At 40.6% G+C, this 60948-nt stretch overlaps 2 protein-coding genes across 5 annotated transcripts; one reads left to right on the forward strand and one right to left on the reverse strand.

The window, feature by feature from the left end:
* Positions 1-12494: 12494 nt before the first annotated feature.
* LOC128448796 (sterile alpha motif domain-containing protein 3-like) lies at positions 12495-20817 on the reverse strand. 4 transcript variants are annotated; one of them, XM_053431555.1, is made up of 8 exons: positions 20721-20817; positions 20420-20515; positions 18972-18999; positions 16294-16358; positions 15221-16175; positions 14560-14727; positions 14367-14462; positions 12495-14165 (listed from the first exon to the last, which is right to left on the reverse strand). In XM_053431555.1, exons 5-8 carry the CDS (start codon positions 16169-16171, stop codon positions 13848-13850), a joined length of 1533 nt encoding a protein of 510 aa, XP_053287530.1. In that variant the 5' UTR covers positions 16172-16175; positions 16294-16358; positions 18972-18999; positions 20420-20515; positions 20721-20817; the 3' UTR covers positions 12495-13847. The 4 variants fall into 4 exon arrangements, with proteins under 4 accessions (XP_053287530.1, XP_053287531.1, XP_053287528.1 ...); XM_053431556.1 differs by lacking the exon at positions 18972-18999; XM_053431553.1 differs by having other exon boundaries at positions 20420-20810.
* Positions 20818-46434: 25617 nt separating this feature from the next.
* ctnnb1 (catenin (cadherin-associated protein), beta 1) lies at positions 46435-60422 on the forward strand. The gene is made up of 17 exons (XM_053432702.1): positions 46435-46576; positions 53181-53231; positions 53742-53966; positions 54079-54332; positions 54426-54664; positions 54863-55064; positions 55167-55311; positions 55512-55615; positions 55755-55889; positions 56091-56294; positions 56881-57039; positions 57168-57287; positions 57605-57755; positions 58009-58130; positions 58286-58346; positions 59077-59327; positions 59652-60422. The coding sequence occupies exons 2-16, from the start codon at positions 53219-53221 to the stop codon at positions 59289-59291; spliced, it is 2349 nt and encodes a 782-aa protein (XP_053288677.1). The 5' UTR covers positions 46435-46576; positions 53181-53218; the 3' UTR covers positions 59292-59327; positions 59652-60422.
* The last annotated feature ends 526 nt before the right edge of the window (positions 60423-60948 follow it).

The raw sequence follows: 60948 nt of genomic DNA on the forward strand, positions 1-60948 counted from the left end.
CAGGAAATTAATAGAAGTTAAATAAAGAATGGTAAGTCTAACTGTGACCGATCTGTGTGTGTGTGTGTGTGTGTGTGTGTGTGTGTGTGTGTGTGTGTGTGTGTGTGTGTGTGTGTGTGTGTGTGTGTGTGTGTGTGTGTGTGTGTGTGTGTGTGTGTGTGTTTGTGTCAGACAAAGAGAAAGATAAAGAGATAAAGCAACAGAGCTGCAGGTTGCTGTAAAATTGGGCAGACCAACAAAAGGGGAGCAAAAAGACTGTTGTTTTCTGATTGTTATCTTAGGGGCATTGCAGTCTATCACATACAAACACACGCTCATGTGCAGCTACACTTTACTTCAATCTCTGTGTCCTGCGACAAACTCTGGCAGGCCTGCGTTCAGCAACACGCAACATTCATGTAGTGGATGTTCAGTCAACATGATTCATGTGTTGAGCCTCAGGACTGGGGACACACTGGGGATACGGTCATCATATTCTGCCTCATCTTCATAGTCTGAAGAGCATTTTGCCCTCAGCTGTCACGCGGCACCCCCGCTGCAAGCCAGTGTTTCAGATAAATCCATGCTAATCCCCAAATTCTCAGGTCAACTGCCACAGCTGACGCACACACATACACACACGCACACATTTTCATCCAGGTTAGCTAGCTAGGCAGGAAGTATCACACCTGACCCCTCTCTGCTGTTTTTCAGGCTGTGCAATTCCAACACAAAAGATTACCCCTTCGCATGCGCTTGACCACACACACACACACACACACACACACACACACTCATTCAGTCAATGTGTAACAACCCGGTATGGCTGGACTGGCACTATCACACCTGACCCACTGAAACACACTCAGGTGTCCCCGAGACAGTCTCAGTTGGCAGGACGACTCTGTGGAGAGGCGATTGGATCAGCTGTTAGCTGAGGACCCCGAATGTAAAATGGACACGAGCCAGAAAACTCAGAGTGAGGCCTGAATGAAAAACGAGGTTGTTGAGAGGTAAACAAGTTATAGAAAAACACACAATGAGATGGACATTCATACTCAATATCCAGCCAGTGTTGTAAACTTGACTTATGTGTAGCCATTCTACTTTTTAGATACATGAGCAGCCAAATTTAGATAAAAATGTAGTAAAAAAACCAAAAAAAGAACAGTTTTGAGAATGTGTTGTGTGTTTTTTCTTAACTAGAGAAAAAACTAAATATTTACAGCCAGGCAGCATTCACTCTTTCCTGGTATGCCACTTCAATTTATGATTTCTCTGTTGGTTGCTCACAAACTTTACGGATTCCCAAACCCCAGGTGTTCAATGTTATATGCACCTATAGGCTTCCTGCATGAATTACAGAACTTAAATTATTAGATATCAAGATTACATTATTATTTGGCTTTTCACAAAAAATGTATAAAAGCTTGTATATGTCAACACCTGTTAGTCCACTCTTTTAGATCAAGGGCCATATATTGTTGAAAATGTTCCATTGAGCAAAGATCCGGGATCTGACCCCTTTGAACAGATTGACACCACATTCAATGGTTTATTTCCTGACACATGACCCATCTCTCCACCCAGTTTGGTGCAAATCAGTGCAGTTGTTCATTTGCAACTGCTGACATTAAACAAACCGACACGATTGAGCACAATCTCCTCTGTGGAGGTAAAAACACATAACTTTGTGATTCGTAAAGGTCAATCTCGAGAAGTCAGTGACACATTTGCTACAACATGTATAGAAGGATATTTAGCCAATGTTCCTACAGGACAAACATTCATATCTTTTTGTGAAGCAGATTGACCATAAATCTACTTAAATTGTCACCTGCCATTAAACTGCTCAAGTACAGGAGCAAAGCACATAAGCCACAATTCATCCCAGTGGGGGTGAGAGCTCTGTGAGAACGTTTTTTAAGTGTTGTCAACATGTCGCTCACTCGCTCTTATGAGTTACCTGCGAGTCTATTTTCCTACTGATGTTTAATTTCACAGTTGCTTGTTTATATTTCCCAAGACTTCAGGCCATACTTACGGTGGCCCTGAAAGCTCAACGAACGGCAACTTAAGAAAACACATGCAAGTTGATAAAACACCAGCAAAGTAAAAAAACATCTTCATCAATTTCACAACACAACACAACACATTACAGCAACGCGCTGCAAAAAGAGAAAAGCACTGCAAATACCGGAACGAGCTGCAAATAGAGAAACGCGCAGCAAATACCGGAACGCGTTGCAAAAAGCCAAACGCGCAGCAAGAAGCCAAACGCGCAGCAAGAAGCCAAACGTGCAGCAAGAAGCCAAACGCGCAGCAAGAAGCCAAACGCGCAGCAAAAAGCCAAACGCACAGCAAGAAGCCAAACGCGCAGCAAGAAGCCAAACGCGCAGCAAGAAGAGGCCACAACACAACGGAAGTGTTTCCATGGGACAGCTAAAAGTGATGGACACTGCTGCCACAAAAACGTCCAATACACCATAGAAATTCGGTTCCACACAGGGTTCGGCCACCCGCGGCTCTTCGGCCCCTCTGCAGTGGCTGTACAGTACAATGTTGTGCATATGTTTCGCGAACGCTGAACTTAACGAATCAGTTTTCATATTATTAACGTGAACGTCACGTACATCACCGTATCAGGCCATCATGAAATACCAGGAACGGGCGAGTGTGTGTGTGTGTGTGTGTGTGTGTGTGTGTGTGTGTGTGTGTGTAGCGAGTGCTCCGGTCCCGGGCATAGACTGTATATAGGTCCCGGGTCCCGGGGCTCCGACCCCGCCCACTCGCTCTTTTGATAGTAAAGGTTTTGTACCCCTGCACACTATGGACAATATATTGCCTCACAAACAGGGGCTTGCTTGTTAGCGCTGTTTATTCAGTTTAACAGGAGAAGATGACATGTCTCTAGATCGGATCATCTTCCGTGATTAGAGCTCACTGTGGCTCTCTCCGAGTGAGTGGGCGGGGTCAGAGCGCCGGGGGACACACGTACACACACACACACACACACACACACACACACACACACACACTCGCCCGCTCCTGGTATTTCATGATGGCCTGATACGGTGATGATTTAAAAAATGTACGTGACGTTCACTCACGTTCATCGTTACATTCACGTTAATAATATGAAAACTGATTCGTTAAGTTCAGCGTTCGCGAAACATATGCACAACATTGTACTGTACAGCCACTGCAGAGGGGCCGAAGAGCCGCGGGTGGCCGAACCCTGTGTGGAACCGAATTTCTATGGTGTATTGGACGTTTTTGTGGCAGCAGTGTCCATCACTTTTAGCTGTCCCATGGAAACACTTCCGTTGTGTTGTGGCCTCTTCTTGCTGCGCGTTTGGCTTCTTGAGCGCGTTTGGCTTCTTGCTGCGCGTTTGGCTTCTTGCTGCGCGTTTGGCTTCTTGCTGCGCGTTTGGCTTCTTGCTGCGCATTTGGCGTCTTGCTGCGCGTTTGGCTTCTTGCTGCACGTTTGGCGTCTTGCTGCGCGTTTGGCTTTTTGCAACGCGTTCCGGTATTTGCTGCGCGTTTCTCTATTTGCAGCTCGTTCCGGTATTTGCAGCGCTTTTCTCTTTTTGCAGCGCGTTGCTGTAATGTGTTGTGTTGTGTTGTGAAATTGATGAAGATGTTTTTTTACTTTGCTGGTGTTTTGTCAACTTGCATGTGTTTTCTTAAGTTGCCGTTCGTTGAGCTTTCAGGGCCACCGTACTTTTCACTGCGTCTCTGCTGCTGTGATTTAAAGGTCATTAAGAGTGGAAAGAAAAAAAATAACAGCTATTAAAAAACTGAAAAGTACATTAACGTTATAGATGGGAATACACTTTATAGATGATACAAATCTGTAAACTGCTCTCAGCTGAGACGGAGGAATCAATATAGACCTGCACTGCAAAAATATATAATGATTTCAATGATAAATTGGAGCTTTGCGGCAGCCAGAATAAACATGAAATCAAGGTCCAAGTACTCTATTGCCTGATTTTCTGTGCTAGTACATACTATAAGTTGTCTCTTGCCGATTTTCATTTGGTAATGATGGTAACTATGAAGGAACCACAAATTAGTTACAGAGCAAAACTTCTTGAATACATTTCCAGTACACACTTTTTAAGCTTTCCTCCACTTTTGCATTTCAACTATGTACCATACAAATTATGGCTGTATCAAGAGAACTCTTCCAAAATGTTGTGTTATTAATGTTCAGGAATTTTCAAACCACAAGATGCATGCGTGAATCCTGTTCTGTAGTAGATGGTGCTATAACTATGTTGAATTTTCAAAAACACAGCAAACATTTTACATTACAATCAACTTCGTCTGCTTCCTGCAGAATAAGGGCTAGTGGTCCAAGACACTTTTTTGTAAGTCAGGCCATGAAACATATACCTACCGATTTTCATACATGTTAGTGAAACAAACTGCTGGAGTTGCTTTGTTTAAATCGGTTTTAGCAACTGATTTGACTTTGGTTCTGAATAAACCAAAACATGGGCCACGTAAATGGGGGCATGGTCTTCCATGTCCTGGAAACTTACATTGACAACCATTTCATATTGATTTTTATTGTTGAGCTAATCGCAAGGTCCATAGTAGAAAGTCTATGGAGAGTCATCCATGTGATTGTATCTTTAGGTTGTAACTGTGTACATCGGCAACAACTTCAAGAAACACAAGCAAATCCAGTGAAACATGACAGGGACAAAAAATAAGAAAAAATTAACTCAATGGGGATTGGGGATACAAGATGTACCAAATGACAAATAGCTGTAATGACAGAAAATGTGTATTTCAACAGAAACATTGATTTTGTAATGTATCTCAGCTTTTAAAAAGACTGAATACATTACAAAGAAACATGAATGGGCCTTCACACATACAGTATTTAATTGGCCAACAACTAACTTTGCCACTGCAGTAAAAGCTGAGCCAGATTTTATGTTTTCTTCACATTTTCCCAAATTGATATTTTCAAATTACTTCTTATTTTTTACTACTTCCATTATTTGTGACAGTTTTAAGCCCAATTCCCTTGTTAAATGGTAAATGTACTAGATCTATAGGCCACTGGTCTCAACCATAATTGCTTTCCTTGCACCAGAAAAATGGTGGTTACAATAATAAAAAATGTGTTGTAAAATATGACAGATACAGTTTATCATGACAGAAATACAGAAAAGAAAATAATCCTAATCAAAGAAGTAATTATTTTGTCACAGTCTCACATACTACTGGTATCATGTTGTATGCTATAACAATAGTTGACTGACGAGGCCCAGACTTAGCATGACGTTGCTGTTACTCACACATATCTCACACTCCAGAGCACTCATTCCCTCTCAACGTGCCTCTCTGCCTGCTCATAAGGTATTTGCGTGTTTGTTCTCTTCCCAGTCCCATTTTTCCTCTCCCTCTCTCTCTCTGCGTACAACATACCAGGAGAGTCAAATCACATACCAACACCTCAGCCCAGGCACACCAAAGTCACACACACAGTAAAGCACACACAAGTTGGTAACGGCTCTGTGGTCTGAACGGCCAACCACTAGACTTTAAATAGCCACACCTCTTACAGCATATCAGCTGACATTGAGCAGACCTGACAGTTACTCACCATCAATGCTCCATGTCTATATACCCCTTAGTCTTCTATGAATTTAAACTTCTGCTCCTTTCAGTAAAGGGGCTCAAAGGACCAGTGTGTACGATTTAGGTGAAAGGGATCTATTGGAAGAAATTGAGTATAAATTAATACAATTTTCACTATGCGTTTCATTAGAATTGTACTAATTGTTGTTTTCTTAACCCTAGAATATGGGCCCTTTTATATTTAAATACTTTATATTTACATAAGTAGCGGGTCCTCTCTACGGAGGCTGCCATGTTTTCTACAGTAGCCAAGACTGGACAAACTAAACCTTTTGAGTTTTTATTACAACTGAAGCTACCACAAGTTTTCTCTCATGTTTGGAAGGTGAGAGTGAGTTGAAGGGTGTTCAGCTGCAACATGCAGCTTCACCACTAGATGTCACTAAATTCTACACATTGTACCTTTAAAAGGTATACCAAGGTGATAATGCCACAAGCATCAGGTGTATACATCTTGACTTTAGATCATGTTTTCCTAACAAAGGGTTATTTTATGGGCAGTGAGTTCTAATGTAGCTGTTTGTCAGTGCTTGTGCAGTTTTCCAGTTATTTATCCAGGCGAACAACAGGCCTCAGTGTTTCATTGGCAACAACTGCTAGACCAAAATAATCCACAGCATCAACCACCTGTTTGATTTCACTGACTTTTCTCTGAGTGAGTGGGTAATTTATAAATAAATACAATAATAAGAAGGTAAGATTCCTGCTCAGTTCAACAACTTTGCAAAGGCGTAGAGACTTAACACAAAAAGATTAGATTATGCCTTTTCTACATGTATGAACGCGACTTAATAGAAATGAAACTCTTTAACATTGTCTCTTTGTTTTGGTGTGTGTATTTGTAGCGCGTTTGTCTATTTGGTTATTATTCGCAGCCCATGTTGTTGAACCGATTAATCGATGTTCCCTGGCTTTGCTGGTCGTTTTCTCAAGATGCAGTGAGTTAGCCACCACAGACCAGGCCTGTGTAATTTGGCCTGCATGTCAAATTTCATGTTGTTTTGAGTTTAGTGTCAGCCTGAGATTTCAAGGTTCATGAATATCAACCGAAGGCTTCTGTCTGTTTACAGGGTGAACAGTGGAATTAGCAGAAAGCTCAAGTCGACACATTTCAGGGTGTAAAAATGCGCGTATCTGATTTGCTGTTGCAGTGCGGTGCGGCAAAGGTTGAGCGAGGTGGAACTGTTTTGCTGTTGCTCTGAGCAGCTTCACCCCTGTTGCGCCGATGCATCGGTGTCTGAAATGAACGAGGAGGCCGTGTTTTGTGACGCAGTGCTGCTGCGGGTCTCAACACGTCTGACAGCAGAACAGAACGGATGGTTTGTGTTTAACCTTGGTCTCAATGTCGCTCACTAGCCTCATGCTTCTCAACAGCCCAACAGCCCTCCCCTCCTCCCCGAGCCCACCACCACCACCAGCCCCCACCCTCAGTTGCTGTGTTTGAGCTTCACAGCAGGGGGCCTGCAGTTCCAGAGATATGTGGGGGTGGTGTGTGTGTGTGTGTGTGAGAGAGAGAGTGTGTGTGCGTGCACTTGTTCTTAGGCATATGTGTGTGTAGCCTTTCGGCTTCTCCCTGTTTGGGCTAATGTGATAATTGAGTATTCCAAGTTCTCTCTGCAACTGTGTCACACTTGCACATACAATAACACACACTCTCATACACACACACACACACCAACATCTCACAGCTCGTTTGTCTCAGAATAGCTTCCTCACTTGATGACATTCTTCAACCTGAGCTATAATGAATAGTTAGCGATAACACATGCAGAGAATAATCTGTTCTTTTTTGTTGCTTGCATGTCAGCTTGTATGATGTATGTAGCATTATCTCAGACATGTGCATTTAGTGATTGATTTAGTTTCCTTTGTATTTCTTGCCTCATATATGAAAACCATAGAGCCAGAAAGAGCTAACAAATGTTTCAACAGTCATACTTGATCCTTCCCCTGTATATTTATAATTAATTATTTGTGATCAGTTATTCATTTCTTCATTATATAATGTAATTATGCAGTTAAAAACAATTGAAGAGCTGTGAGAGGCAGCCATGCTGGAGAAAGTTTGAAGGAAATTGCCGAAGTACAACTAGAGCACCGTGAACAATGTGCTCTCTTTCTATCTCGCTCTCTCGTCTCTCTGCAGGAGGATGAAGCACAGAGATGTCTCCAGAATCCCTTTAAAGGAGCCACCAGGGCGCCCAGGGACCGGTGAGCAGCAGCCAGAGACCAACACTCGTCCTCCTGCCCAGAGTCAGAGGAGCGGTGAACTGAAGAGATGATGCGTTCACAAGCCAGTAGGTCATAGCTGCAATCTGAGGCTCCAGGCGAACACATCACAGACAAACCAGAAAGGCACTCTCTAGCTTTCAATATTGATCACTTCTCACACATTCACAAACACATACACACACACACACCCACAGACAAGCATCACATGTCAGAGAAATCAATGAGCAGACAAATTTACACTGGCTGTGAACCAAGTAATTCTACTGGTATTTGTGTTATTCTTTTAGTTTGTGTCAGCTCGAGCGTATATGCATGAGTGAGAAACAAGAGTTGAAAAGTTGAATCCAGAAAGTTCAGAGATTTTTAACAAACGATCGGTGGTGGGGTGGGGGGTGTGGAGAGAGGAGGAGAAGAGGCGTTGATGAGGCGTTGTCGGAAGGAGAAGAGAGGAGAGGATTAGGGTTGGCGGTTCGCTGTCGAACCAGCATCGATACAACGGCAGCATTTGCCTAATCCCCTGGTAATGGGAGCTTAGCAGCCTCCTCGGACACACAAACACTCCCACTGCCTCCTCCTCCGCTCCTCTCCTTCCCTGCCCTCTTCCCTCCTCATTTACATAACATTAGAGACATTAAGGCGGCCCCAACAAGGCCCCATTATGTGCCTGTTGGTTTTGGGTCCCAATGCGTCGGCCCTGAGGCTTTGGAGAGGAGAGGAGCAGAATGAGTCAGAACATCACAGAGGCTTGTCCACTGTTTTGTCTGCTGGAGATGGTTTGTGTGCTTCTAAAGGACGTATTGAAAGAAGAGAGGGAGCGGTGGAAAGAGGGAGGCAGAGAAAGTGATAAATGGTTCTCTGAGAGTCCAGAGCTTGTGATCCGATCGCAGATGTGCGTCTAAAAAAAAGTTGGCGCCAACACCTCGAAAAATGCACAGGCTTCAGTTTAGATAGGTGTTGTTTGCTTTTCTGATAATTAATTAGGCAACAGGAACTTCAGAAGCACCGTGGTAATGATGTTTCATGGACGCTTATTGGCTCCAGAGTTGTTTTGAGGAGCAGAAGTTCAGATTTCAAGGTGACGGAGCAGAAGAAGAGAAGTGAGGTTTTCTCCTCACAAGCCAGTTTTACTCACCCGGCCACACAGACCCTTCTTTATCACCATGAAACTATTCAATATACAATGTGAGGCAGCAGCTTTTCAACCGGGACACTCTGACTTCAAGTGTAATGGTGATAAATGCGATAATATATGGTGCAAACATGCTGCAAAAATTCTCCTTAAAATGTCATTTTTAAGAATAGACAATTACATTATATGACTGAAGATCCAGAAATCCTTACATTCTCTGTAGCCTATTAAGATATGCATTACTTCTAATAAGTGATTATCGTGAAAAGACACCGACAACCCAAAATACGGCATTATTTTTTTTGCCACCATAATAAAGATATATGGGGAAATAAATAAATGATGATGAAGTATTTATTGCAAGGGCATTCTTTTATAATATGATTTTTTTGATGATGATAGAGGCCCCACAGTTAAAGGTGTGGCCTTGACAGTCCAAGAATAAGGAGATTTTATTATAACATGAATTTTACTGGTTGAGCTAAAGACAGCAGTAACCGTTTCTCTAAAGTTGAATTATTCACCTCATATTAAAGCAATAGCATTTTACAGGAATATATTGTAAAGAGGGAACCTGTCCAAGGCCATGAACATTCACACCCACATAACACACAACAGCATATTCTGTGTTTTCTGTTCTGTAATATCTGCCTTTAGGATTATAAAAACTATGAATGTCATGGTTGTTGGAATGTAAGAAAATAAACATTTCGTACTGCAGACATTTTCACCCTTCCAAAAGCACTCAGAAAAAAAGGCAATCTTTTTCTTTCCTATGTTGTAAAATAAAACCCAAAGTATCTTATTAAACAAGAGAGAATGTGTCTGTTAAACATGAACAAATTACTACCTTTAACGATAAATAATCTGTGAATACACCATAATTTGGTTCTCATTTTTTAATACACTTTAAATTAAGATCATTTATCAATACTTTTAACTAATACCCGGGACATAAAACAGTCAGCTCTGTCTTACACTGAAAAGACAGACCAATAAACTGCAGTGTCACAGTACTTACTGATACATGGTACCGCAGACCTCATATATATTTATATATATATTTATATTAAGTGACAAACACATCCTCCAGTTAATAGTCAAACCACAACAAATCATGAACCAGCAGAGAAAAATAGCAACAGGGCTGATGTGTTTCTCTGCTTTTTATAACTTTCCCCCTTTCCTCTGCTTTCATTTAGTCTCATAAAGCAGAGTTTTCAGTTGGCTTCAAAGCTCAGTGCCGAGCTCGGTTGGGGGCCTTCAAAGCCCCCTGTCTGACGGCAGGTTTAGGCACAGAGAAAGCTTCTTGTTCTTTAAGGATTTGGCTCACAAATAACGCCCAGCCAGGGCCAAGGCAGCTCGCTTGCACCCTGACAGGATCGTAGGCAGACTTCAGCATGTTAGTGATGGGTTTTTTGGTGGGTATTTCTACTTCTGTCTGAGTGAGTACCTGCTCTGTTTGGTTATATTCTGCTCTGTGCTAATGTTTCAATGCTGCCCTTTTCTTAGAAATACTACATACAAATGTATCTCGTGAATATTTACATGATCTGTTTGAGACGAAAGACATTCATCTAAAAAATGGTGGATGTAATTTTACTGTTATATTATTATAATTATATTATTTCATGTTAGTTAAAAAATAATAAAAAAATGAAATTTAATTTAATAACAAATATATTTAAGGTTATCTTTTGGTAATCTTCTTTTGTTAGTGGTTCTCAATTTGATAACAATTTAACTTGAGGGTTGAATAATCAACATGAAATTTGAAAATGAGTGTCTAAGTAATCACAATGCTTACGAGACCTTTCTTAAAGGGATATTATAATGATTTAATTCTTACTACATAATTATTACATATTTAGAACTATGATGATAGTGGAGATAACATTTTCGGTACTGGATAACTGAAGAGATAAATAGTATTTTACTCTGCCATGGTTCAGAGTGTTTCTTTCTTTGCTTCTTGTCTCACGTCTTAAATGGAAACTTGGACCCAAAGAAACAACAGGTTTCTGCACTAAATACCATGAAAAAGGGAGGAGACCTGACTCTGACCAATCACAGTATTTTTAACAGGTGACGGACAAACAGGTAAACAAAAACAGTTTGTGCAGAGAAGAAAAAATAGAAGATCTGTGTTGATCTTCCCTCAATGTTTGCTGAACAAATCTTGTCTTGTAAATCATTGGCAGTTATAAATCAGAATATTTCTTTGATGCATTAGCATTTTGTCCAAGGTTTTATATAAATGTATGTTATTTGGTAATTAAAAAAAAAAAAAAATCAGACATGTGGATTATGACGTACTCATATTAAACAAGCACATGAAAGGGATTTTTTTTTGTTTATGAGCAGATTTAAATGTTAGCTGGCATTTGTGTGTGTGTGTGTGTGTGTGTGTGTGTGTGTGTGTGTGTGTGTGTGTGTGTGTGTGTGTGTGTGTGTGTGTGTTTGTGTGTGCACTACTTACTGACTGTTTTGATGGCACTTAAGCAGAAGTAACATTACGTGTGATGGCGTTTTAGGCCTTTAAGTTTGTTGTGCACTGAAGAATAATGGCGAAGGAAACAACTCTGGCACCCAGCAGCTTCTTCGTCCCTGACGTTTGAAGATGGAGGTCAGACTCTGAGTGATATGTTGATGAATGTTGATGAATGTTGATGAATGTTGATGAATGTGAATGAATGCTGATTCCTGCGCGTGATCAGTGATAATGCAGCTTGACCTTGAAGAAACTTTGAGTGCTAGCTTGAGCTCGGGGCTCTGTTGCCCTGTTCTGCACCCGTCGCCTTATATTCTGTTGTTATAAGACATTGACCTGTGATATTTTACATGTCAATACATTTAATCTAATGCATAAAAACCAAAGGGAAATGACCCAATGTAAACCAGGTGTGAGGAGCTTAGCACTGGTCAGAAACCATTTCTAATAATTGTCCTCCTGTATAGTTTTGCATTTTTAAACATATAAGTTAAAGACACAAATTTCATAACTTTAACACAAAAATAGTAGGAACTGTTTTGTCTGGCCTATGGACCTGCTGACGTGTTTTAAGGTATGCTCATTTGGAATTAAAATAAAGTCCCTATGTTATCACCCACAGTGTAAACACAGTATAACCTTGGTTCTCCTATTCACCGGCTGTTTTGATACATACTTGTGTGTTGTACTGTGGTCTCACTCTCCTCTATGTTCTTCCTTTCACATGTCTGGCTTTGCACCTGTTTCCTAAGTCTTCCATTTATTTTTTTTAACAGACACATGCAGCCTTTTCTGCTGCTGCTCCTATTGCACTGTAAACCCGAATAAGTAAGCAGTACTCAAAAAAATTGAGGCAATCAATTGCCACAATTTTTTTGAGTTCATAAACTCAAAAGTTTGAGTTAATGGGAGCTTGTATATTTGAAGTTGAAGGTACACATACTTTTTGATTAGTTAAACAAAATGACTGATAAAGCAAAATCAAATATTTCAGCAACAGTAACTTAAAAATACCCATAAGCAAACTCAAATGTTTTCAGTAACAGTTACTCAAAAATATCCATAAGCCACCTCAAATGTTCAGTAACGGTAACTCCAAAAAATGTATTTACATTGCTCAATGCAATAAGTTAGCTGAACTGAATAGTTTAAAGTATAGACACCAAGTATTTTTGTGTTCAATAAACTCAATGTTTATTAGTATATTTTCCAATATTTCCATTTAGTGCAAATCAAAACAATTGACTTTATGAAACTCCAAAAACTACTAGTACTACCAACTTGTACAATTTCAAACATCAAAGTTAGCCTTTTTTACCCTTCCAAAAGGTTGTCTTGCAAAGACTGCAACAAAAAGAATATTTAAAAACAAACAGACACATTTACATAAAAAACAACAATTGCAAAGGCACAATTGGGGCCATTTTTGTAAACCTTTTAGTCTACATGTAAGGCAGCAGCTACTTTTGGTTTAAATCTACCATAACTCTTATTACAACCCATTTCACAATAATGTTAAAAGGAAACATTGCCACTGCATTTCCGGTAAATATAGGCAATTTGCACAATAAATTCCTTAGTGTGTGCCATATCGCCCTAACTGCTAAATCTGTTGTTCCTGCATTAGTGATGTCACAGTGATGTTGTGGACATGAGCATAGCCTACATAGCTCTGTGAGAAGAAGACCATAACATTTCCTTTTTTCTTGATCAATATAGCAGCACTGAGGAAATTATTGCTTGAATGGACAAAATTGACCATAAATACTGCTTCAACATCTACGTAAAAATGGCAATGTTTCATTTTAAAATGTAAAATTACAAAGTCAGTGTGTAATTTGTGCAAGGTGGCTAAAAACCTAGAGTACAGCAGCAATTTGAACATCAACAGTAGAACAGTTCAATCAACACAGACAATTTACATTTTTATGTTGTGGCTCTTAACAGTGAGACTCCAGAGTCCTCTATTCTTTAAGGCACTCAATTGTCTTGGTCAATTCTTTGGAATATCTGAAATGTGAGGTACATAGATGAGGCCAAAAGTAACCAAGAAGGCATCAGCATGTTTTTCGTTCATGCTCTGCATTTTCATCACAAACTGGGACAAAAATATTTCAATATCAAAAAGAAGAGTTAACAATTAAAGTAAACACAAAAATTGCATATGCACACGCTGTGCCATCTGGCTGCAAACCAGTGAGGTAGCAACAAGTGCTTGACAGCTTATAGAGCAGCAATTTTAACATTAATAGTTGAACAACAGCTAACACAGACAGTAACATATTTTTGTTATGGATTAGGCTCTTAACTGAATGAGCCAGATTATTCCATTATTGCTTTTCAGATCTTCCAGTTCTACACATGTCCCATCAAGTCATTCTTCAGCGACTGCAGTCTGGGTGACAATTTACATTCTTCCAGACCAAGTAAAATTTTCTGAGCAAATTCGAAGGTGTTGGTCAGTCCTTTGGGATAGCTGAGATGTAGTGCATAGGTAAGGCCGAACATTACCAGAAAGGCATCAGCGAGTCTCGGGAGGGTGGCCACCACTTCACCCTCTAGGACAACTGAGATTTTCTCTGGTTGGTAGTGAACTCGACTCATTGAATTGTCGCTGATTGTTGTAAGGAGAGCAACTGACGCATCCCCAAAACCTGGCTCATCCAAACCATCCTGAAAAAATTTGAGAGAGAGATCATATAATTACAATTACATCCACTGAAACACCATGGGCAATAAGTGGGTGGCAAGCAAAACCCTTTGGCATGTCAATAGAAATTTTGACAAGTATTGTTTTATAAATAAATATAAACAAAAATTAAAATATGAATGTTAAATATAGAATGGGCCTGATATTTATATAATTAGACCTACCACACATGTTTGGAAAAATCCGGAGGTATCTTCACGCAGATACACAGGAAGGGCATGGAGAACAGTGGTACGCCTTGAGTGGATATCATGTAATACCTATGGAGATTAAAATTAATGTTGTGAACAAATTTTGATCATGGAACCTATTACTGGCATTACATAAAGAGTTAATTTGTGATATATATATAATTACCTGTTCATCATGGACTTTGAAAATTTCAGCCAAAGCATCTGCATTCTTTCCAGTTCTAGAAGCCTTTTGTCGGAATAAAGCCATCAAACGAGGAGTGTGGCGATCAAGTTCGGCATAGAATGTGTTAGACAGGTTCTGGTTAGTTATCCGCTGGAACTCTGCAAACACCTACAATTAAGAAGAGGATAAGGGGCAGAACACACAGCACAGTAATGTTGATTAGTTGATAATACGGTAAAACTACACATAGAATCATTGGCCACCAAATGGAAGATATTAAGATTTGCCTTAATTTGGATTGGATAGGTTAGGGCGGTTGGTAGGAATTGACACCAGACCAGTGTAGCAAGGAATGGCCTTGGGGCGTACACTATTAAGGTTAATTATTTTGAGTTTGTAGTTTGCAGTGATGTTTTCCTGGAGTGCATTATACTGAAAGATGTTTTTTATGTTTCTAATATTCTGCCCCTCATGTATTTTAATGTGTCGCCCAAATATTGGAAACACCAACAATTTAATGACATCCAGTTCAGCTCCTCTGCAAACTCAAGAAATGTATTGGATTAAATAAGATTGTGCAAGTGTACCCAATAAGGTTACCAGTGAATGCAATATGACATTATTGGCAAAGCAGAACAGGTGAAAAATCAATCCATATTACCTCAGACTGCATGCGAAGAGCAGGCCACAGGTCCAAGAGCTGTTTCACTGGTGGGCAGGACATCACTATTGTCTGTCGCCGCAAGGCGAATGTGGTCTGCATCATCTTACTAATGAGAGGAAGGTTTCTCTCAGTCTTCTTTACTTCTTCAACAATAAGATCCCTCAAATGTTCGAGACTTGAGGAATCTTCTCCTTGGGGAAAGTTTGGCAGAAAGTTAACTTCTGCCCGCTTGGGCCTTTTGATGTTAGTGTGTGAAGGTTCATTGTCAGGGTTTCTTCGGCTTCTTTTTCCAGCATTTACGGTGACCTCTTTACAGCCGACCCTTCTCATCTTGGTCCTGTAGTTACCCATTTTAAACTTGATGCTGTTTTTCCAGCCATTCCATCCAGTGTCAGATCCTGCTTCCTTTAAACATGGATGTTTGGCCACAAGAGCTTCAGCTGCCTTAGCTAACTCTTTGTCACTTGGGTAAGCCTTAAAACCATATATCGTAGAAGCAAGTTGCTCAAGAATGTCATGCTTTTGGTCTCTAGCCAGCCGAAGAGGGGTTCCATTTTTCTCAAATTCCCTATTGCCTTCTGTAAGCATTACCTCAACAACAAATGAAAACGATGGAATCGGAAAAGGACCTGAAGGCCATCTGCTAAGACGTTCCGGTGTTGACATGTTTGAGAGTGTTTCAGTTGATGCAACAGCGCTGGAATCATTTGAAAGGGAAATATGCACAACAGCTTTTTGTGGCAACTCGTTAATGTCCACTAGTGAAGTGAGTTTCCCATCAAAATCTGGATCTTCATAGTGTAAGCTAAAGTCATTGTCCAATTCTAGTTTGTGTTTCAAAATGTTGATTAGTTGGTCAACAGAGCTAGGCCGGGAGCTGAGTTTTAATTTTATAACACGGTCTGCCTCAATGACACGGAGGATCATTTCTGAAGGTTCAGCTGCCATTGCACTAAAAAAAATGAAGAAACATTGAGGGATTAAAAGATTGCACTTACAAAATACAGACCATACACTGATTGATGCACACATTTTTGTATTTAAAAAAGGTATTATTAATAGTTACTTACCAATGAGTAGTCTCAATTCTGTCTCACTTGTAGGAACCTCTTCGGAGTCAACAGCAGCAATCCTTCTATTTGGTATGCAGAGAGTGGGACAGAATCATTGAAATCAGATTGCTGGTGGATGGACAGGCAATGTGTGGCTGAAAGCTCATAAGACCGAAGATGTTCTACATACCAGGAGTCAAAATCACAACACAGAAAAGAAACATTCTGATTCACAAGGTAGATCTGTTCTAGTTTGCAAAATTTAGACAGTCCCCCACTAACTCCAACTGACACAAACATTCCACTGATATAGTCGATGCCATCAATTATCACCTTTGATGTATGGTAGACAGTATCATTAGCAGTAAGTCCTCTAATGTGAGCCTGAGCTACCTCTGGTAGAGCAGAAACCCAGACAGTTTCAACACTGGATGTTTGGGTTTTCGGCTTGAAAAATGAGGGTGCACCAAGATGATATGCCATCATGTGCTGGTGACTGATTGCGAGTGTTTTCAATATATTTTTGAAGTTTTGAGAGTCATGGACCACTCTTTTGAAGAAGCGATGTTTGGCCTCGAATCGCATCGTCCAAACATGTACTAGGGGTCCAAAGCACTTAACAAGGTTGGGGTAATGTTCCACATAGTGGTGTTTAGGACGCAGCCTAAAGTGAGGGAAAACCTCTTGCAGTATCTGTCTGTGATCGCTGATTTTGCACACAAAATAATCTAAGGTTTCATCAGTAAAAGATGGGCACAATGCTAGTTCCACCACTTCTTTTAATTCCATCAAAACTGCCCATACAACATTGCCCTCTGGCACTTTACTACCTACAAGTAATGGCAGTAGTCTGAGCAGAGTGGCATTTTCATGCGCATTACCTCCGATTGTTCTCCGAGTCATGAATGTCTTAGGAATAGGCTTAGGTTTGTTTACTTTATCAGTGTGCTGATATGGAAAGGAAGATATCTTTTGGTTCAAATACTCTAAAGTGAAGTACTTCAGCCGAATCATTTCTTTAATACAAAGAGAAAGCTCAACGGGAACAATACCTTCCAGAAGATCATGAAGGATATCTGGAGGAAGACCCGTGATTTGATGGAAGTAGTTCAGGGTCTCATGCAAGACACAATCACCTTTGACACCAAATTGGCTGCTCAGAATGTCACTTTCTAGGACGTTTTGTACATGAAGGTCATGACTGGCTTTGGATCTTGGAACAAACTTTTCCACTCTCACTTCAGTTTTTTGAAACTGTTCACTTGTGGCCATACAGAATCTGCAAACATACTCTGCTTTGAATGACTCTATAAAGCCACCTAATCCATGAGCAGCCAGATTGTCAGCAGAAACACAAAAGATGGTGCCTTTCACATTTTGACCTAACGATTCAATGAACACACCATCTTGTTCAAGAATGTGAACATCTCGCACAAATGGAGCAAGTATAGCTGCATACCCATACTTCTTGAGGTCTGTTACTTTAGCAAGCACAGCCAGTTGTATAGTGTGCATTGCTGATCTGTATTTGGGCGGCAGATTGGCAATGACCCAGTATAATGCACAAATTTTGTAAATTTTTCGTGATGTGCCAAGAGGGTTAGCAATTTCAAGGTCATCAATATATAGCTGGATTGCTATGTTTAGTTCTTCTTTTGAGAGTAACATATTTTCATGGAAATGAGAGCCATCACGATATGACACATAATGACCAGGCTCAGAATTAGGTTCTTGAATCTTCTTGAGAATATCTGTGTTTTTAAACAACTCCTGAATCATTTGAAGGATTGGAACATACATGATGGTATGACCAGATGCTTCTAAATGGTACTCTACCGGGATGACCATTGGATAGCTGTGCTCGACAAATGTCTTTCTTCGCTTGGAAGAGGACAGCTCTGCACCTTTGGAGGTACTACTATATACAACATTAGAGTCCATGACCGCACTGACAACTTCATTGAGTGTGGAATCTGTGATATTGTGACCATGTCTCTCCAATATATCACTAACTGCCCCCTTGATCAATGGCTGGGATAAAGAGAAGATCTGATTCAGGTTGTCCACTATTTCCTGTGTGGCTGTGTTTGACACATGAAGGATAGCCTGCATCTTTAAAAATAGAGACGCTAAATTAAGTTTGAGCTGATTTTTTAGTTCAAAGCTATCATGCTGCTCTTCATCCTGTATGTCAGTGCTATTACCTGGACACTCCTCATTCAAGTCACAAGTGACCTCGGAGCTAGTGGACTGAGGATTCTGCGTATGCTCAGAGACAATGTCATTGCGAAAGTCTGATGCAAGATTTGCTCGATGCACTCTGCTTTTATGAGAGTTGAATGAAGAGTACACATTTGTGCTATAGTTACAGTCTTTGTATGGGCAGAGTACCATTTCGTGTTTTTTTAAGTGTGATCTTATGTGACTGAGGAGTACAGACTCAGAAAAAGGGTGCTGATATGTGCATAAAGGGCACCTGAATGTTACAGGTTCCTGACTCTGCCCTGCACTGGTTCTATGTTCTGGAATATGGTATCTTGACAAATGAGTTCCCAGTGCACTAAGTGTTAGAAATGTGCACATGCAATCATCATAGAGGCATGGTAGTGGGCTAACTCTTGAAAAGTGGCTATGCCTCAGTCTACAATGTTTAAATAATTGTGTCCTGGTGGTGAAATTAGCTGAACACAACTTACAGTTCCAAGTCATATTAGGAGCAGCTACCTGAAAATAGAAAATGTAATCATTTTAATATATTTGTCACCTCAAGTAATAGTAAAATGCAAAGTCAATGTAGAAAGACAGGGCTGAGAGTATCAGCTCAACAGCAGCAATGCTCTGTGTGGACATGCATAGGCAGTGTGTCCTGAACATCAAACAAGGATTTCCCCGCTCCCTGCTTTTTCCACAATTTACAGGAAAACAGGCACTCACAAAGTTCTATTCTTGTTATTAATAAACCAACTGCCAAATCAAGCATTTTTTGTTTTTTTTGCAGTCACAAAATTATAAAATGAGTAGGGATGCACCGATATGGAAATTCTTGGCCGATACCGATATTTAAAATAACAATCTGGCCGATAGCCGATACCGATATTTGTTTATTTTCTTTTTGTTGTTATTCATTCACCCTTTTGTGCCAGAAAAATAATTAAATCATTATTTAAAAAGCAGTATTTAAAAAATGTTCAGCCCTTCATCACTCTTATCTTTTAATGAGCACGAATTTAATCAGATTTATGAAACAATCTTTGATTTAACTAAACTTTATTTAACAGAGACATATTATGCCCATTTTACCGCAAGTTGAAATGGTTCCTTGGGATCTTAATGAAATGCCTGTAACATATTTTGGTCAAAATACCACAAGGATAATTTAAAACAGCACCTTTTTACCCTGTCTAAAACAGCCCTGTTAAAGTATCATTATAGAGACACTCTTCTCATTGATTTACGGTATTGCCCGTTTATTAGATGTGTTACGGCTTCTGTGTGTATGACGTATGTCGTCAATTCCCTTGTTACCTGTGCATGAGACGGATGAATAGAGCCGGTGCACATGAGAATAAAGTACTTAAACAGACGCTACGCTCATACTTTTTACACCAAGTTACACTGCGTGAGTCCAGATAACTTAACAAGCCCTCCTCAGTTTTACCTGTTTTTAGTGTCGGGCAGAAATCACATCGCGTCAAAACCCACCGTGGCCCTTCGCGATGCTTGTTTTAATTAAACAGTCGGTTTCCCCTGGTCCGCACCAGTTCTCAGGGTTCCCCCAGCGGTCGTCGTAGCTGAGGTGATCCGCGAGAAGGGCCCGACACGCGTCCAGAGTGGCCGCCGCTGACCGCGTACCCAGTCCCCTCCAACGGCCCGCCTTCCGCGCCGGCGATGGACACCGCCCCGCGGTCCAAGAGAAAGAAAGCCCCCCCACCAGTAACGCCGTGAGGTGCCACCGGATGAGGACCTCCCGGTGCCGCGCACTGAGCCTCCGGCGGCGCGGAGAGGAGGGCGACGGAGCGACTGCTCCCCCAGCCGCGGCACGTGCCCAGCGGTTTTACCACAAATATGAACATCGGCCGATGTACGACCGATAAATCGGTGCACCCCTAAAAATGAGTTACATACATTTAACCCCTTAACTTACCTAGCAAAACTAGAAGAAGATATTCCAGTGGGGTAGTCTAAGATTCGGTTTTAAATTTGCCAAGGAGGATGAGGATGCTCCAACAGATTGGTTTACCTGGATGTTGAAATTAGAGTTTACATGATTAACACACTAAAAAAATAACACACTGCCATGTATCATCAAAACTTTACATCACACAAGTTCAGTAAGTTCCCGACAAGTCTTGCTAGCTTAGTAGATAGGACTACTTTTATACATATAAATTGTCATATTTGTGTAATGTGTGGCTCACATTCTTAACTTCAAATTGAATACTTACAATTGTATCCTTGGGCGTTGATGACTTAGAACCAGAAGCACAAAAGACAGGTCTGCAGGTCTTCTCTGTCGTTTTCTGTCGGTACCGGTGAGGAACAAATATCTCTGGGTAAAACTCGGTGCGCGCTTTCTAGAGATTAACCTCCGGTCAAAGCCCGCTCAAACGGAAGCTTAACCGTCAGAACAGGAAATGAACCTCGAACTTCAAAGTAAAATCGTGTAGGTACTACCTGTGGAGACGATTTTGTAGTTTGTTAATATTTAATAGATACATTTACACCGTTCCGTCGGACTGTTTATTTCTTAAAATTCACTTATACTTATTCTGTAAATATGAGGGAACCAACTTGTAAATCGCGATTGACTTTTCGATCTCTTAAGTACTCTTCACAGTCGACGCCTTTCGCTATCGGGAAACACTGTCTGCAGATGCGCCGCAGACAGGCTGTGCGTCGCGGCGGTCTCTGGCAGCAAGTCCGCTGCTGGTGGCAGATCGGCAGCAAAGCTGCTGGAATAAAAACTTAATCTTGGAAACTGTAGATTTATGAGTCTCTGCACATTTTAAATTTTAATTAGTACTTACAGAATCTACAAAAATAGTTCATGTAAATCAAAAATTATTAGTTACACATACTCTAAAATTAGAATGTCGTTTTGGTACTCAATATTTTTAAGCAAGGAGAACTTCTTAACAGATTTTAAGTTTACACTACTCAATCCAGTTGATTAATTTGAGCATTCGGGTTAACAGTGTGTTAGTCACTTTGGATAAGGGCGTCAGCTAAATGCCTTAATTGTAATTGTAAACTGCAGGCCTGCCCACACGTTAGCCCAGCAGTCACAGCCCTCTTCAGAGAGCAGCGGCGAGAGGCTGACGGGATGAGATCGAAACAGGCAGCCATTATAATCAGTCATTGAGCCTTTTGGAGGAGACATTCAGTGTTCGTGGTTTGTTCTAAATTTAAAGGGAACCTCTGTGACCTGCTGGCTTTCACATCGGCCTGAAGCCACTCCGCTCTCCCTCCCTCCTCTCTTGTCTTTTCCTGCGATCCCTTATTCATTCCCTCACTCCCTCACAGTCTCTGCTTTTCTCCCTGCTAGTCTTTGTTTGTCTTTCTTGTGGAAATAGTCAATGTTCTTTTAAGAAATAACTAAAAACAGAAACTTTGAAAGTCACATTTCCGATTAGAGTATTTGATGTTATGACATATCAGTCAATGATATTATCATTGCCAATAATCTTCATACTTTTAATATCTAGTATATTTTCCGAGTTAGTAATATTCTGCACTATCCTGAGCTGTTCTCTAATTAGACTGTAATTTACCGTTGATGGCAAAACTTTCCTTGAATTGTTGTTGGCATCACTATTGCAATAATCGGCAAAAGTTTAGTTTTTTCTACATTTAATTTGTTGTTTGTTGTTTCCTTGATTATTTTTCTGCGGTGTGTAACTTTGTTAAAGCACTTAAGAACCGAAATAGTGGCGCTGTTCACAATGTGTGTCCCTTCTTCAGGTTTAAATATGGACAGGGGTTATGTGAGGAGAGTTGAAGTGGGAGTGCGCCTTGCCTGAATGACAACCAATGAATGACGGCCGCGGCAACATCCTCAGTATTTTAGGAGGAGCCATGAAAACATTACGATGAAATAAGATTGCAGTATTTACGATAGAGGAGAAATTAGAAAATACTAACGTTAGTTGCTCTGATAGTGTGTTTTTAAACTTCGTGCAATGAGACAACATCATGATTATTGACTCGTTCGGTCTTTACTGAGTTACTCTACTGTTCGCTGGAAAGGGAGGGGGCAGGGATTAGAGCCCTTCCCAGCATGCCTTGAGCAGAGGACAGGGAAACTCCCCCTAAGCATGTCACCAGAGCATCATATGGAGGATGCAGATACACAAACAGTCACACTCGGGGGCAATTTACGCACTCCGGTCCCTTCTGGCTTGTGTGTGTGTTTGGGCTGCGGGAGGAAACCTGGGCAAACATGGAGGTTAAATCCAACGGCACACAGAAACCTATGGTGGGCTGATGCGGTACCCTGGTATTATTATCCGTCACACCATGTGTCTCGGCCTTACCTTTCCTCTCTCCCGCCATTTCTTTCTTTCTCGACATTGCACTGTGTGTGTGTGTGTTAGTGTGGGTGCCTGACCTCATCATAAAGAAAAAACAATGGTTTTCAGCTCTCAAATGTGCTAATCATATTTCAGTTGTAGCTGTAGCAGGAGCGAGGGAGGCAGGAAGGGTGTGAGGGGAGAATACAAAAACAGTGGCGGGGGAGAGAAGTGAGGGAGAGAAAATCTCATTGGGAAACAGAGGTGAAATAGACAAGAAGGAAGAGAGGAGGCGAGGGGAGTAATTAGTTAAGTTTGGCTCTGGTTTATAACTCAGCCACATTGTAGAGACAGTTGCGAAGGATACCTGAATCTTCCTCCCTCCCTTTATCTCTCCTCGTCCTCCCCCCCTCCCCCCGTCTGTCTCCCTCTCAACCTTTAAATAATGCAGTGCAGGAGATGGTTCTTACATACTGAGGAGGTGTCAGCGCGCAGTTATCGGAGCGTCAGCACCATTGCACCCACCTAACTGACACGTACACACGGGCGCGTCCACACCTGCACACACATCTGTCATCTCTGTTTAGTGTGTATACACTCTGCCACACTGAGGAGATAATTAGACAGGCTTATACTGTTAGTGCGTTGCATTAAGGCCCAGTAACATGAAATAAGTGCTAATGCCACATATTTATACACAGACACACACAATGAAAAACGTACTGGAAATGGCAAATTAATTTAAAGGTACTGCATAAAAACCCAGGCCTTTACAATATAATGTTTGCATTATGTGACAGTTTCAAATATATTTACTGTAAAAATGCATTATGCTTAATGTTGATATTAAGATGATATTTCACAGCGGAAAACAAACAAGAAGCAGTCGTTAATTCAATAAAACAATTTAATAATGAATGGAACAAATGGGTTGATATATTGAGTACTCAATTGTGTGTATTATATACTGTTTAAATGTGATATGCATTTCTCAACATTGCTTTATTTGTATTACTTTGTGAACTAACTAGCCTTTTTCAAAGTTAGTCTGATTATTTGTATTATTATTATTATTATTATTTACATTATAATAATATAATAATAATCATAATAAATATGCCAAGCTACATAAAAATATGTATATGATTGCAAGAATTTATGTTGACCCTAATCACAAGATAATTTAGAAAGCAATGCGAATAATAATTAATAGCATTTGATTATGCTTGATGGGGGGGGGGGGGGGGGGGGAATTGAAGCACAGCAGAAAGCACCCATTTATTTAATCTATTCTTTTGTTTGATTAACAAAGATGAACCCGGTGTAATATGGTCATCTCTTTTTGCCTGCAGGGATAAAAATGTTAAAATGAGCCAAAATGTAATGTGATTTATATCCAAAGCATTTTCATATGGCTGGATGCTGCCAGTTAAAATGGAACAGCGTTTGTTTATTCATTTTTTATATTCCAGCCATTTTCAGCCATGTCTTTATAATGTTATGTCTCACAGACCATTGGCTCACCTAACACCTATAGAAATAGCAGGGAGCCATAATGTAACCGTTCAGCCAGCTCTTGTTTCCCCTTGTTTCAGAGCCACTGTGGACCTACCCTGTTTTATTTTTTCCTTCCAGGAACTGCTCTTTTCTGAGAAAATACAGCCAGGCACTTTTTTTTGTCTGCCTGTCATCGCTGGATCTGTTGCTACTTTAATAATCTCAACGTCAAATTTGTTTTAGACAAGTATCTAATAATAGCCAGTGTGTTAGACAGAGGGCTCTTACCCAAGTTTAGACGCAGAGAGCGGTTACACACTGTCAGGATCTCTTGAATACTGAGCTGAAGAAATGGTTGCCTCTAATAATATGATAGACAACACATGACATTGTATTATCCATCTGCAGGACTAATACTGTAAGTATCTTCTTTGTGGGCATGTGACCTTGAAATGACACGGGAACATTTAGAGAAGCAAAGTCAGCAAAAAATTACTACACACAGCTCCAACACTTTATTAAAGGCCAACACCGGTGTTTCTGGGAAAAAGCTTGAAATGTGAATACAATGTTTCATCACTTATGCTAATTTCAATATTATAAGCAAACAACTCACAAAATGCTTTCTTCGACGTGTTAAGAGTTCCGTGTTCAGTGTGTGGAACACCTAACAAAGCACGGCTCATTGAGGGAGTAATACGGCGGAGAAGAATGTGCTAGAATAGATTATTATATTATTAATACTAAGGGGATATTTCCCATATCATTTGAAAGGAGAGTATCACCCACACGGCTTTGTACCCACAGCCGAGGCGAGGCTGCCTTTATGCATAATTCATATTTCCATATCGTCATGATGATCATGTGCTATGAGTGTTTGCTATCACAGCAGGGAGCTGGTTGGTGGTGGAGGTGTGTGTGTGTGCGTGCGGGCGTGCATGCGTGCGTGTGAGGGGAAATCAAGGTGTCAGGAGGGACAGAAAACGCCCTGCAAAGGGGGGCGGGGGGGGGCAGGGGTGGATGCATGTTTGCCTTAATTATCCCCTCGTCTTGATGCGGCCCATTTTCAGATTTTTCTAACTAGGTATTTTCACACAGTGGAGACAGGCAGCAGGAGCAGGACGAGGAAACAGCTCATAAATAGCTTGTGAGTCATATTTTAACTCAGAGAGCTGAAACACCTCTGCCCTGTGATCCCCCAGGATTTTTACTGTATATTAATTGACTGAAACCTACTCCTCTAAGATTGTATCACAAAGATAATGTCACATAATCTTATTTTGGGCAAATCAGAGCACGGAAATGTTTCGCTGTTTTAAAAGACCAAAATATATATAGAACTTATATGGAAAACATCCTTAACATTAAAAACAAACTGTCAGGAAATCGAATATATAAACATATCCATATACTATAGTTAACATGTAACTGGGGTGTCAACTGACAGCAGTGAAATGGAGATGTTGCCGTCTCAAAAAAATGTTGATCTGCAGCTAACCAGTTGATCAAAAACGACACTTCTGGAAGAAGATCAAATGTAAAACAGAGGTAGAGGCAGAGTAAAAACAATGGCAATGCTTAAATGCAGATTTGGAGTGCAGTGTTTCATCTGACACTGGACAAAAATGCAGACATTTACAAATAAACAACTAAAACTGTTCATTGAACTTTATCTTTACATCTTGACTCCTACGAGCATTTATACTTATATACACTCAGGGAGAGCAGCATATTCTATTCTTTCTATCCATTTCACAACATTACCTTTTATGTAAGATCAATCAAGAGTTTTTCAAATTGTGATTGTTTGTTGGTATTGAGGTTTCATGATATTTTGGTCCCAGCACTGGCTGAGCAGGTGTGGCCGGGGCTCCGCCCTTGTGAACCACTGTGGCGATGCCTCTGACCCGAGCATTTAACCTTCAACCATTCACACTAAGACATCAAGAGTAGGTTTGTAAGTTCCAGTCATTAAATAACATTTACAATGAATTTATATTAATAATAATAATAATACTAAAAATGAAAACAACAAGTGGATCATTATTAATGTGATGAAGGAGGTTTGTTATTCTTCCTCTCCTATTGTCTGTTACTCTTGTATAACCCCCCTTTCTCTCCATCCTCAGTGAACTCGAATCGATCCAGTTGCTGCTCTGAATCTTCTCAAGAAGCTTCTACACACACACACACACACACACACACACACACCACTCACCTCAGTCAGTCTCGATATTCCACTCTCCCAGGGGACAAGATGGACGAGAATTAACTAGTCGCTTTGGACACACACCTATCCCACATCCACAAGAAAAGGCACACAAACAAATACACGCATTTACTTTTATGTGTGTGTGTGTGTGTGTCTGTCTGTGTCTCTGTGTGTGTGTACAATTTACCACTGAGGAGTGTGAAGTTACTCATACTTAGTATTCCCTTGGTGTCTTACAGAAAGATATTGCAAAGTGTGTGTGTGTGTGTGTGTGTGTGTGTGTGTGTGTGTGTGTGTGTGTGTGTGTGTGTGTGTGTGTGTGTGTGTGCCTGTGTGTGCGTGTGTGTGTATATGTGTGGTTAAGGGCTGGAATTCAAAATGGTATTGATTAAACACAGCAGGGGGTGAGTGTGTGAGCGCTGCAGATAGCTCACTCACCTGCCACTCTGCACATACACTACACACACATACTACACACACACACATCAAACTGTCCACTGGCTTCATTAGAAAGAGGCTGCCTGGCTTTCGATATGATGAATAAAATAAATCAAGGAATTTTAATTCAGCTTTGAGCAGCGAAATATCAAATTTCTATTGGAAGGGTGTTTACGAACCGTGTTCTGTCCTCCACTCTGTCCTCAAGACAAACGATGGAGGGATGTGTTTGACAAGCAAGCGCTGAAAAAGACCAACTTCTCCTTCACACAATCAACCCCAACAATGGCCGTTTGAGCCACTGGTGTGTCCACGTGATCTTGTAAGGGGTCACTGAACAGGGCTTTGAATAAACACTGCACACTTAGCTTTGAAATATATGTGTTGACTTAGTCTGGAGGAAAGTCGCCAGTTTAGATTTTCTTTAATTCACTTAAAGGACAACTGGGTTCCCATTGGCAGAACTTTTAAGAATTTTTGACACTGGTATCTTAAGACTGAACATCACCAGAATGAACCAACCATAATCTGAGATATGTGTCCATATTTCATGTTTTACTCATAGAATCATAAACAAAGGACGATTAAAAAAGTAGCAGTTGTTCTCACTTAAAAAAAACAACGTCTTCTCTCACAATTAAAGAAAACTAAGGCACTCGCTCACCTTACTGTTTTGTAAAATCGTTAACCCGAGCGCCATATTTCCGCATTCATTTGACTTAGGAGTGAATGCAGATAGAATCTTTTCCCATTGCAGACTAATGTCAGGTGTTAAGTGGTGTTTTTTGACCAGTGGAAAAGGGACGTTTGTGTGGTTTCTGTAGCCCATGTCAATATGCAGGTAATTTCTAAGCACAAATCTCTTCGCATGCAAGTGCAAAAGGACGAGGACATAAATGGTTCCTCTCTTCAATCGGAAGCCTGTGTTTGTGATAAATATGACACGGTAGTCGAGGAAATGTGGTGGCTAAATCTGCCCGACCCTGCTAAGAGCCAACTGCTGATTGATTGGTTCCATTTTCAGTGTTTCAGCCACCAGCCTCTTTAAAGTGTGACGCCATGGTGACTTCATCATTTAAAGATTGGGATAGCTTGTGGTTGCCTTACATCAATCAATTAGAGGAGAAGATGCATTTGCGTTTCTATTATTACACATTAACACAAATCTGGCTCCTGAAAGACTGAGGAAAGAAATGATATCCTCTAGTCTAACCTGTGTCGCCAATGAGAAAGACCATTACTATTGATAATGAATAAGGCTTCATTTTTTAGATATCCAGAATTATGCATCAACACTTACTACAGTGAATGCAAAGGAAACCAGAACATAGACCGGATAAGCTGTCACATATTTACAAGATTGTAAGATACACTCTAGTAGTTAGCTTGAATTAAAATGTTAAGTTTTATTTAAGTATTACAGATATATGCGCATAGTACCACTCCTGTCCTCCACACATCCCTCCTCTGCTTCTGTCTCCTGTCCTGTGCCCTATTCTATTCTTCTGGTCTTCATTGCTTCACTCCATATCTAAATGAGGGTAAAGAACTGAAAGGCGGATGATTTGGTCTGATGTTGAGGTAAATAGGAGAGGATTTACTTATCACCCATTTACTTATTCTGTGAACTACGCCAGGGGGGGAGGAGAGGACAGGCTCTATATTCATATTCATCTTGTGTCATGTATGTTTTTCTATAACTCTGCGGCTTCACATAGGAAAATACAAAATGTTTAACGCCGTGGCACAACTTATTCAGCAGATGGCAGGACCGGCTGGTGGCTTGTTGCTGTTAGTCAATGTGGCCTTCAATGGACTGTTTCCCTTTTTTTTCTTTCTTTTTGAGGGAATGCACTTTGCTTATGGTTATCTGGTTTTATCCCACTTACAATAGTGATGCTGGTTACACAAATTCATTCGTGTTTACTGAGTTTTCTCCCGGGCTTCACACAGTTAATTACCCATTACAGCCATTTCTAGACCTGTTGACAAATACCACCTCTTTTACTACTGTGTAGCATATGGGGGCGCTCTGTTGTGTCCTTGTTCATTGTATCTCTGTCTATCTGCTTGTCGTTCTGTCCATATCCTCATCTTTTTCTTTCTTCCTCGCTCACTCTCTCTTTCTACACTACTGGGTTTTAATCACTGCTGTAATTGGCAACTCCCTGCTGTGCATGTGCACATCCACACACACATCCATACACACACACACACACATTGCCAGAGGGTGTGTGCATGTGTGTGTGTGTGCGTCCGTGCATGTTGTGGGGGCAGGAGAGAGATATGGAGAGATAAGGATAATGAAAGAAGGAGAGTTTCAGAACTGCAGGCCAACTCACCAACTCAACAATCTGTCTGCTGGGAGGAGGTGGAGCTGAGCAGGCAAATGATAATTATCTGAGAGAAAAAAGACATGGCTCAAGATTTATTATAGAGCACAAACATTGTGTTGGAGTTGGTAGAGAACCTGATGCTGGCTAGACTTATTCAAATTAATCATTAGGCCTGTCGTAATGAAAGTATGTCACTATTGTGTATGTGCAGTATAAGCACAGATGCATGTTAGCACAGGTAAACAAATAAATAGATCACAGTTTCAAATGTTTGCATATGAAACAAAGATTCAGATTTGATCCCCACAGCCTTAAAAGTAAATTATCAATTGTCCATTGTTGATGTTGGGATGCAGACTCATTTACACATCATTGACACCTCAGGCATGCTCTGAGCAACCACAGTTGTTCACATTCACGTCCAATTTTTCAATGCTTAAATAATCAGAAATCATCTCAATCACAATTATTCCCCAGTTAAAGCCCTCAGAGTTCCCACTTAAGTTCCAGTTTTTTTCTAAATGTTATTTAAAAGTTATACAAATATTAAAAACTCTGAAGTAAAAACGCATTCGTATTTAATATAGTACATTTTGGCACTTTATAACAGTTGCTATATATACGTAGTTCACTCAATGTAATGTTATGGATTTATACATTGGAAGTCAGGATGCAGGGAAAGCTGTAATTATTTAGCAGGAATTTGAGCAAACTGAGCATGTGCTGTGACACACAGAGAGGAGATATCTTAGTGAGTAAACATCATTGAATATAGATATACCTAATGTTGTATGTTTGCCATACAATCTTGTTAAATAATAGAAAATGGCCTCCTATGCAGGAACAGATCTGCTGCTGCACGTGCAGTGAAAAAAATATATATATATTTTAAATTTTTCTTAACTTTGTACAAGTGTGGGCACAATAACAGGAAGACCTTTACAGTGTTCATTGATGTAATCCACTACATCCAATGTATCTGCATCAGAAAATGTCCATCCATCCTTTATCTATACAACTTATCCTTTGAGGGCCGCAGATGGAACCTGGAGCATGGAGAGGACACCAGACAAACAGCCATTCAGACTTACATCCACACCCACAGTCAAGTGTTAGAGTGGCCTTGTCAGGTGCCTGTGTTAGAATAAAGTGCATATACCACCACAAACTCCCTTTCCCATCCTGTCAGCACTAATAAGTCAGTGCTGACAGAAGTCGGCCCTTCACAGTGTTGAGACTTAATGCACAGAGCAGCACCACAAGCCAAAGTGCAGCAGAACACGTACACTGTGAGAAAAAAAACTTCCACTTGGAAAATTGAGCAGGAAGAATGTGTTTCATCAGTGAAAGGGGTTTGTTTGATTTCCACTGAATATGCCGAGTCTCAGTGAACCAGCAGTTAGCACCAAATCCTACACTGTGAGAACCATGTGACAATGGCCATGCTAAAGAATCCTGGCTTTATGGTTATCATGGCACATTGGCCGCTAAAGGGAAAGGTTCGTGCTTGTGTGTGTGTATGGGTGTCTTTTATGTGGGTCACCCCACCATGTCTAATGGCCCCTCGCTGCGTGCCGCGTCCTGCACTGAGCTGCTCCCCGCTGTCACACTCACACACACACACAAACAAACGCGTACACGCAGTGGGGGAGATTTTTGGGGTGTCCCTCATCCTAATACCCTGCACAATACACCACCACTGCATCTGTTGCTCCTAGCTGTTCACAAAGTTGAAAGTTGGATCAGTGAAGTGCGAGCATGTCTCCCCTTTCTGTCTTTCTTAGATTTTGTCCTCTCCTCATCACCTCTTCTCTCTCTCTCTCTCTTCTTTCTAATACTTTTTAATTGAATCTTACACCAAAGGTGCAACGGTGCATCTGGGTTCCTTTTTCCCACCCTTAGTTAACTTGCTTTTTAGAGTTAGCTGATGGCCCGCTCTTTGCATTTAGTCAGCTTAAAGTAGAAGAAAAGAGCGGCAGGGCCCCATCACATGGACAGCAACTCTCTCAGACAGGTGAGCATCTGCAACATGCAACTTTTCAACACCTCTGTGACTTGTGCTGTGTGTTCTTCTCTGAGGAGTCTATAATTTGGTAGCTTTTGTATTACTTCAAATACTTTTGAATGATTAGGAACATGCTGATGGATGGACATGTATCAGCTTGTTAGCATTGGTAGTCATGGAGTAAAAGCTTGGCATCTCTTACGATGTCTCAGAATCCTTATATTGTGATGGTATGAACGTATTTTTAATTAGAAGCATTTTTATTACTGGTAGGACGACGAAAGGTTTCTTATGCATGTCTAAATGTATTCTGGGTGAACATGTGTAGCTTCCCCACAAAGAAGCCACTGTTTCTACTTTCCTTGCTGCGTCTATCCAGGCAGTTACTGAGAAGACTGTCATTAAAATTGTAGAGCTGCAATTATATATATATACTATCTGTTTTGTGGAGAGAAGAGAAGAGGAGAGGAGAGAGGAGGAGAGGAGGGGAGGAGAAGAGAGGAGAGGGGAGGAGAAGAGAGGAAGAGAGGAGAGGAGAGGAAGGAAGGGAGCAGACGAGAGGAGAAGAGAGGGGGATGGGTGACCGAAAAAGGGGGAAGGAAAGAGCTAAGATGGTGAGAATCAGAGAGAGCATGTCAACAAAATCCACCAAAAAGACAAACATAGGATTATTACGACAATAAGACCAACTTGGTGCAACATGAAATCCGATGAAACATCTGTGCACATAGACACACCCTATATGGCGTGCATATTTACTTCGTTCCACATACACACACGGAGTAAATCTCAGCCACAGAGAAGCCAGCTACGTCAGTGTATTTTCACACTGCAGTAGTGTCTCTTTGTCTGCCTGTCGGCCAGCCAGCTGTAAGATGGAAGGCGAGAAATATGCTTTTATTGGACGGCTTCGGGAGACAGAGGACTCGGCTTTGTAATTTTTGTTTCTGTACAGCATTGTTGTCATATTGATTTCTGTCACACGATTATTTCACTTTGCCGTTCAGTGTTTTCGATTTGTTCTTGTTCTCCGTCACCGCGTGTATGTCTGATTATTTGTACGTGAGTTGGGACGGTGTTAATGTGTGTGTGGATGTCCAACAATGCTTTGACTACAATTACTAGTTCTGCACTTTAGTTATGTAAGCTTAGTATTTGAGACAGTGTTTGTGTGTGTGTGTGTGTGTGTATGTGTGTGTGTGTGTGTGTGTGTGTTTGTGTGTGTGTGTCTGAACAAACAACAGCTGATGCTGCATGTGGACAGGTGGACAGAAGCTCGCAATCCCCCACTAATTTTAACACACATTAGGTATGTGTTAGCATGTTTGTGTCGACTCTTATGGGACGCACACACACACGAAAGAGGTCATTGTTCTAGTACCCATCTAATCAAAAAGGATAACAGTTACCATATAGGGGGGCACTCAACACACACACACACACACACACACACACACACACACACACACACACACACACACACATACATCTATGTACACACACACATCAGGCTAAAAGAAGAATGGGACTGCAACATATGCTGCTTTTTGTGAAGCTTCAAATATTATTTTCTTTTCTTTTCTTTTCTTTTCTTTTCTTTTCTTTTCTTTTCTTTTCTTTTCTTTTCTTTTTGTTTGTTTGTTTGTTTTCAATGCAGAGTGAGGTGTTCATCACCAGTGACAGCTGCTCATCATGTTTATTGAATGACAGAAGATATAACTTGTCACAGTTGCTATGTCATCAGCTGTGGTCTCTTATTTCAAGCTCCATTTACTTGACCCAGCACAATAAACACACAATCAGAGTCACAACACTGATGCAGAGACAATAACAACTCCCACCATGCCAGATTCTATAAAACCAGTAGTGTAAGGGCTAATACACGCTAATTTTAACCAGACGCAACATAGTTTTTAGTGCAGGTGTCAGGGATGCACTGCCTGAAGTGAAGGAGCAATTTCAAGTGGAAACATTGATATATGAGACACACACAGGCACCAAGTAAAACCCTACAAATGATGATACAGAATGATTCAGATGTATAGAAGGCCTCAATGAGAGGTTCACCATTGTGTAATAAACACAAACACAGATGCATTTAGGTTTTGATTCAAGGTTGCTTTTCACTGCTCGCAGTGGGAGCCGTCCTAAAGAAACAACCCTCACACACACGTACACACACGCACACACACCATGGACCGGACTGATAGGATTAGACTGGTGCTATAGTCACTCTCTCCCTCTTTTTCTTCCTTTCTCACCCCCTCTCCCTCACGAGCCTGCCAAGCCTTGATTATTCACAAGGTTAGTTCCTGATTGCCTATAGCAGTAGCAGACACAGGTTCATTATCTCTCCACCTATTTTACTCTGTCTCTCTCTGTACTCTGTTAATGCACAGTGGTTGAGTGAAAAGGATTCACTTGCTTAGGATTCACTTACATTTTAAAGGCTCTCAAAAAATCGAATAACATTTAAAGCAAAATCAGTATTTCTGATAAATACAGTTTTCTATAATAGCAATGACTGTATTTATCTTTGTTAAATCATAAACCAATGTTTTCACATTACTGGTATTAAGGGAAATCTATCCACTTATTTATCTATCTCTACACTTTTTTGTTCATTATCAGTGCCTGCTTGGCGCTGGATCTATAGAATATTATTTACGCATTCAAAGATGATGTCAGCTGTCAATTATATTAATAAAAATACAGCAGAGCTGGAGAGAGGCGGGCGTTGCAGAATACTGATGACACTGTATGTGGTTGTGAATATCGGCGCTGCTGCTGCAGTAAGCTTCAAAAGGTTGCCGTCAGCCAGCATTCTGTTGTAACGCTGGAGCTGCCATTACAAAATCTCACATACAGCCTGACAAGAAATTATTTTAAAGAAATAGAATAATATATCCTGAACAGAAACTAGCTTCTGTAATTTCTAAAAGCATATTTCCTTTGTGAGAAAAACTGTCCTGATGCAGTATTTCATTATTGATCCTCTCACAATAAATTCAGTTTTATTTATTTTGTTCCCATTCGTTTGCCCGGTTACCAAAGAGTGTTAGTTTTTCCTTCTGTGTGCCGGACAATGAGTGTAGTGTTGACACATGTTAGTGCTGGCTGGTTAGTCGACACATAAAGGAACACACAGCCCCTCCATCACTATTCAGCCATTTTGTCTCTCTGTCTGTCACACTAGTGGAGTAGATGTACGTGTGTGTGTTTGTGTGTGTGTGTGTGTGTGCTTACGTTTGTGTGTTTTTGAGAGAGAGAGAGAGAGAGAGAGAGAGAGAGAGAGAGAGAGAGAGAGAGAGAGAGAGAGAGAGAGAGAGAGAGAGAGAGAGAGAGAGAGAGAGAGAGAGAGAGAGAGAGAGAGAGAGAGAGAGAGAGAGAGAGGCTTTTGTTAAGGTAATGCTGAGAAGAGAGCGAGGAAGACACCGTGAAAAATTACTCAGACCATATCCAAGTCCCAATGACCCAGACCAGCTTTCTCCATATAGTAAACATCAACTCTGATTAATTAAGTGATTTTTACAACAACAGTCTAATTATATATTAGCAGCAAAACAGTGCAGTGAAATAAAATATATTTTAGTCCTAAATCGTTAGGAATGTGTAGTGCGAGGTAGTGATCCACTAGATCAGTGGGCCTGCTGTCTATTGTGTGTTAAGTGGATTAACAGAGCGGTCAGTGAGACAGACAGCCAAAGTGGCAACCATAACCATTGTTTACAAGCTTGTGTCGCCTCTGTCGCTTCACATTTTCATACGATCCTGATTTGTTGTCTTAGACTTTCTCACAATGGCTGGACGGAGTTTGTGCAAAATCGTTGTGTAATCTTTTTGATAAAAGCATGGAAGTTGGCACAGTGACATCTCCCACATTTACAGACATGTTATAACTTCACACCTACCTCACTGTGGTTGCATGTGAGACTGGATTCTATATATATTTCATAGTAATAGATTGTTATATTCACATGGTGGTTTTATAACAGATTCAATACCCAGAATTATCATGTATTTGATTGCAAAATGCAGGATTTCTGGACTCCTAATATCATGCAATATTCCAAATTAGCGATCGTTCTTATAAAGCAGAACATTACGTATTTCATCATTGTGAAAAAAAAATTCTTAGCAGAAAACTTTAAATGTCCAAAGAAATACAAGTGTTATTTTGTCTTGTTTTAATTGTCTCCATACCAATAAACTGCAGCTTTATTATATTTTCTGTTTCATAATGAAATTCCCGTAATGTGCTGCTCAGCCTTGCTGGATTCTTGATATACAACTTTATTTATAATATGATATAATTATAGGTCCTACATTAGTCATCTGGTATACAGATTCAAAGCAAAGTCGCACAGTGATCACAATAATGGCAATAATCACAATAATAATTACATAATTATATGTTTTCAGGTTGTTATCCTGTAATTATTACATTATCAGTTTAATATCAATCATAATGTATTGTGAATGCGATAAATTAACTTGCTATTTCCAGTACCATACAAAAATGTTATCATAAAAAAAACATAATTTAAACATTTTCACAACCGCAGACCACGTTCAGATCTGTCTCATCACCAAAACATGTTGTGTCTCCTCAATATTTAAAACATACAAATGAAGGTGAAATAAACCATCAGCAACAGAGCTTTATTTAGATTTTACACTGAAATGTAATTGGATAGGATTGTTAATATATTGTTTACAATTTGTATCGAAAATTGTTAAATATAGGGTATTTTATATGTAAAATATGTTCATAATTAAATAGGTTAAAAAATTATTAAATTGTTATTATTATTGTTATTATTATTATTATTATTATTATTAGTAGTAGTATGTTCTATAATTTAGCTTAACACATTTTCTCACATATGAAGCAAATAAAATTCTCGTACAGCGCAGCCCCTTCATTTGCTTGATATCTTGAATGCACCTTATTTGATGGATACAGTTTTCCTGTCAAATTGAAAATGGTGCAAGCAAAGATTGCCTTTCATTTTCTATAAATATATTTTTTTACATCAGATGTGCCAATCGTCAGAACTACTACTTGTTGTTTCTTTAATTTTACTGCCAAACTTTGTGCTGTTCTTTTGGCTGTGGACCCTATGACCTACGATTTTGTTTTAATGAGATATTTGACCTTGAGCTCAGAGTTCATTCTAAATACAGTTTGAACTTCTCGAGTTCATTTGGTTCTTTTTATCATGACCACATAGGATGTCAGGCACTGAACAATCTCCTGAAACATTAACATGCAGTTCCATTTAAAACTTTATTTTAATTTCTGCAGTTTCTTGATGTTCATTTCTAAAATAGTCTTATGCATAAACTATACATATATATGTATGTATGTATAAACATATATATATATATGTATAGCTATACATCAATATAGGGAAGCCACAGGCAATGTGATGGGAAAAAATATATATATGTAAATCGTTTTTAGCTTTTGATCAGACTTCTAATGCTAAATGATTTCAAGTGAATCCTCTTTCATATTTATTATCACACTACACATTTCTTATCTCTACAGGTAAAAATTACTCACATCTTTCAAATTGATTATCAAGCTCTCTACATCACTACCTGTAATATCTACAGCACGTCTGTATCTATACACTTAACCTCACTGACAATACACCTACATGATAAGATTTCGAATAATTTTGATAATTTCTAACACACACACACACACACACCACACATCTGATATATATATATATATATATATCTTATTAAAATGAATGTGTGTAAAGTCGATTTCCCTTTAACCATTGAATCTATTACCTCCATTCATTATGTTTGGATGAGGCCTATGATGTAGGCGGCTATTCATGTCCAATCGTCTACATAAACAGAAACGTGTCATTGTGATGGTGTGTGTGTGTGTGTGTGTGTGTGTGTTTGTGTGTGTGTGTGTGTGTGTGTGTGTGTGTGTCTGTGTGTGTGTGTGTGTGTGTTTGTATGCTGCATATTTTTAAACTAAAACAATACTCTATATCTCTCTCTCTATTTTTCATTTTGTCTCTCTTTCCATCAGTGTAACACATTTTCCTGTCATTTATGTCATGAACACACACGCACACACACTCACACACTCACACACACACACTGGGTCTGTCAGACATACGGAGGATCAGTCATGCTAGAGGTCGTCTATGGGCCAACTTGACATTGTTGTCTTTAAGCTGCTTTGGGGCGAGTGGAGAACTTTAAAGGACAATTCCAAATAGTTTGTAGAAGAAAAGGCTTTCTCGCTTCACATATAGCTTAGTGTGCGTGAACCAGGCTTTGTACAGAAGGGGGAGGGCACAAATTCATTTCAACTCATTCTCGGTTCAACCCCTTCCAAATGTGAAAAGAGAGTGCAATTGATTTGCTAATGATAGAGTATTCAGTCCTAATAAGGTGGATATGACAACCTTGTCCTCCTCGATGGGGACACGTTTGGAAGAAAATTGGCTTCCTAAATTGATTAAGCTGAAGGTGAACTGGAGCCAGCCTTACAGGATGTTGTGTTATGCTGCGAGAAGATGATTTGATATAAACGTGATACCGCTGTTTATAGGAGGTTTATTGCTCAAATTTGTTGGGGCTGAACAGATTATGATTATTGAATTATCGCGTAACCATGGAATATGTGCTCAATATTGATTTATTTAATGTCATCACTCTCCTTGTTTCAGACAAGGACTAGCTCAGGATGACAATCTTCCATCTTTGGAAAAAATAAATTGACATGCTGATTTCCTATTATTGAATATTTCTACTTAAATCATATTGTCTGTGCCTGCTCAATTTTCTGCATATATGGCAACATGTAGTTAAACTAAGGGTCATCTATTTTTTCCTATTAAAAAATTGTGTGTAATTGTAATATTAAAGATATTTATTTACCTCATTCAATTCCCTCAGTTAAATTTCCTTGAACTGATAATCTATTATTTAAATAATAATATTCACTGATACAGTTTATAAATGTTGTTGTCTTGTGTCAATTTGTTTGCCCTCAAACAGCTGTTAAAACATATCGCCTGGTATTATTTTAGCATTGTATGATTAATGTTTTGTAGTTTATACAACATTAACCACATCTCTTATATTGTGAATAAAAACCACCGGAGAGAGCTATTTGAAAAGACCCTCTTATTTCCAATCAAACTAACATTTCTGCTCGCTCTTGCCTTGTAAAAAATGATTTCTTACTTCACAGTTATATGACAATAATATTGACGGTCATTGGATCAGGCAGTGAATGTGACACAAATGGCACATAAATCCAGATGTGGCTAGTGTTAATGAGGAGCTGTTAGCGATAATCTATGTGATAAATGACTTTTAGCAGCTTTAAACCCTTCGGTTGCAGGATCTCTCCATGTGGAGTGTAATTTGAACATGACATCGTGATAAGTAATGAAATATCAGGGAGCAGTAGGATCGCTCTGGTGCATCCGCCGCACATTCCTAGTGTCATGTTGACTGTAATCCAGCACATGGCCTCCCTCCCTCCCTCCCTCTCTGTCTGTCTGTCTGTCCGGGGGGTGACATCGGAAACATTTTCTTTCAATATGGAGTAAAACTCATAGTAAAACAAGCACAGCTGCAGTGCACGGCCTTCCTTGTCCACAGGCTTGTGGTGCCAGTTGCCGTATTGTGCTCAGCCATAAACATGTGATGGACACAGTGCAAGAGATCTCAGCGTGATCTTACAGTTAGATCACAATTACACCACCGCACTGTGTAACTGTGAATAGCTGTCTCTAGGTTTCAGCTGTGTCTGACTATCAGACCCTCAATTTTCTCCAGCAGAAACCAGCATGAGTGTTGCCTCTCTGTCTGCACAGGAGGGATGCGGGATGGGGGGACTTTTACCATGGCAACCACTAATGCAGTATAGATGCAGAGACTGAGCCTACCGCCGTAATAATACTGGATTCATTGAAGGCAGGTGAAATGTCATGCAGGCGGTTGAGAGCACGGAAAGCTTTTGATGTCTGGAGTGGTCAACGCTAAAATCCCACTGGTCTCTGCTGTGGAAATGAGGTTATTGTCTAGAATTAGTTCAGCACCGCGGCGTCCTTTCTATTCAGTCACTATTCAGCCATTTGTAGATGGCCTCCTCTATTGTATTACAGCACCATGTTAGCTCTGAAAATATTGTCAAGTGTCTCCTTCACATTGTTTTCCTATATCGGCTTATACTGGTCAATCCTCGTAATCCCACTGTAGCCGGACTCAAATATCTGCTCCCTGCAGTGTCATCTCACCTTTTTCTAGGATTTCTGTTTCCTGCGCTTCACACGCTGGATTACAAATGGACACGTTGGAAAAATGACACCTAGAATTGTCATGACAGTATCTTTGTCTTTATAATCTTGTCATGTTTGCGCTGTCCAAGAAAAGAGAAGCAATTTCACCTCTTATTCAGTGGATAAGATGATGCAGTGTTTACATGTCCTGTACACTAAAACTCTCCTGAAAGATGCAAGGTTGCAAACTAAATTAAATAGCATGTATTGAAGGGGACAGTGAAAGACTTTGGCTTATTATTCAGGGATTTTTATATATATATTATATTAAATACACTAGGCCTCATTAGAAAAATGCCATTATCATAAATAAAGGGGATACATTACTTAAAGAAATACACATACATTTGAAATTGCTCCCAGGTTGAGAACTGTGCAGTCCTGTCCCCACTATGTGTTTAAGAAGTTATGTTTGGTTTGTTTGGCTGCATCAGAGCCATTTTTCAATAAGGCCAAAAGTCAAAGCCCTTGACACAAACATGTCCAAAACAAACATTGCATCTATGTGTTCCCTGTCCATAGCACATCGTTGGCCTGTGCTGCTGTTGTAATGTGCGTGTGTGTTCCTGTGTGTGAGGGGGTATTTGTTTTGTCTGCCCCTATCTATAGTTCAGTCCTGCCCCTTTCTTTCACAGCTAGAGAAAGGAACCACACCCCTCAGACCTCGGCCCAGTGCGTGTGTGTGTGGCATTATGCTCTCCTGGGATTTGGGGATTTATTTAGCAGTCTACCTCAGGAAAAGCTACGTACACACACTCTCTCTCAGTCTTTACATTTATATGAATATATAGATATACATAAAATTGTATGTATCATTTAGTTGTGTGACCCTTGCTTGCAATAGTATATATTCCTCACTTACTCATGCTTTCCCAGCCTTTTACTGCGGTAACTTGTAAGTCGGGCAGACAAAATATTCTAAATTCATTCTGCTCTTAATGTCATGTGTCTTATCTTCAAAAAAGATTAGTGAAGCCACTCCAGAAGCAACTATTCATGTCCAAGACACGACTACACTCCCTTCGGGCTTCACAGAACCTGTTTGTTCTAGATCATGAGGAGATTCTCTCATTGTCCACGTTTGGGCCTTTCTGTCACTTTGATTGAGGTGAATCTGGATCTCATCAATCCAGAAAACTTTGTTCCAGAGCTTTTACACCTCATCTTTTATTTGCTAATTCCACTCTGACCTTCCAGTGGCTGCTGATTGCATTTTGTGCTTTGGCTTCAGTGTCCCTGCTCTCAAATTCCTCTTCAAATAGTGGTGTTGTCCTTGACCGATCAGGTCCCTAACTAGGTCAGAAACTTATGAACCCTGCAGCCGTGATGCAAGTGTTTCTCTAATCCATAGTGACTGTGTCGTGACGACTACTCTCTGTACCATCTCTCCTACACCAGTTGTTTTTTAGATTTTTCGTCTATTCTGAATTGTTGTTTGGGTTTTGCCCAATGTTTGTGGAATGGCTTTGATCGATTCTCCCTCTTTTCTCAGCTTCAAAATGGGTTGCTTTTCTCCCGTAGTCAGCTCTCTGCTCTTTATGTTGGTTTTACCTTTTCAACAACAAATGCAGTCTACAGGGGTAAAATCAAACGCTGAAAGAGTATGAAAGATAGGAGCTTACATCCAGAGGATTCACATTATTTAATGCTTAAACAATGAATTTAGTTGGGCAAAAATAATCACCTGTCAGTCATATGGTACAATATTTTTGCTCACATGAAAAATGCATGGATTTAAAGAAAAGGTGTTGTGTCCTAAAACATCCAGACTTAAATACATAAAAGCTGAAATTCGGAACTCGTGTTTCATATTCATCTTATGAACTGAATCCAAATGTCGCTGGTGTCAAACCAAAACTAAGGCATTGGCCCTTCCAATATTTATGGTGGTGACTGTATATATATACATGTACATATTTTGTCTGCCTCCGTTGTCAGTGTGTGTGTGTGTGTGTGTATGTGTGTGTGTGTGTGTGTGTGTGTGTGTGTGTGCGTGTGTGTTTGTGTGTGTGTGTGTTTAGACAGAGAGGGAGAGACGCATGACTGAGGAAATACCTTACACTGTTTATCTATATAGGAAGTCTTAAATGAAACATTCACAGACATGTCGAATAAATTAAAGACTCTAGTACATGTATGTCAATGCAGCTACACACACACACACACACACGTGGAAACACACTGAGATGGCTTTAGCCAATAAAAAAATAGCTTGAATCTGACCTGTGCCTCTTGTGAACATAAACCCTCAGGGAGTCCAAAACCCTCCTGCGTCGATGTGTGTGTGTTATTAGTGTGCTATCCTGAGGTTTGTGTTATTGTGGGCTCGTCCTGTGTTCAGTGAGAGCAAAAGCCACACACACACACACACGTGCAGTTTCATGCATTAAGCCGGATGAGTGCACAAGTCAGGATAATTGTTGGTTCAGTCAAGGTGTGTATTTATTTGTGCACTGCGAGTGGGTAATAAAGTATGCAATCCCCTATGGATTTGGTTGTGTGTTCTGGTGTGTATCGAGATCCTTAATCTGCTTTTCACATGCATGGTGTTGTTTTGTTTCAATTTTAGAGGAAGGTAATTCTTTTAATGTTCGGAACGTCAGACCATTTCACCATGTGAAGAAATAAAGAAGGCTGAAGGCTTCACGGACTCAGTGAACATATTCTAATCACTATTAGTTGTTTCCTTTAAGCCGAGTTGACCTCAAGCTGCATACATGATACATGACACTTTTCTCTTTACTACTAAGGATTAATAATTACTGTGCTACATTAATTAAGTTTTACCTTTTACAAAGTTTTTATGAACTACATGTATAGTTATAAATAAATACAAAATTGTCATTATAAATGCACTATATTTTTAACATTAAATATGCTGTCTTACTGTCAACAAATTTCAGGTTTCAATCCTCCGGCGAACTGGTCCTGCTGCCAACGTGGAACATGAAACGGCCTCTCCAGCTGGAAGAACAAGAGCTGTGTGGGCTCCCTGAAGTGGCACAACACCGGGCCATTGGAGGGCCGCAGCGTGTTTGGGCACAGAACAATCTGTGTTATTCCAGCACAGCTTGTTGGATGGAGAGGCTTTTCACAGGCATTATGGATTAATCTTTGGCAGGATCTCTCCAGGATCAAACCAAATTGGATGTTTAACCTCACGTGTCCTCGAGCTGAGAGTCCTCCTCTGATAAACCGGGATAGAGAGGATTGAATGTGACCCACATATTTTTTTCTCAATGTATTACCTGACTCCCCATGAAGGGATGGAAATGTAATTACTCTGTACAGTGAACATCCGTCTTCAGGTGAGTCATCCAAAAAAATGTAAATGAATTGTGATTAAAAAGAGCTTTCACTTAATACAAAAAAAATGTAATGGGCTTTTTTTCCAGCTAATTCTAACCTGCTTGCATTGTTTTGTTTTAAATAAAAAAAATTATTGAATAAACTGTAAGAGCCGTATCTTTTTACCTCAACTCTTGACTTGAAACTCTCCATTCCTACACTAACAGAAGAACAGATTTTCATAGTTTATCTATATTTATTACTCCTGTTTATTTTCATTCGAGACACACAGAAACTAGATTCACAGCTGAAAATGTCTCATCTCTTCCCTCACTTATTTACCTGTTTGTTATTTTGGGCTGCAATGTAGAAATATTAAAAAAGTTCAGTTTGACAGGGGAAGTGATTGACAGGTCTAAATTTAACTATTCACATACAGGAATAACTGTAATGTAACAAAAGAGGTAGTATAGAGATGTGTGGAAATAGCAGAACAAAACAATGTGAATGGAATTTCATGAATGTGATCTGAATTTCTGTATAATCCAAAACGCATTGTACACGAAAGCTGACTGTGTTTTTCAATGAAACATCTTGACACAGAAACATTGAGTGCGAAGACTGTCGGATTGATGCAACAGATTGATTTAAATGAACAGTCATTTTGATTTGAAACCCTGGTTCTGTATTCTGGACCAGTGGTCACAAATTGATACAGTGTATGTTAACAGTGTGGTTCTGATTAAACCCAGCTCTGAAGCTGCAGTGCAGCACCCTCTGTTGAAACCTTGTCAATCCTCTGCTGTCTTTGTTTAAGGAGTTCATGTTGCATTATTTATTCCTGTTGCTTTTGCATTGTGTGACAGGAGCAACACACAGTTTTCATTGCTGATACATCTGTCAGAGACACAATAACATTTGGAAAAGGCTGTAATAATCAGTGAACTAAAAGACGTCTGCATTTTGATTTGTGATGGGCCAACACGTGTCCAACTGGTAAAGGTTTTCAACATGCAATATAAAAAAACACAGATAAATGCAACATGCTCCTTTTCTCTGTTATATGATCTTAATTATCAGATATTTGTGTTGTCAAGGTCAAAAGGAAATATAAATAGGTTCACAGTTCAATTCCTAGAAATACTTTTAGGTTGGCTCAATTTTGTTTCACCAATAGAAAGAAAGTTAACTGCAGGTTACAAATCACAACATAACAAAAGTATTTCATTATTACATAACATTCTCCCTGTCCAGAAATACATTTTTCATTATTTAATTTTATCCTAGACACCCACTACTACATTGTTTAGTGTTTGATATGAAGAATACATACTGAGTTAAGACGGAGGTTAAGTGCCTTGCTCATGGACAAAAGATATCGTCTGCCTTATTAGAGACACACCTCATCCAGCACATGGTCCCCAAACCACTGCACTTCCTTTCTGCTGACATATATTTTGGAATATAATCAAAAGATCTCACATGCTGTGTGACTTCATCCTGTTTTCTCCAGTCACTCACTGTGCCACCACTCAGTCTGGTTATATGAGCACACTCCAGAGAGATCACGTGACTGCATGAACTGATTTCACAAACCATGGCTGTATATTAAACTGACTGACAGCAGTAATTCTCACTGTGGCTTGAAATCCGTTCAAAATCATATGAATCAACAGTTTCTAGATATGTCACAGTTGCAATCTAATGACACAAGGTGGACTCTCACTAGGTGATGTCATAATTCTCATATGTTCTATCCCATGTGCTCCACTGTAAGAATTAGAGTTTGGCTTTCACTAACTTATTCCAGCCACATGCTGTAAATAAAGGTTAATGAAATAGCCTGCAGGCAGATGAGAAGAGAGACTTGTTCCTGTGTTTGTCCATGACAGTGTCACCTGTAGAATGAGGGATAGTGTGAAGGCAGCACATTACTGCTCTCCATCTTTTATTACACAGACATTAAGCGACCGAACACCGACTAGAGGACTTGTAATGCATATTTAAATTTCCTACATGGTTTGACTCACTTAGTATGGAACGAAATAAAAAAAGTCATCTGAAAATTAATAGCCACAACTCTGTGATCTTAGAATAAAAGAGAGATCACACTTTTCCCTTAAAAGGGCCTCGGCCGTCCCCATAGATCACTAATAATTCTAATGACTGAATCTGCTTTCTAATGGAGTCAGGAAATATGATTAATCTAAGTCTATAATATTTTGAAGAAATAATCCCTTTAGGAATGCACGCATTGTTTGATCAGTTAAGTCTATAATACAATTAATTGCCTGAACTCAGATTGTCTCCCACTCAAACTATTAAAAACAGTGGTAATGAGTCACTTCTTTTATATATTCTCTTAACGTGTGAGATTTGATTTAATTCACAAACACAAGCAAATGTATTTCATTCATCAATAACTCAATCACCGGGTCACAAATCCATCAGGAAGGAGCTCCAACCTGCTGCGGGACTTTTGATTTACTGACCAGAAGCCTGATTACCTGATCGCTTTAGGGAAACCAACACTCAAAGAAATGCTTGCACACATATTACAAGAACATTCTGAATGTCTGACAGACAAGTGGTTTGTGAACAGGTCAGCTCCTGAGACTTGACATTTGACATGAACGGACATTCAGTGTCTGTTAATCGAATGCCAACATAGTCAAGAAAACCTGTTTGTTGTGTTCAGAGTTTATTATTGTGTGCTGTCATTGTAGATATTCACTAAATTGTGTGTTTTATTTGTAGGTGGACATGAAATCTTTCCTTTATGTTGTTCCTCTTCATTTTCTCTGGTATAGTAACATATATGCTTATGGTTACACCTCGTCAGAGATATTTATATAACTACCCTTATGTAGATATCAAGATTATTCATACAGACCCTGCAGTTGCAGAGATACACTCTAATAATCCCAGCCATGTAACGTTTTAGCGTTGGCCTGGGGAAAGAACAGATTTTAAGAGGTTGACTCTTATGTGACCTTGGGTGTCACTTAGTTTTTTGATAAGGTGATCACAATGTTTGGTAGCTCTAATGAAACTTCTGTCTTTATAGTGTTTTCAAACCGGTTTTGCATTACTGTGTGTACTACTGATAGTGTGGACTACTTTCTGAATGTGTGGGTCATTTGTTATTCTGCTGATAAACAGTGAAACTCTGACTCATTAATCTGACCTTAAGTGGATGCGTCACCGCTCCCAGGTGTAGAAGATTCTTTCAACTCGTGAAGTTTAACTTGGATCGGATTTCCCTGTTTCTTGTTGGCCGGAACTTCATTCAATTGTGTATTCATACTCTGCTGCAGGCAGTGATTTGTTTTCGTTTGCTATACATTGTCTGAATGAAATAAAATTCATAACCAAGCCTCGTGGTTTCATGTAGATACTAAATGTGTATAAACGTGTAATATTTGTGTGGATATAAAGATTTATTTGATTTTGGTTTCTATTTTATTAGAACGCAGGGAAGGATACGCGACGACCGGGAGGTGTTGTTCGGTCTATATAAATGCGCCGCCATCTTACCTTTCCCAGTGTCTGTTCCGGGCTGATTTGAGTCTGACTGAGGAGGGAGTGGACGTGGGCTCCCCGCTGACGCTCGACTTGCTTTCTCCATTTCTACGTGTTTTTACCCTCCCGGACCCGAGTGGACGGAGTTGCTTTTGTTGACAAGGGTAGGCTTCCCCATTCTTCAGCTATGGGCTCCGCTCACTTTCTGCCTCTGGTCTTGCCGGTGACCGGCAGCAGGAACGGGGACGGACGGGTTGTTGTGTGCGGGCCGGCCGGGGATGATGATGATGATGCTGCTGCTGCCGCCGCCGCTGCTAGTGAGCCTCTCCCGGCAGATATTTGGGATCTGCCGGTGGCCACCGCCTAAAGGGGAAATCCACATTTTACCGACGACATTCACTGACTTTATCACAGCTCTGGTAACACAGACACCAGCGGGTAGAAGCGGGCTGTAGTTTCACTGCCTCGCGGATTTATGAACCTTTCTGAGGTTTAGGAGTACATGCAACATGTTGTGTCTTCGCTTGTTTAACTAGTTAGCTAACGTTAGCACGGGTTAGTTAGCTTAACCAACGTTAGCCCAGTTGTGCTGCTGACTAGTCGGACTCGCTTGTTTTCGCAGCTGGCTCAGTTCAACAGTTAACACGAGAAGAGACCCGCTTGTTAAGCCCAGTCTGCGGTGGCCATGTGTGCACATTTACCCAGTTAGTCCAGTTAGATAAGGCAGTGGTCAATTGACCTTTACGCAAACATTTCCTTCAAAGTTGAGTTGTGTAACTTTTATATAAAACTGAAAACTGCTCGAAACTCTCACTCTGAATGAAGCTCGTTGCCGGTGGGATTGGAATTTAAATGTTTCGTCAACGATCATACGCGAGTGAGTTTTTAGTGAAATGTCGGCGAGTGTGTTTTCCACTCGTCCTTTTAAACAAAGACCGACACATTCCTCCCTGAGCCTGGGGAAGACGAGGAGGAGCCACGGTGTGAAATCTGAGTCGCTGGTGTTGGAGTAAAGAAATTCCGTGCAGCTGTGGAGGAGACTGGGAGAACCACGCTAATATTTGTATGATTGTTTGGATAATTTGTGTCGATCTATTGTGTGTGTTTGGTTTCCTCACGTTAGTTCCAGCTGCTCAGCCAGATGTGTGTGTTGAGCAACTGTTCACGAACCGGCGGGTCACTACGGAGAAAAGTTGGATTCCTCGCCGTCCTGTCTTTACTGAATAACAGCGGACCGGATGCTTCTGTGGATAAAACTTGTGTGTCTGCTGTTTAAAGGCGCTGAGGGTTGAGATTTGGTTTCACACGTCATTGATTTATGTTTTGGTTACATCGGAAATGATGATTTAGATAAGAACCTGGATGTTTATCAGCGTGTATGATGACATCTCATCGGGCGGCTCCCAAATTTGTTTAAATGCCTAAAGCTCAGAAACTAATCTAGTTTATTTTAGATGAAGACGGCGCAGGATCCAATTTTTACTGGCATTTACTGTACCAATTGCACAAATCTGTGGTATTTCCAGAGAAATCGCTGCATTCACTTTGACTGTCTGTCTCGAGCATGGTTTAAAAACAATCTCCATCAGATTACACTGAGGAACAAAAACTGACAAACATCATCTTGTCAGCGAAATTTCCTTCAAACAGTGAGTTAATTTTTTTTTTAGGCGGAAGCGTGGGTGTTATCTACATGACAGACCGGTAGTGGTTTGTTTTGATGTGATCCCCTTGCAAGGAGGCTGTTGTCATCAAACTCTTTAGTGGAATTGTATTAACTTATAATGTAATCTTTGTCTGTCTTGAATTCACCTTTGTGGTAATTTGTCATACTTGTATTTCTAAGGCCCATTAAAAAAAGAAACGCGTAAAAGTCAATCTGAAATTAGCAGTATATAAATCAGTTATGTCCTCATTCAGAGAAAAAATGATCAATTGGTAAAAATACATGTTCAGTTTAAACTGGTGATTAGATTTTTCTCAAGAAAATACAACATTCTCAATTTTCCTTTTTTATATAAATTTCAATCAATATATAATCAATCCATGTCCAGGGCTTGTGTTTCTCCATGGGCATGTGTTATTGTGCAGTTGAGACACAGACCAAACACTGCAGCGGCTGCAGGCATTGAGCTCATTGTGTTGTTGGCAGCCAGCAGTGAGTGCTGCTGACCCTGCACATTACGTGGCTAACACTGAATCCTGTGGCAGCTCAGTCTCCCTGCTTGTGCTGATAACACAGCTTGTTGGGTCATTATCTTATGTGCCTGTATTGAAACCACTCTGCATTCTTTTGTCACCGGAGAGAAAAACGGGCTGAGCGGGAGTTTAGATGAGATTTAGTTGAAACTCTTTTGAAGTCTTGTTCGCAATTATATATATTTTTAACTCAAGGACGTTATGTTACCTCTAACAAATTAATTTAGCATGAATTATTTAAATGCCACCTCACACTAGGATTATAAAATTAAGTCCCAAATGTCTCCGGGCCAAATGAGTGAAATGCAATTAGAAGTGCATTTCATACAGTGATGTCTTTTTTGAAATGGGAATAGAATACTGTAATCTTCGCACTAGGTAATATGGAAACTTATCTGAAATGGTTTTTTTGGGAGCCAGGCTCAAATTTGCTGACAGAATGGCCATCTTTTCTGTTTAGAAAGTGGAAATAGGATTTGGCTGTTTTGATGTCTAGCTATGAATAAATATGCTTTCCAACCCTTGGAGGATTGGTCTATTTAAAGTTTCCACAAATTAAAAAAAGAAAGGAGAAGACAATAGTCACAGGGCAGCAGTGAGGACGAGGATTTTTTTTATCTGCGTTACAGCATCTGTCATTGTTTTGTTGTGCTTGAAGGTGTTCAAAATTTCACTTAGAGCGCACAGTCTTTTATAAATTTGTGCTTAGCTAGCTGCTCATGTTTTAGATATTTAAACTCTAAATACGCTGAAGACTTTGCAGGAGTCATTGTGGACATGTAAAAACGAGCTAGTGACTTATTCTTTTTTTAATGAAGTTGTCTCATGATACTTGTCAGTCATTTGGCTTAGTGCCTAATCTTGACAGATGACCTCTGTGCAATTAAGCAAGAGCCACATGTGGGAAATCCTGATGGTTCAAATGAGCTATGTTTGCCTTAGTATGTGAGAGAAATCAAGATTTTTATTCTTACATTATAGATAATTATCTTGATGATCCATACAGCACAAGCCAAGATTGACTCTGACTCTTGTGACTGCTATGTCACTCATTACTCATCTGGTTTGAGTCATATGGCTGAAACTGGATCAGGCACAACTCTACATATTGGATTTCACATGTGGCTTCAAAGAACGAAGAAGAAAGAAACCTCTTTTTAGATTCTTGTGGTTCGGCTGCAAGCCTGATATCTAGGGACACTCTTCCTGTAATGACTTTTTGCTTTAAGAGTCAGATTCTTGACTTTAGGGTAAGGCGGCCATTTGTGACTCTCAATTGAAGACCAGGCTTTTCTCGTTCGGCCTTTAAAAAAAAAAACTATCATCGTCTCAGTTCCCAAATCCAGATGTAAAAGACCACATTTTCCACCAGTCTGAATGATAAATGGTTCCACTGTGCACTTTGATTGTATGTTTGATTTTTCTGCAGCCTTGTATGGGACATATGGCTCCCATTAGGGCTGGGTTATGTGAGGGCAGGCCTGCACAGCTCTGGAGGATGGCGTGTGAACAGCGAGTTTGAGTTGGTGTGTTTGTGGTTAGAAGCAGCAGTTTTGGTGCCTGACTCAAGATAGTGTTTTAATGACACAGCCGAGCTGTGTGGTGTGGGTGTGAGAGGAGGGAAGTAATTCAGAGCAATGGATCAGTTGCCCTTGAATTAATCTGTATATTGATGACCATTTAATACCACAAACCCCTACACATCGGCTTTTCCTCATGCCAGACTGATTTGTACTATTCTGTGCTATACTTGTTTTTTATTTGATTCCATTTTATTATTATCTTAGACATGCTATATTATACATACAGTATAGAGCATTTTAAAGTTGAGATAACAAGCCCTCAGGAAATAAAAATTGAACCCTTTAAGTCACCGACTGTAGTGTCTAAATAACCATTTGTTGGCTTTTGGAGCCTATACTCATAAATATCTTCAATACTTTATTGGCATATAACTCAAACTCCAAATCACATTTGATCTTAAGCAGAGATTAAAGAACATGAAAGACTCATCTGAATCTGAAGGGGTTAGTAGGGCTCTATTAAAACAAAAGAACAATCATATTTAAATTTATCCTCATTTAACTGATCTGATACTGACTAACAAAATCCTGAGATGGATCTTTTGATGTATGACTGTTGCAGTCTTTAAAGCTTTACTATCACTAGTCTCATGTAGTCATTCTTCTTTCGCAGCAAGATCTGTCCACATGAGACAAAGGGGGCGGTCGTAGCTCACTGAAGCCATCACAAAGCCTAGAGGCAGATGTCTGGTTGGAGTTTAGTCTTAAAAACTCAAAAGAAGAGGTCGAAGCAAAGCTAAAAGCCAATGAAGGTGAATAACTGAAAAAAAAGGACTAATGTAAAAGTATTGATTGAGACATCATCCAGATACTTGAAATGCAGAACCAAGAAAACCTCCTAAATTAACATCTAAATTTATGTTATTAATACACAGAAGCAGGGCATGGCAATTTAATGAAATGTACCGAATGAAACATTTCCAACCTCTAACCAATCTAATTTCGTTCATGTCGGTTGATACTTTCCGCAATGCGTGCATTCACGAGCTGTGTATGTTTGATTCACTCTAACGTTTAGTAGACACATATTTAAACACAGTGAACAACGTCTCGTGTGAATGCATTGGACACAAGATAATTGTTAATTAAACGTAATTGGGGCTAATTTGTTGACTTTGCAGAGTGTTCTTTTAATTTAAATTTGATTCACTAAGATAGAGGATCCCTTGTACAATCTCCTTAATACATGATCTGAGTCTTTTATATCCTTGTTAAAATGTTACAGTATTGTTGCTAGGCGATAAAGCCAACAATTATATCACAATAAAAATATTCATGTCTGTCAAGAGTAACAATCACTTTACAAATCTGAGGTAGATCAATTTTGTGTTGTACCTCTTCACTGGGCTGGCACCCGATGGATAAGCCTATCGATATCTATTGGACGCCTGTCATAGCAAAATGTGATTATGTGAGAAGAGGAGTTACTCTTGATCAAGTTGATCACATGACTTATTCACAGCCAAGTGTTTTCTTTGAAACTAGATCAAAAGTAGATCAATTCAGAAGACAGGATACCTCACAGATATCGACTGTAACATTGTTAAGCATTATTATGTTATTGACCCCAGGCAGATGGATGAATTATTACATCCCCCAGAAAAAGAGTCTTATATCTATCAGAACTATGCATGTTCATGTTAGTAGTTAGATGTAAATTGTTGCGGTTCAACCACACGCAAAGGATGCACAAATAAAAACAACAAAAATATCTCCCTGCGAAAAAAGAGATGTAAAGAGAGTATGTGGTGATAAGAGCTAGAACCAGTGTCCGTGTGATGTAAACAAAATCTCGTGATCTACAGAGCAGAGTTAATACGTCACTTCCTGTGTCTGCCTGCTGCACCCAACTGCTCCACCTCTTGCATGAATAATGCCAAGGATTTGTTGCTGTTGTTCAGCGTCTGTGCAGAGAACCACCCGCTGCGTTGTGCATGTGTGAAAGGCAAACTTCGGTTAAACAGCTATACACTGACTTTCATTGGGAACAACTGAGAAATAATCCTACACGAGCTGTTTTTGTGGGGGTGAAAGTAGTTTACTTAAATTCACACTATTGCATAGAAACATAGCTGGACTGTCCTGTAATAAATTATTTTGAGTAAATGCATCTTGAACAGTGCTAAAGAGATTTGATGTCAAGGATGCAGAGCTGTGGTACATATTTGTGAATTTTAGCTGCAGGAAAATTGTCTCACTGTCTATTTTTCTCTCTCTAGCAAGTTAAAAATCAACATGTTAATTTTTTTGCTATACCCTTATCTTCCACCACTTTTCTCTTAGTTCTTACAACATGTCCAAACTGGTATACCGTGACTGAACGGGTTTGGTCTACATCCGTCATGGAGAACTCATCTTTGAGTAACTACAGATACACTTGATAGGGTCTGACTAAAGAGTCTCTGACTCAGGGACCACGGCCCCACTTTCTCATTTGAGTTTATTTCCTAGTGTTTTTTGTGTGTTACTCTCATGACATATCTCTGGGTGTGAGGGAAAAAAACATTTTTGGACTTTATCCCCTCTTGCTCTCTTTCTCTACATCTCTGCTGCCATTGCCAGTATTTACTTTCCTTGAGAGTGTGGTTTCGGCTTCAAAGCCAGTGCAGGAATGCGTATAACCTCCTCCCTCCTGCCTCTTTGCTATCCCCCCAATGCTCCACCTCCCCCCATCCTTCCTCACCTAAATAGTAGCTAGCTGCTAAACTTAATGAAGGCTTTGTGTGCGAGCTGCTGCTGTTTGGATGGCTGGTGTGAACAGAGGAGGAAATCCAAGAAAGGGAGGAGGCAGGAAAGGAAAGAAGGCCAAAAAAACTAACTCGTCTGGACTGCTTCATTTTAACAAAACACCTCCGAAAAAAACACACACACAAACAAGCGTCCGATCACTTTGTCTAGTGTTTGATTGGAAGGAAAGGTTGTGTAGAGAGTGAAGGCGAGCTGTGACTGGGGTAGTTGCCCTAATTGCCTTTTTTCTCCTTTTCAGATCAGGAAGCTGTGTTGGTCGCGGTTTGAGAACGGAACATGGCTTCCCAGGGTGAGTTAATATTTCTCAGAAATGACCTCTTTGCTCTCCAGCTATATTACACACACACACGCACACAGTAAGCAGTGTGATCAACTTTGCTGCTGTTCCAATATGCCTCTTGTCCTGGTGCATCTTTTTTTCTCATTAGAGCAAAGTGAATTAGTTATTGATTTCAGTTTGTTGTGAAATCAAACTTTATGCTCAAATGGTGAAATGGCAGGTTAAGGGGAGATATAAATCTATCCTGTGCTTTCAGAGACTGTTGTTACTTAAATAACATGCATTGTTAATACAGTATTTTGAACCATCCTTTTTACAAAAGACTTTCTGGATAGGACAAGTGCAATTAAATTTGATGATGAAATTAGGAATCAGAAACTTAATTTAACTTATTAATTATGCTTCTTGGCCGTTATTGTGTAGACAAAGAATCGGAGCCTTTTTCCCTCAATGGAAGAATTGAGCGAGCTATTTTTCCATTTGTTGATGCACACTTTTTAATACTCCTGTCTCTTACAGCTGATCTGATGGAGCTGGACATGGCCATGGAGCCAGACCGTAAGGCAGCAGTCAGTCACTGGCAACAACAGTCCTACCTGGACTCAGGCATCCATTCAGGTGCCACCACAACTGCTCCCTCCCTCAGTGGGAAGGGCAACCCTGAGGAAGACGATGTGGACAACCAGGTTATGTATGAGTGGGAGCAGGGCTTCAACCAGAACTTCTCCCAGGAACAAGTACAAGGTAAGTTGTTCTACACTCCTTTGATATTAGGAGAAAGAGTTGTTCACTGCACGTGAAATCTTGAAGCTTAAAACCTAATATAACAAAACAACCTATTGTCCCGGTTTTCCAGATATAGATGGTCAGTATGCCATGACACGTGCACAGCGAGTGCGTGCTGCGATGTTCCCAGAGACTCTTGAGGAGGGCATGCAGATCCCCTCTACACAGTTTGATGCAGCAAACCCCACCAACGTCCAGAGGCTGGCAGAGCCATCGCAAATGCTCAAACACGCTGTGGTCAATCTGATCAATTATCAAGATGACGCTGAATTGGCAACCAGAGCCATACCAGAACTCACCAAACTACTCAACGATGAGGACCAGGTACTTGTCCATTGTGAAAGTATCTCTTGGATTTACCTCTTGTCTTGTTTTTTCTTACTATCATACCATAACATTCATGTCTGTCTCCTCCAGGTCGTAGTAAACAAAGCTGCAGTGATGGTCCATCAGCTTTCAAAGAAAGAGGCTTCTCGCCACGCCATCATGCGCTCCCCACAGATGGTGTCTGCTATTGTCAGGACCATGCAGAACACAAACGATGTAGAGACGGCTCGCTGTACCGCGGGAACACTGCACAACCTTTCCCATCACAGAGAGGGTCTGCTGGCCATCTTCAAGTCTGGAGGAATACCTGCTCTAGTTAAAATGCTTGGGTATGTGAAAGGACAATGAGAGGATAGTTTGTTTCTTTTCTTTGGTTTACTATTGCTCACCTGTACAGAAAGCAATGTGTTTTTTAATGATTCTTAATTAATGGTTACTCTCTGACTCCGCTGTCTATCAATTGTGACAGATTTAGTTATGCATCTTTTCCAGTGGCACAGTAATCTAATAATCTGTCTGTCCTGCAGTTCACCAGTGGACTCTGTCCTGTTCTACGCTATCACCACCCTCCACAACCTCCTCCTGCACCAAGAAGGAGCCAAGATGGCTGTTCGTCTAGCTGGAGGTCTACAGAAAATGGTGGCTCTACTCAACAAGACCAATGTCAAATTCCTGGCCATCACCACTGACTGTCTCCAGATACTGGCCTACGGCAACCAGGAAAGCAAGGTGAATAGCCGGATTTTGACATTTCAAGACAACAGCTCTTCACAGTGGCCATCGTGAGAGCATTCAAACCCCTAATGTTTTACATGTGCTCTGTTTGTGTAGTTGATAATCCTGGCCAGTGGTGGCCCTCAGGCATTGGTCAACATCATGAGGACCTACACCTATGAGAAGCTGCTGTGGACCACAAGCCGAGTTCTCAAAGTGCTGTCAGTCTGCTCCAGTAACAAGCCTGCCATTGTAGAAGCTGGTACGTCTCAAACATTCGAGAGAATATCATGCTACTGTTATTATTATTTGTGTGTGTACATTCATGAGTTTTTCCTTTTGACATATTTTAAATGTAATTATGATCTCAACCACTGCAGCAACAACAATAACAGAAAATATATTGATTTGTGATAACACTAACATTTTACTTGTTAGTAAATCATTTTCTCCATATTCCAGGAGGCATGCAGGCTCTGGGACTCCACCTGACAGACCCCAGCCAGAGACTGGTCCAGAACTGTCTCTGGACTCTCAGGAACTTATCAGATGCTGCCACCAAACAGGTGATGAAAACTCTCCCTTGTTCTAACCCTGAAGCAAAAGTCATTATGTGGGGTATCGGGCAACATTGCTGAGCAGACGCATATACAGACATCTTCCCAGTCTTTCCTTGCATGTTAACTCAACTGTGTATCTCTACAGGAGGGAATGGAAGGTCTGCTGGGAACACTGGTTCAGCTGCTCGGCAGTGACGACATTAATGTGGTGACCTGTGCTGCTGGTATTCTGTCTAACCTGACCTGTAACAACTACAAGAACAAGATGATGGTCTGTCAGGTGAGGAGACGTACAGCTCATACACTTTATGCACAGTAAAATCAAATGTAAAATGACTGCTAATGCTTTACTAAAGATAGTGTTAATGTTGTAGAGTTTATGTTCTTAAGTTTAGAAAAAGTTCATATCTAAAAATAAATCTAATATGATTGAGACAGTGAGATTGAATGTGTGATGTATCATTCATGTGTGTCTCTGCAGGTTGGAGGTATTGAGGCGTTGGTGCGCACAGTGCTCCGGGCAGGAGACAGAGAAGACATTACAGAGCCAGCTATTTGTGCCCTGCGTCACCTCACATCTCGACACCAGGACGCTGAGATGGCACAGAATGCTGTTAGACTGCACTACGGTCTGCCTGTGGTTGTCAAATTACTACATCCGCCTTCACACTGGCCTCTCATTAAGGTACAGACACGCACAGACTTGCCAGCAGCAGTCTGCCACATAAGCTGTTCTTCGTACTGTCACAGTTATTTGGCTGTACTTTTAGTGCACTGAAGCATTCTACACTTAACCAAGCAGTGAAGCCAAAATAATGGGCCAAACCTGGCTTTAAAGGCTCAGTATTGTAGTGGAGCTGGCTACTGACCCACGTTGGCAGCATATCTCCTTTGGGCCTCTCAGGGTTGAATGTTTTGTGCAATAGAAATGCACTGACTCAATGCTGTAAATTGCATATCTCTGCTTGTTGAGTGCCCAGTCAAATGTAGAGACCGCAAAGTGCCCCTAAGTGACAAGTCTATCATGTATGGTATTTGTTGTTATTGCCCACTAAAATCAGTATTGGCACAATTTGTCCCTCGAATGAGACAAATTGTTTCACCTGTGGTCTGGCAGATGGAATCAAGAGAGAATTAAGATTTAGCAATTGAACATATGTGAATACAAACCTGTATTTGAAAACCTAGCTTTTTACTGTGATCCCTGATCAGCTGTAAAGCTAACCACCTAAAGTTGGCATTTAAATAACATGTAACTGTTTCTCCATCAGGCGACAGTTGGTCTGATCCGTAATCTGGCTCTGTGCCCTGCAAACCACTCTCCTCTGAGGGAGCAGGGAGCCATCCCCAGACTGGTTCAGCTGCTGGTCAGGGCACACCAAGACACACAGAGACGCACCAGCATGGGAGGCACACAGCAGCAGTTTGTGGTGAGAGCTCGCACGAACACACACGTCCATAACTAAACCAGCATGGCATAATGGAACACATAGTCCACTGGTGCCATGTTTCATTAAAGTGTTTTCTTACAGTTGGAACTTGACTAATTGTGTTGTAGGAGGGAGTTCGTATGGAGGAGATAGTGGAGGGCTGCACAGGAGCACTTCACATCCTGGCCAGAGACGTCCACAACAGAATAGTCATCAGAGGACTAAACACCATTCCACTCTTTGTACAGGTACAATAATGCTGTTTTCACACATTCAACCCACTTAATATTGAGTGAGGAACTTGAACTGCTCTGAAGATTTCAAGATTTTCTAAACTTGATAATTGTCAGAGGCAAATTAATGGGGAAAATGGATCTGTATATTTGTAATATTTGGGTAGTTTAAAAAATCATGACTTGTTCCATGGTCCGTAAAGAAGAGTTTCTTGTGCTGTCTGCTGTGTCATCACACTCATTGTTGCATCTCTGAACATGTGGTCTGCAGCAGCAGCACAGTACTGTGCAGCCTGAGTTTTGCTGAGCATCCTGTCTGTATTTGTGTGCAGCTGCTGTATTCTCCCATTGAGAACATCCAGCGTGTAGCAGCAGGCGTCCTGTGTGAGCTGGCTCAGGACAAAGAGGCTGCTGAGGCCATCGAGGCAGAGGGAGCCACTGCCCCACTCACAGAGCTCTTGCACAGCCGCAACGAAGGAGTTGGTATGTGAACAATACATTTACATACTGCAATCACTCACACACTGGCTACTCTTGATCTCCACAGATATTCGGAGTGAGTCCCACTGGGAAATGACTGCTTATTTTTGTATAAAAACTGTCACTTAAAAACAATTGTTCTGGACTCATGGCAGTACTCTCTATGATGACTTCATCATTCTGTTATTTATAGCAAAAGTGTTTTTGACACGCCACATAAACGTGACTAATCCATAAACCCCTCTTCTTCCTCCAGCCACCTATGCTGCAGCAGTTTTGTTCCGTATGTCTGAGGACAAACCCCAGGACTACAAGAAACGCCTCTCTGTAGAACTCACCAGCTCGCTCTTCAGGACAGAACCAATGGCCTGGAACGAGGTGCGACACGTTTAAAATCACTTCTGGTGTTTAAGGCAGGATGTTTGTGCACAAAACGCTCAGATATTTAAAGTTAACTTTGGTGCACATCTGTCTGTGTTCTATTACAAACCGTTGCCTCCTGCTCATCTTTGTGTGTGTCTGTTGCTCTGTAGACTGGAGACCTGGGTTTGGACATTGGAGCACAGGGTGATCATCTGGGCTACAGACAGGAAGGTAAGTCATCTCACCTCCGGCTGGGGGGGGGGGGCGCTCTAACACACGGGGCACAAGTCAGGAATGTCAGAGCTGTTGTCCGTGCCTTTGTAGTCAGGCTAATTCTGTCCTATGAGTTCCTATAAACCCATGGAACTCTTATTCCCCTTTATATCAAAATTTTGTAAGTCCACTGACTGAGCTCTTTCTGTCCTTGTTATTACTGCAGCTAACAGGATTGGTTGTAACAGGTCATGATAGACAGAACTACAGACAGTGATGAGGGGCAGTAATAATTAATTTCTCCTTGTGGTCAGTCAGCACAACACAGTTGGCTGGAACACATGCAATACTGCAGCTCTTAGTTTTCACAGTTGTCATCTGAATGTTACCAGTGTAGCAGGACCTTGGACTGTGTACTGCTCAATAAGCTGAGAGACCTGCGCTCTCTCTCTACACTAACAGCTCTAATTGGCTCTCAGTCCGACTAATGAAAGAATGACCTGGTCACTGCAGATGTTTTTCTGTCTATGGAACCAAAGTAAACGTGGTGAACTGGACCACGAGTTCAGCTAACTTGAGTTCAAAGTCTTTTTGAAGGGAGTTGAGCACTAGATCAGAGGAAGGGCGGTGTGCTGTGTTGCTTTGTAGTGTTGAATGATCATACTACTGTGTGGCAGCTTGGTTTGTTAACATGCTTCTAACAACTGCTCTGCTTCCCCTGCCTCTCCTCCATCCACTCCTCCCCCAGACCCAAGCTACCGTTCCTTCCATTCAGGGGGTTACGGAGGGGACACGATGGGCATGGAGCCCATGATGGACCACGATCTGGTTGGAGGCCACCATCCGGGCCAGGACTATCCCCCAGTTGAGGGGCTGCCTGACCTGGGACACGCCCAGGAACTGATAGAGGGCCTGCCACCCGGCGACTCCAACCAACTGGCCTGGTTTGATACCGACCTGTAAATACCAAGACCAACATTAAACTACTCTTTCTACTAGGTAAGAATATCTGCAGACCCTCTGTGGCCTTGTGTTAGCTGACATGAGAGGTAGCCATTTCCTGTGCCGATAAAGCAGAGGCACAGGAGGGAGGTTTAGTGTCTGGATAAAATGGCTGAGGGGGGAGGAGAGTGGATTTACTCACGGAGGCTGCTGCATGGTCACACTGCTCCTAATTGCAACGCTGTGTGATGTGGTGTGTGTGATGTTTGATCTGTGTGTGTGGTCTTTACCGAGGCTGCGCTCTGTCTCCTTCCTCGCACCTCTGGTTTTTCCCCTCATTCCTTGTGTCTGCGCCACTCACGCCTCTCCTCCCTCTTGCAGCTGTATCATGTGATCTGGATGAACCTGCATTGTGATTCGCCCACATGGAGGAGGCGGGGTTTCAGAAAGTGCCTGAAGATGACTCAACAACAGCAAGCAGAGTTTCCTGTCTATGGGAACTCCATTGGGACAAACAAGATTTAAGTGCGGTTCTGTTCTGGTCTCTCAGCTTGACGGGGGCTGACATCAAATCGTGACATGACACATGGATTCTGATCTCAACATTTGATTTTCAAAAACCCTTTTTATGTATTTTGATTTTGATTTTTACTTCTTTCACTTGTTTTACTTTTTTATTGTTTTCCTCAAGTCTGTAATTGTACAAACTGGTTCAAGTTTGCTTTTTTCATTATTCAGAATTATGATACTCATCTCTTGTTTTTGCAGTCCCTTGTATTTTAAGTCTGATAGTGTTGAGTTTTTTTTAGTGGTAATGCTCCATTAAAGTAAAGAATCTGATCACATTTTAAATGGTGTCCAAACACTAAAGTTAATCAGTTGAATTGTATTCTGATGATCAAGTGTAACATTGTGTAGCTTTTGTATAAAAAAACATGAATTGGAAATCATGGTCCAAATATCAAGCTATTTTCTTGCTTTAAAGGTGGACACTGACGTGTCTCTGCTGTTCCAAAGGAGGTGTAGCTGACTAAAGCTGGAGGGGTGGAGGAAAGCTTTTACTGGTCTGCTGTTATTAAGGGGGGGATAGTTGGAGGAGCTGGTTGCTGTAGCCTGCTGTGTTCTGAAACAATAAAATGGACTGTCATTTCACCTGGACGCCTCCACGTCTCATTTCACCTACACCCTAGAGCCAGGACGGGTTGCACAAGGAGACACTATGAGATAAATATATCTACCGATCTGTTGACTAAATCTTACAAGTGAGTCCACAGCAGAGATCATGGGATATGGTAGAAATGCAATTATGAGTTTCCATCTAATTCTCACCAAGTCAGATGAGTCTGAATAACGATGCCCCACAAAATGAAAAAAGATGGACAACCCGTCTCCACTTCCTCCCACTATCCAGAGATGAAGCCAAAAAATTCTGGCTACAAACGTTGCCATCTTGCAGCGATGGCATCATCTGGGCAAGTCTTACCGATGGTATCAGTTTGCGTTGATCTTTTTTTAGTTACGGCTACAGTTATTTATTAGATTTTACTCAGTATTTTTTTAAAAACTTTTTACCTGTTTTTTTTTTTTTCATATTGTAACCTTTAAGATTATTGTTTTTAATTGAGTCAACAACGTTGTTTGGCATTCAACTTTTTTTTATTTTGAACTGCAGCTCAAT

Source organism: Pleuronectes platessa, chromosome 10 (genome assembly GCF_947347685.1).
Source record: "Pleuronectes platessa chromosome 10, fPlePla1.1, whole genome shotgun sequence".
Classification (NCBI taxonomy): Eukaryota; Metazoa; Chordata; class Actinopteri; order Pleuronectiformes; family Pleuronectidae; genus Pleuronectes; species Pleuronectes platessa.

Bases quoted from the DNA above. Each gene is read 5' to 3' on its own strand.
- LOC128448796 (XM_053431556.1), bottom strand. From the start codon at position 16,171: ATGGCAGCTGAACCTTCAGAAATGATCCTCCGTGTCATTGAGGCAGAC. The intron at 14,463-14,559 runs GTAATTATATAT...TAATCTCCATAG, and splicing joins TCAAAGTCCATGATGAACAG to GTATTACATGATATCCACTC. The intron at 14,166-14,366 runs GTAGGTCTAATT...AAATTTTTTCAG, and splicing joins GATTTTTCCAAACATGTGTG to GATGGTTTGGATGAGCCAGG.
- ctnnb1 (XM_053432702.1), top strand. The intron at 54,665-54,862 runs GTATGTGAAAGG...TCTGTCCTGCAG, and splicing joins GCTCTAGTTAAAATGCTTGG to TTCACCAGTGGACTCTGTCC. The intron at 55,065-55,166 runs GTGAATAGCCGG...CTGTTTGTGTAG, and splicing joins ACGGCAACCAGGAAAGCAAG to TTGATAATCCTGGCCAGTGG.